At 44.6% G+C, this 59,570-nt stretch overlaps 3 protein-coding genes across 6 annotated transcripts; 1 reads left to right on the top strand and 2 right to left on the bottom strand.

Annotated features, from left to right (window-relative positions):
* Positions 1-3,130: 3,130 nt before the first annotated feature.
* On the bottom strand, positions 3,131-8,097 carry LOC126381253 (retinal guanylyl cyclase 1). Its single transcript, XM_050030750.1, has 10 exons — positions 7,839-8,097; positions 6,325-7,346; positions 6,124-6,253; positions 5,605-6,045; positions 5,359-5,530; positions 5,118-5,258; positions 4,586-5,043; positions 4,327-4,504; positions 3,617-3,747; positions 3,131-3,465 (listed from the first exon to the last, which is right to left on the bottom strand). The coding sequence occupies exons 1-10, from the start codon at positions 8,095-8,097 to the stop codon at positions 3,131-3,133; spliced, it is 3,267 nt and encodes a 1,088-aa protein (XP_049886707.1).
* A 1,915-nt stretch (positions 8,098-10,012) lies between these two features.
* On the bottom strand, positions 10,013-14,123 carry LOC126381943 (diamine acetyltransferase 1-like). Its single transcript, XM_050031533.1, has 4 exons — positions 13,787-14,123; positions 11,472-11,523; positions 10,848-11,053; positions 10,013-10,618 (listed from the first exon to the last, which is right to left on the bottom strand). Exons 1-4 carry the CDS (start codon positions 13,898-13,900, stop codon positions 10,406-10,408), a joined length of 585 nt encoding a protein of 194 aa, XP_049887490.1. The 5' UTR covers positions 13,901-14,123; the 3' UTR covers positions 10,013-10,405.
* A 5,650-nt stretch (positions 14,124-19,773) lies between these two features.
* LOC126381942 (transcription factor GATA-4-like) lies at positions 19,774-57,608 on the top strand. Of its 4 annotated transcripts, none has more exons than XM_050031531.1 (9): positions 19,774-19,876; positions 40,522-40,960; positions 49,636-49,730; positions 49,804-50,051; positions 50,393-50,456; positions 53,714-53,925; positions 54,805-54,969; positions 55,524-55,674; positions 55,784-57,608. In XM_050031531.1, the coding sequence occupies exons 1-9, from the start codon at positions 19,834-19,836 to the stop codon at positions 56,014-56,016; spliced, it is 1,650 nt and encodes a 549-aa protein (XP_049887488.1). In that variant the 5' UTR covers positions 19,774-19,833; the 3' UTR covers positions 56,017-57,608. The 4 variants fall into 4 exon arrangements, with proteins under 4 accessions (XP_049887488.1, XP_049887487.1, XP_049887486.1 ...); XM_050031530.1 differs by lacking the exon at positions 19,774-19,876 and adding an exon at positions 38,420-38,788 and having other exon boundaries at positions 53,714-53,880; XM_050031529.1 differs by lacking the exon at positions 19,774-19,876 and adding an exon at positions 38,421-38,788.
* The last annotated feature ends 1,962 nt before the right edge of the window (positions 57,609-59,570 follow it).

The raw sequence follows: 59,570 nt of genomic DNA, 5'->3' as shown, positions 1-59,570 counted from the left end.
GTTTGGATTACGTTAGGTTTGGGTTTTGTTAGGTTTGGGTTTAGTTAGGTTTGGGTTTTGTTAAGTTTGGGTTTTGTTAGGTTTGGGTTTTGTTAGGTTTGGGTTTTGTTAGGTTTGGGTTTTGTTAGGTTTTGGTTTTGTTAGGTTTAGGTTTTGTTAGGTTTGGATTTTGTTAGGTTTGGGTTTTGTTAGGTTTGGGTTTTGTTAGGTTTGGGTTTTGTTAGGTTTGGGTTTTGTTAGGTTTGGGTTTTGTTAGGTTTGGATTTTGTTAGGTTTGGGTTTTGTTAGGTTTGGATTTTGTTAGGTTTGGGTTTTAGTTAGGTTTGGGTTTTAGTTAGGTTTGGGTTTTAGTTAGGTTTGGGTTTTGTTAGGTTTGGATCTTGTTAAGTTTGGGTCTTGTTCGGTTTGGGTTTTGTTAGGTTTGGGTTTTTTTTAGGTTTGGATCTTGTTCGGTTTGGGTTTTGTTAGGTTTGGGTTTTGTTAGGTTTGGGTTTTGTTAGGTTTGGGTTTTGTTAGGTTTGGGTTTAGTTAGGTTTGGGTTTAGTTAGGTTTGGGTTTTGTTAGGTTTGGGCTTTGTTGGGTTTGGGTTTTGTTAGGTTTGGGTTTTGTTAGGTTTGGGTTTTGTTAGGTTTGGGTTTCGTTAGGTTTGGGTTTTGTTAGGTTTGGGTTTTGTTAGGTTTGGGTTTTGTTAGGTTTGGGTTTTGTTAGGTTTGGGTTTTGTTAGGTTTGGATTTTGTTAGGTTTGGGTTTTGTTAGGTTTGGATTTTGTTAGGTTTGGGTTTTAGTTAGGTTTGGGTTTTAGTTAGGTTTGGGTTTTAGTTAGGTTTGGGTTTTGTTAGGTTTGGATCTTGTTAAGTTTGGGTCTTGTTCGGTTTGGGTTTTGTTAGGTTTGGGTTTTTTTTAGGTTTGGATCTTGTTAGGTTTGGGTTTTGTTAGGTTTGGGTTTTGTTAGGTTTGGGTTTTGTTAGGTTTGGGTTTAGTTAGGTTTGGGTTTAGTTAGGTTTGGGTTTTGTTAGGTTTGGGTTTTGTTAGGTTTGGGTTTTGTTAGGTTTGGGTTTTGTTAGGTTTGGGTTTTGTTAGGTTTGGGTTTTGTTAGGTTTGGGTTTTGTTAGGTTTGGGTTTTGTTAGGTTTGGATTTTGTTAGGTTTGGGTTTTATTAGGTTTTGGTTTTGTTAGGTTTGGGTTTTGTTAGGTTTGGGTTTTGTTAGGTTTGGGTTTTGTTAGGTTTGGGTTTTGTTAGGTTTGGGTTTTGTTAGGTTTGGGTTTTGTTAGGTTTGGGTTTTGTTAGGTTTGGGTTTTGTTAGGTTTGGGTTTTGTTGGGTTTGGGTTTTGTTAGGTTTGGGTTTTGTTAGGTTTGGGTTTTGTTAGGTTTGGGTTTCGTTAGGTTTGGGTTTTATTAGGTTTGGATTTTGTTAGGTTTGGGTTTTGATAGGTTTGAGTTTTGTTAGGTTTGGATTTTGTTAGGTTTGGGCTTTGTTAGTTGTGGGTTTTTTTTAGGTTAGGTTTGCGTTAGCTTTGGTTTTTAATAGGTTTGGTGCTGCTTTAGGTATTGGTTGAGGTAGCTTTTCATGTTATTTGCTGGTGGTTCGTTCGTCTTTATTTTATTTAGGCTTATTTTTTCGGGTTTTTTTTTTATTAGTCTGAGCGAGGAATATTCGTTTATTCCAGTCTAAGGCAACAAAACATTGGAGATGTATACTAATTTTATTGCATTATATGGTAGCCCTGGTCTCCCCGAAAATTTTAAGACCACTCCCGTGCCTCTAGGACGCCGGGAACGCAAAAATTTTGCCCTCCCACCCAACCTGTTGCGATTTGTTAGGTAGACGAAGTCACATATATTCATACGGAAAAAACGTCGTACAAATTGTAGGTTGTAGTATGATCAAAGTAAATAAATACAAATGGAATCCCATTAATGTTTTGTCAAATTCTATCGCCGATGAAAAAAAATCAAAATGGCGGAAAAACAATATGGCCGCCATACAATGAAGTGGGTGGGGCAGTTTCTTTCTAATACAGGACACGCAAACTCAAGTTTCTACCTATATATAATTTTGATCAGAATAGTAATGTGTGGAAGATGTAAATGTGTCTGAGTGTAGTGAAGTGGAAACTATAAAAATCCAAAATCAAATAAAGGAAATATGTTTGGAGCAAAATACTAAGGATCTATGACCTTTCTTCTGTTTCCTATGTTGGTTATTGAAAAGTTTTTTTTTTGATAAATAGCAATTATAGGTTTTGTACCATTATATTTTATTATTTTATTCACCACTTCTACCGCTGAATGTAATACGGCATTTTACTTTTTGACTTATTTCAGAACTTTACCTATAAATTCAGTAACAATGAGTACGACCTTTGACCACTTTCATTGATGACGTCACAGGCCAGCATTTCTGTACAAACTCCAAAGAAAACTTTCGTTTTCACGTTTCGTGAAAAGTATTAAACAACAATGAAAATCAATTTTATTTTACAAAAGATAAAATAATCAAAATCATACCTGTCGCTGGCAAGTTAGAAGTGAAACCCTTCACACTATAATTTACTTTTTGTTCCATACTTTTGCCACGGAAAACTCTACTTGCTATCAACTCAAAATCATGGTTACCTTCTCTTAAAATTTTCGTTACGATCGATGTCACGAACACCGTGTAGTTGATAATTGGGGTCCACGCGGACGGAGTCCCGGACACCTAGTCCCGCTGGTCAGTACCACTTTAGCTGCAGTCACTTGAGTCGCTACATTTGATGTTTATTTCTGGATTTAACTTAAAATAATTGAAACTATTTATATATTATATTGAAAAATATTTATTAATATTAAGTATTATAATTACATTGAAAAATTTCAAAAATCACCCGAGAAAAATCACAAGTCGTAAGTGCTCTGGTAGAAAAAATAATTATAGTACACACACTACGTTACATCACAACATGTCAATCACTACGGACGAACAGCTAGGAGACCGTGAGCGGAAGGAGCTACGAGCGCCGCCCGCGCCGACCTCGCCCTGAGGCACGGGGTCGGCGCCGGCCGCGCGGACACGAGAGTCGACTACCAAAATTATTGTCGATCGAAAATCCTAAAGGGAGGGAACACGAGGAGCGACGATGGGAGTGACTAATCGAACGAGGCCGCGGCGTCCGGGTCGGGGCGAGTGCGGTAGCGCGGCGGGCGCGCGGGCGGCGCGGGCGGCGCGGGGGCGCCGGGGGGGTCGGGGGACGCGGCCCGGGCCGCCGCCAGCGCCTCGCCGCGCTCCAGCGACCACTGCCGCCGCAGCACGCGGCCGCCGCCGCCGCCGCCCAGGCACCTGCGGAGGGACAGCGTCAGGCGCGACAGCCGACCGAGCGGTCGGCGCGAGCGCCGCGTGAGTGCGCGCGGAGTGTACCTGTATCGCGAGTACGGCGCGGCGGGCGGCGAGCTGTCGGCCGAGACGGCGCCCGAGCGCTGCCATGCTGTCCGGTTGCGTGCAAAAAATAAGGTGGACTGTCTATAATAAAAAGTTGTTATTATCGATCCATTTTAATACCATATTGAACTTTCATTCTATCTGCAGACATGTAAAGGCTTGTATGGACGTACAGTGTGTACATGAGAATGTCTCACCATATTTGTTGTGCAGTGGCGCAGCGCATGGCTCGGGCACCGTCTCGGGCGGCGACGCGGGCGCCGGTACCGGCTCCGCCTCACTTTCCGCGTCGCCCTCCGCCTCGTGCTCGAGCAGAGCCTCCTCCGATCTGCTCGACGTCACGTTATAATGATTAGCTACAAATAATTACGTGTACCTGACATTTCTCGTTGAGCATTATATGAAAGCAGGTAAAATGGATCTAGCATATAACATAATAAAAAGTTTAAATAGGAAGAAAAAGACAAGAAGTACAGCAATACTAGATGAAGATGGAAAGATTTTGATTGATAATGAGGATATAGCTAACAGATGGAAGAGATACATAGAAGGATTATATCAGGGAGATGGACTAACTGAGGACGATATAGAGGATGAACAAGAGGTGGAAGAGGATGATCGTGGCCCGGACATCTTGAGAGAGAAATTTCATAAAGCTTTAAACAGTTTAAAAAATAAGGAAGGAAAGAGAGGAAGGGGAAGACCAAGAAGAGCTTACATGGAACAGATTAAAAAAAAGGTTAACGTCGTGTCTTATAGGAAAGTCAAGGAATTGGCCTTTGATAGACTGGAATGGAAAATGCTACACCGACAAGAGCGTGGCTCTTAAATTGATGATGATGACCTGACATTTCAAACGTGTGTTTGGAGTACTAAATATACGGCGGCGGAAACTGAGAACACTCACGGCAGCGGCGGCGGCGTCGGGAGCGGCTTCTCGAAGCCGTCCTTGCCGAGCAGCCAGTAGGTGTGCATGACGCCCTTGCCCTTGATCTGTGTGAGTCCACGCGAGCGCAGCCGGTAGCCTCCGGCCGCCTCCAGCCGCGCCGCCGTCGCCGCCGACACCTGGATGCGCCATGCCGCTCCTGGGGGAGGGGGCGGTCAGTGGGTCAGTACAGTACAGTCAGCCGACACACCCGCAGCGCGGGAGAGTGACGCACACTCACCGGTGGACTCCATGCGCGAGGCTGTGTTGACGGTGTCGCCGAAGAGGCAGTAACGCGGCATAGTGAGGCCCACGACGGCGGCGCAGCAGGGCCCCGAGTGCAGGCCGATGCGCAGGTGCAGCGGCGTGCTGGGCAGGTGCCGGATGCGGAAGGCGCCGGCGAGGTGCAGCAGGTGCAGCGCCATGGTGGCCACGGCCTCGGCGTGGTCGCGCGCTCGCACCGGCAGCCCGCCCACCACCATGTACGCGTCGCCGATAGTCTCCACCTTGTACACGTTGTAGCGCTCGATGGCGGCGTCGAACGTGGTGTACAGGTCGTTGAGCAGCGCCACCACCTGGACGGGCGTGGAGCGCGCCGCCAACGCCGTGAAGCCAACGATGTCGCTGAAGTAGATGGATACCTCCTCGAACTCCTCGGGCTCCACGCGCAGCCCCAGCACCAACCGCTCCGCCACCGACCTGCACACACACGCCCACTGTGGCACACAATTCGCAACACACACACACACCCAGCGACATCCACACACACATACCGCGGCAGCATCCTGTTGAGCAGCTGCTCCGTCTTCTTTTTCTCCATGTCGAGCTGCTCGGTGCGCTCTTTGATCAGCTCCTCCAAGTTGTTGCTGTACTTCTCCAACATCTCGAACATGGAGTCTACTATGTTGATTTTTCTGAAAGGAATATACTTTTTTATTCGCAATGTTATTTCTTTTGTTTCACAGAGCAAAATTGCTACGGCAGGTTTAATTTTTAGAAGAGTATTGCAGTGACCTGCCGCGGTGGAGCAGGCGGAAGATATCGATGAGCGCGTCGCAGTCGGGGCGCATATCGGGCGGCTCGGCCCAACACTGGCGCATGAGGCTGACGGCTTCGGGCGGCGCTGCGCCCATCGACACCGACGGCCGGATCAGCGGCGGCGGACGGCACAGCTTCTCGATGATCTCTGTCACACAAACACACATCAGCACTCGCTTCTCCGTCCTGATCACTACGAGCACCGTCGCGGGCCGTACTCACCTCCGGGCGTGAGCGCCAGCATGCAGTAGGGTTCCCCGCGCACGATGACCTCCTGCATGATGATGGCGAAAGAGAACACGTCGCCGGGCTGCGTGCCACGCGCGGCCGCCCCGGCGCGCAGCAGCTCGGGCGCCGTCCACAGCAGGTCGCGCGCGGCCCGCGGCGGCGGCGCCAGCCCCTGCGCACGCCAGAAGTCGGCCAGGCCGTGGTCGGTGAGGCGCAGCACCCAGCGCGAGTCCACACAGCAGTTGCGCGAGGACAGGCGGCCGTGTACGCGTAGAGGCGACGCGTGCAGGTAGCGCAGCCCCTTCACCAGGTCCGTCAGCAGCGACAGCCGGAAAGTCCAGTCCAGCTTGATGTCATCCGCCATCAGGACGTCCTCCAGCGAGCCGCGCCCGCAGTGGTCCCACACCAGCGCCGGCCGCGTCTCGCACAGGCACCCTGCCGGTACATTCAAAACATGGTCGATCGCTAATTGTTCGATTCTACTTTTCGTTCGATGTCATATTGATCGCTTACCGATAAAGGGGTTGAGGTTTTCGTGGCGCAGGCCGTGTAGCACGAGCAGCACGTCGGTGGACTTGCAGCGCAGCTCCAACGTGGTCACGCCGAAGCCGAGATTCAGTGGCTTGAGGTGGACCGCGTCACCCTGCGGGCCGGAATTCGATTGAGCGAGCTACTCGGACGGAGGCAACGAGACGAAAGAAAAATGAGGGATACCTTGTAGCGCGTGCGGCGGTCGAGGGCCAGGCGGCTGCCGGAGGCGGTGGAGGAGGGCGCGGAGGGCGGCGCCGGCTGCTTCAGCAGGTCGGGGCGCTCAAGCTCGGGGCCGCCGAACTCGTGCAACTGCTGCAGCCAGCAGGACAGCATCGTCTCCATGCCGTCCGGCACGCGGCGCGGCTCCTCGGCCGGGAACGTGAAGTCGGCGGCGGCCAGCACCACGTCCCCGCGGCGGCGGCGGCCGCGGCGCCGGTGGTGCCGGGCCCGCGCCGCGCCCGCCGCCGCACACAGCACGGCGGCGCAGCCCGCGGCGCCCACGGAGCCCCACAGCCACGCGCCGCCCGCGTGCGCCTCGTCGGGCTCGGCGCGAGCCGCCCAGCGCCGCCACGCGTCTGACGCGTTGCCGACAGTCGCCACTACGTGCCAGTCCTCGTCGTCGTCGAGGCGACGCGTCGCGAGCGTCTCGAAGGCGGCTACGGGCCGCCACGCGTCCTCGTCGTCGTCGTCCAGCTGCTCGTACAGGTAGAACTGGCCGCGCGCCGTGTCGACGCCCGTCAGCCGCGCGGCCGCCTCGCGCTCGACGGCCTCGAGGAGCTCGTCGTACGCGTCCTCGACGGCCGGCGGCTGCGGTCGCCGCTCGAGGGGAACGTCGCTCAGGAGCAGTCGCGGCGGTCTGTCTCTCTGCGTCCCCTCGTCGGTCGCGTCGTCGTCCAAGTCGAGCGCGGCGGCGAGGACGGTCACGTCGTCCGACGGGTTTCGTGACGCATTCGGGGACGTGATCGCCGACGTTCGAAGTTTACTCTTATGAAATAAGGAGTCACCGGAAGATGCATCGCCGACATCCGACGAGGCGGACTCCGAGATACCTACATAATTGCGTATATAAGGCGAACGTTCTACATCTAACGTGATATCGCTCATCGGGGAGGCGTCGTCGGCGGTCGCGACGCGCAGAAGCACCACGGCGGTCCGGATCGATCGGAGAGCGAGCCGCACGGCCGGCGAGGCGCACGCGACCACGACTGAAACGGAAAACACAAAAGTAGAAATGTCAGCGAGCCAGGCCGGCGGGCGTCGATCGGCCACCGAGCACGCACCTTGCGGACGGGGAGACACGTCGTCGGGCCGCAGCGGCGCGCGGCGCGCGGCCAGCCCGGCGGCCAGCAGCGCGGCGCGCGCCGCCCGCAGCGACGCGGCGCAGGCGCCGGCGCCCGCGCCCGCGTCCAGCTGCGCGCGGCGCCAGCGCAGGCGGCGCGCCAGGCGCAGCAGCAGCGCGGCGCGCGCGGCGGGCGCGGCGCAGGCGGCGGGCGCGGGCGCGCGCGCGGCCCGCAGCAGCGCGCACGCGGCGCCGCCCGGCCAGCCCGCCGCCGCCGCGCCGCCGCCCGCGCCCAGCGCCGCCAGCAGCGCGCCGCGCACGGCGCCGCGCCAGCCCGGCCCGCAGCTCTCTGCCGGCGACACGGGCGGGTGACAATCGGACCTAGCGACCCGCAGCCAGGGGTGGGGGGAGAATTCACCTTCGTAGGAGAGCAGGCGGTAGCGAGCGAGCGGCGCGGCGCGGCCGGCGGCGGCGGCGTGGCTGCGCAGGCGCGCGTCGGAGAAGGCGGCGGGGTGGGCGCAAGCGGCGCGCAGCACCAGCAGGCCGGCGGGCGGCGCGGCGGGCGGCGGCAGCGGCGCGGGCGCGGCCACGCCCGCGAGCAGCAGCAGCGCCAGCAGCGACGCCAGCTGTGGCGGCAGCGGCGGCGGCAGCGTCGGCGGCGCGGCGAGAGCGCGCATGCCGCCGCGTCAGCTGCCGGCGCCCACGTGGGGGCCCCGCGACATCACGGCGACATTACCCGCGCCTACACCAAAACAACGCTCGTGGTAAATCAATATTTATATTCATCCGTATACTATTACAAACGCTAACTCATGTCAAATATCTAATGGGATGACGTGAACAGAGTCGCAAGTAATCACAAATCGAATGGCTGCCACTTTCGGTACGAAATCCAGCCTTTGCGCATTGATGGACCACCATTTTGGATAGGATCCTTCTGCCGGTTTCACATAGGTTATACCCGAATATGTTGAGGAGGTAGTGCGTCATTTATTTCATTAATTAAATAAGTCCGTAACCGATTGTGAATCTACAACCTACGTAATATTTCATTCATAAGTTGTTGTTAAGGTCGATAAAATGACGTATAGTATTAGTTTTCTTATAATATTGCTGTAGCTAAAAGTCACATTCGACTTTAGTATACTCAACAATTGAGCTGTTATTAAGTTAACTTAGTTGCATCGTTTTATAAGACTTATCTAGTCTTTATATCGCACTCAGGTAAAGCTTCTCAAAAACAGATCTTTGTAGAAGTAATGGTTACTGGTGGAGTCCTTCATGTACCTACTTACGTACGTTCAACAAGATTCCATGATATTAATTATTATTCTGGTGAAATTAAAAAAATTGTGTCTAATGTATTGTAATTAAGTAGGTACGTAATGTTTGTGTATCATTTGCCTCGTGTTATATCGTATTGCGTTAACATATTACTTTAGGTGAGTGTCAGCACCTAAGTAGATACATTATTTATTTATGTTCAATAAAGGTTGTCAATCGAGATTCATTCATAATGTCTAGCAGGGGACGAGCCGCCTGCGAAGTTTGTGGGTCAACCGAGTAAACCGAATCATCGAGAGGGAAGTTCATCCGCACGGAAAACAAATTAAGTTCGTCTCAGAGGATTTCAAATCGCGAGAGATTCAATTTAAATCACGGAATTCGGCGAAGCGAGCTCTCGCATCGGTCGGGCCATCGAAACTTTCAGATGTTGCGCAAAAGAATATAAAACTAGTTCAAGGACGGAACGTAACGAATATGAAATGAAAAGTGTGCAACTTGCAGGAGGAACGCGTCGACTCAGAGGAACACATCGATAAGCGGACGCGAGCACCGCTGAGCGCGCTCGCGGTCGCGCGGGCGGGCGGCGCGGCCGGGCACACTCACGGGCGGCGGGCGGCGGCGCGGCGCCGGCAGCGGGCACATGGGCGGCGGCGCGGGGCGGGCGGCACGCGGGCGGCGGCGCGGGCGGGCGGCACGCGGGCGGGCGGCGGCGCGGGCGGGCGCCGACTGCCGCGCGGCCGCCGCGCACGCGCCCCGCGCCGCCCGCCCCCGCCCCGCCGCCGAGCAGCCTCCCGGCTCCGGGCCAGGCCGCCGCGGGATCAAATTAGCCTCCGGCCTCGTGTCGAACTAGATTTATTGACATGGGATTAGTTGTACCAGTCGCGAGGTGGTCGCGGCTCCTCACGTGTCGGGCCGCGTGCACATGACCTGCACGCTCGACCTCCCCCGCACGGAGCCAATGGGCACCCTTCCTTTAGTCTACATGTTTCTTGGATAATTCGCTGCGGCTCTGCCCGCATCTCACTGATCCTAAGGTACTTTGAAACACCATTAGGCCATACATAAAACTGATACAACGTCACCATGCATAATAATCGGGTAGTATTTAACTGCAAATCAAAAAATCGTTTTTCTACAACATAAAATCTGATTGCGCTGCAAAATGCTTAACTTAACTTTTCAATCGTAGAATAAAGGCCAGGTGATAGTCAGCTACTTGTAAATCGCAAAACAGTACGTAGATAAACTGTCCACAGAAGACATGTTACAAGCGAGTAGGTAGCAGGAAATTATAAATAAAACACGTTGTTGCAGTAAAATAAAATTATTTTGTGTTAACGAAGTGGTTGTGTGATCACTAGCCAGCCTGAGCCACGTGGTTGATGTAACCTACAGAGATGTGAGGTGATGTGACATACGAGTACCTACCTACCTACTAGGGACAGGTTATTATAAATAATATGTAATTAAGAGCAACACGGACCTCCGCGGATCGGAGGCAATTTTATTAATCAGATCAGGTCATACCATTTTGTATATTTTTAGAAAAAAAACGGAGCTGATTTCTAGTTTGATACGTCGTCAGAGTTAAATCTTGGATTGCAGTAGTTGTCTGCTGTATTGATTGCCGTCACGCTATCAGGCTACGGCCGCGAGGTACGGCGTACGTCTGTAGGTCACGAGGGCGGCCAGCCAGTGCTAGTGCGTGGGGTCGGCGGCGTGGTCGGCGCCGGCGGCGAGGTCGGCGCCGGCGGCCAGGCGCAGTATGTGGCCGTGGTCGAGGCGCAGCGCGGCGCGGCCCTCGCTGGAGCGCAGGTCGCGCGCGCCCAGCCGCGCGTAGAAGCGCCGCGCCGGCTCGTTGTCCTCCAACACGTGCCAGTCGATGCGGTGCACGCCCGCCGCTGCCGCCAGCTGCACACAAACCAAATGTGGAGGTTTATAAAACCACATTGATGCAATTCTTGTAAAAATCAATATTGTTATTTTGACATTGTCCACTTAAGTACATTTAAATGCACAAATGTCAATCTGCAATATTGCTTTTTGACTACCCCTCCCCTTGTTATTTGACTTCAAACGAGTTTTATACTGTGTCGCTCGCAGGATAATCCCCGTTGTCCTGGACAGTGCGGCAGCTCACCTGGCATAGATGTGTGAGCAGCGCGTGCCCGACGCCGGCCCTCCGTGCCTCGGGCAACACGTACAGGTCCTCCAGGTAGAAGGCGCGGCGCGTCCAGCTGGAGTAGGCGCGGTTGCAAATGGCGTAGCCGACCACTTGCCCGCCCCGCTCCGCCACCAGCGCGAAGAACCACGCCGGCGACGACGTGAACCCGTCTTCTACCAAGTCTGCAACAACAAGCGTCGTGACGTCGCGCCCGCGTCTCCCCGTATAACCCTGGCTGCCCGCCGCGACCTCGTCTGCCCGGGGTTCTAGTCCCGCGGTAAGTTGTACGAGATCCGCTCTTGGAAAGTAAGTACCTATTTTCGTGCCACATAATATAAACTCGTGACTATATTCCCAATTGGGGTAGTCAGAGGTATATTCATCGAATATTTTAGGTATTGTTTTAACCTCATATAACTATTACTCTACTCTTTGCATTGCGCACGTTGACTTGTCTACAATCTGATTTTAGTGTCGCAGTAAACGTCACACTGTGTTTGGCGTGCCGTGTCTGCCACGTTCATAATATATGCAGACGTGGGGAGGTGCGCGGCGGTTCGCTGCTGCGGGGTGGGCAGCTGGCAGGCGTGTGTCACTCACCGTCCGCCGTCAGCTGCGGCCCCTCCGGCATGCCCTCGTATTGCGCCAGCTCCTGCACACACACACACATACACACACGCGTGTTGACATTATAGTGACTATTACCGACGTTAGCGAACGAGACATTATTTTCAAAGCAAGTAGGTAGGCACCTACACATAGCGGACAACGATAACGATAATAATCATTGATATCGACGTAGATAAATATTTTAAGTTAAGAATAAACCCGCGATAATCGGATCACGGCGGCGCGTCGATATTATCACTTTTAGAAAACGGTGAAGTTATTGAGTTGAAACTATCTCGAACTTACGTGTTATGAATGGTGTTAGGAATGGTTGGTGCGCCGGGAAAGATCGTGAAGGATTTACCTATGTATCAAACTGGTATTGACTATTTTATAACACGGTATAGGTTAAAAATGCCAGAAAATAATGTCCCCCGCCCGTCTCCACGAGCTCAACGAAACACTGTTCCTCCGCAACGCACTTGTAGTCGTATCATCAGTAGTTGTTTCTATTGCTGTATATACCTGCCTACCCACTCAGTCAACAGATAATAATATGCAGACGGACATATTGCTTAGCCAACCTAACCCATTATTTATTTCACCGTATCTTTATCGCTAAAGTAGAAAATTAAAAGTTGTGGTACGTATCTATCTACGAGGGTCATTTGAAAAGTTCCTAGCCTAACATACTTAATGAAACAATATGATTTAAATTTTATTTTTATTTTTCAACATAGTCTCCCTCAAGCTCAAAGCACTTTTTTCAGCGACCCGGTAAGGCTTCGATACCCGTTTTTAAAAAAATCTTCGTCTAGCTCCTCAAAACAAGCATCCACGGCCGCTATGACCTCTTCATTTGTGGAAAAATGTTTACCACCTAGATTTTTTTTAGCTTCGGAAACAGATACAAGTCGGATGGTGCTAAATCTGTTGAATATGGGGGATGAGGTAACAATTCAAAGCCACATTGATGGATTTCTGCCATGGATTGTACAGAAGTGTGGACGCGCGCATTGTCCTGATGAAACAAGACTTTTCTTCGCAACAAACCTGGACGTTTTTCTTTTATTTCGATTCTCAAACACCGCAACAGGTTGCAATAGTAATCAGAGTTTATTGTTTCACTCTTTTTAAGGTAATCCACAAGAATTATATACCCTTTGCCATAAATGTGAAATGAGAGCCAAGTTCAATATTATGATAAATGCCTTGGTTGTTGACTTCAACGACAAAAGAAGTGAGATCTAAATGGGTGCCAAGTTCAATGGTCAGTCCTGAAATTTATTTATAAGTAACAGTATAACATATCATATCTTCTTATAACATAAGATAATGTATTGTAGTCTAAGGTCTGACTAGGCTAGTTTTCATATATGAATTATAGCCTTCGAGGGAATCAAAAGTGGCTCCAAATGGTTCGTGTAATATTACACACGGTGCGGCTCGCCAGTTCTGTTTCTTGAACTTGGCTTGACACGCTGCCGCGTGTCTAGATAACGGGTTCTTACCGCGTTTAAATCAGGGATATGAGACTCCCGATATGTCGACACTGTTGCAAGTGCCATGATCGCGGGATGACTGAGAGATTGGAGTGGAGTAGGTAGATCCATAATTTTCTACGGGCAGACATATCTGTCTAACCTCTTTCTTTGCCGCTTGTTTATGTATTTGGTACCGGAATGTTAGAAACAGTGTCGAAATATCGGGAGTCTCATATCACTGATTTAAACGCGGTAAGAACCCGTTATTATGTTTTATTTTTGATAATAACAAAACAATAACAATAACAATATATATATATATATATATATATATATATATATATATATATATATATATATATATATATATATATATATATATATATATATATATATATATATATATATATATATATATATATATTGTTATTGTTGTTGTTGTTGTATATATATACCTAACATTATACCTAGTTATATAAATAGTACACACAAAATACCTAATAATAACCAACTCAAGAGCCACAGAATAGAACACAATCGATGATTTTTGTACATTACCTAGCCTACCTACCTAGTTATAATAATATTGTTAAAATAATTTAAAATCCATTATTTGAGGTTTCCGCAGTCATTATCATAATTAAAATACTTAATACCGGGTTCTTACCTCGTATTCTGTGTTTTAATTTATAATCCTTACAAATATTTAGTCATTTTCCACCGACGACGTTATTGTCTGTCAGTGACAGCGGAAGACACAACAGGCATGGTATGTAAGCAAACGGCGTGTACTTATGTATTGTAGCGGAGTGTATTGCTCACGTGTATGAGTCGGTGTATGAGCGGCATGTCTGCGGGCGTCGCGGCGCGCACCTTCACCGCCGCCCCCGCGCCCGCGCCCGCTGTCGCCTGTGTCGTCGCCGCCGCCGGCTCCATGTCGCACGCGCACACTCCGCGAAAACCGCGGACACAATGCGATTCACTACTCACTCGCTACGCGAGCACGCGCGTCACACACACAACTGTGCTATGCTGAACTGTCACCGAGTAAATGTTCCTTGCTGTCACTTCATCCAACTAATAAGTACTCTAGTTTAATTATAGTATTAGTAATATAAATCTAGCGTATGTCACACACATGTGCAGTTATCTGATGAAAGCGTACTTACGTAGTGGGAGGATGACGCCAGTCCTCAGCTATGTTAATAGTAGGTGAGGTGCGCCACCTGGCGCGCCGCGCCCGCACTACCCAGCCACCGGGCGCCGGGCGGCCTGCGCCCGACACTCGGAGCACTCCAACCAGCACGCTGTAGTACGCTGCTAACACAACAGACGGCGTTACTGTATGATTATTATCTTGTTTTTATCATGGATCATGTTGTTTGCAAAATAATTAAGAAATTATGGAATAACGATACTCAAATATAAAATATTTGATGAAATAAGAAATAAATAAAATATTTAATGCCTATGTAAAGTAGAAAATAATCTTAAACATTTACTCAAAACGGTATCCCAATAAAAACATTTTCATGTAAACTGTTGCCAAGACGAGATCATATCAGAGATTTTACCTAAATAAACTTTTTTATTATTATTATATCGATCGCAATGTGAAAAAGTTATCAGGTCTCATGTAGAGCCAGGCTTCTAAACTCTACACGTCCTAACCATACAAACACTAAGTTCACAAAACTCTACACGTTAGGCAAAATATATGGGGCTTCTCCGTTTCGTTGATACAAGAACTATATTACAGAATTAAAACACATAAACCCGGTCTTACCGCGTTAATCGGGTATATGAGACTCCCGATATTTCAACGCTGTTGCAAGTGTCATGATCACGGCCACGGGACGACTGATGTAATTGTAGTGAAGTAGTTAGATCCATAATTTTCTAAGGGCAAACATATCTGTCTACCCTCTTTCTTTGCCGCTTGTGGATCTACCCACTCCACTCCAATTACATCAGTTGTCCCGTGATAATTGAGTATTTATTTATATGCAACATTACAGTATAAACCATTGCGTTACAAACAAGATTCTTATGGGCCTAAAATCATGGCAAAATATCGGGAGTCTCATATCCCTGATTTACACGGTAAGAACCTGGTGTTATGTGTTTTACTTATGAGAGTAAACACGTAAACTTCAAACAATGTATATAATAGAATGACAATGAACAATCAATAAATTGGTTACCGTGCACTCATGATACATGAGATAATTATGATAACATTTCGTCTTGGCAACATTTTACACGAAAATGTTTTTGTTAGGAGTTCACTCTTTTTTATTAGATGCTTAGGCATAGCACAGCCTCCGCGCCACGTGCGAAGGAACGAACCATGTCAACAGGGTTTTGACCAATAGACGAAACGTATGCTATCTACACAGCTAAATGTCGTACGAAATATCTAATGTCATACTTAATGTCAAATAACAAATTTGACATATTTAGAGGCAGGAACCATCTCCTGTTATATGAATACACGATGACTGCGCGTGGCTCTAGCTCTACTTCAAGTGAAACTATTTCACTATCCATATTCACTCAGTAAGAAAATTTGTAAGTACTTACTGCCAAAATAGGCTGAATTGAATAGACAGTTTCCTGAATACCCTAGATGAAGAACGCGAGCGGTAAGCAGGCAAATGTTCGATTGCGTATCCACTGTAAACGCCTAAGGCGTATGCGAGCGTGCAACAGGCAATTGTGTTTAACTGCGCATCCTCTTAACGTCCTGGACGTGTAAATTAAAAAAAATATAACAAAAGAAGATACGACTTACCGTTTTACGTAGCGAAATCTAGTAAGGAAGCGGTGTCAACCAAGCTACGGTACGACAAACTTATCTTTTCACTTCGTTCAATACAATTGCTATACAACTTGACCGCATTAGTAAATTTGTCTCTGGTTGTGGGATGAAAATTCCAAATTTCAGAATTTCCTCGTTGTTTGTGCGTGCGTGCGTGCGTGCGTGTGTGATATGTTGAAGGGCTCATGGACGTTTCAGCGTTTCAGCCTAAGAGATCTAGAGGTATTTTATAGTTTTGATGATCGTTAGTGAATGGTGAGTCAGTGAGTGTGTGCCAAAATTTATTTCATTCATTATATATTTATGACAATCGGGGATTTTTACATATCAATAAAATCTAAAGTATAATAGCTATGCATGCATATTTAATAAGTCTTTTATCAGGTATAATCCAAACCTGAGTTATAAGGGTTCAAAAAATCGACGAAACGTTTCGAGAAAAGGTGAGAAGCACTGTGGTGGGGTGTTTACTTATTTAGAGCTCAATAAGTTGCACACAAATGAAGTGTATTTTTCCTTGAGCTATGTTTACGGTATGGTATGCAAATATGGTATCTATCATGAAACCGCACTCAATCTCAAAAAAAATCTTTATTGGGAGGGAATTCAAAAATATCCTGTGGTATCCTACATTCATCAAACGGCCAATGCACATAATATTATATGATGACTCTGGTGTAGAGTTTGTGCAATTAGGGCGCGTAGAGTTACAAGCCTGGCTTTACATGAGGTCTGTTAACTTTTTTATAGTGCGACTTGCGATCCATATGGTTTCGTCTTTGTGACATTTTATATGAAAATAGTAGTAGAATTTCATTACATTTCATAGTGTAAGTATTGTGTGCGTCAAGCTAGCGGCCTCAAAAAAAAAATGGGCACGAAAAAATAATTTGACCATACCAAAAAATAGTACTCTTATTGAAAAAAATAGTACCTGTTGTAAAAAAATTAGTACCATCACGGTTCTGGATTTATAGCCATGTTTTATTGCACTTGCTAGCTTGACGGTGAGCGAAATTTGGCGAGAGTTAACGACAAGGTCTTTCGCTTTGATTTAAACGCCAAAAAATAGTACCGAAATAGTACTCACCCCCTGCAAAATACCGAAAGTAGTACTTCAACGGTTCCAAAGTTATAAAGGCAGTTCTTTGATCCCGCTAGCTTGACGTTTTGAAAATACCTATTATCTGGGGAACGCTTGCATACTTCAGTATGTAACTAATGTCAATAAACTCGTATGAAATAGTACTCCCTACCATCATAATTTTGATCCGATTCTCTTTGTAGAAATGTTAAAAAATCATCATAACCTATGCCATACATTTGTTGTTGATACAGTCACGTAGACAATTACATAACCTCACAATTTATTCGTAAGTATTGCCATTTTGGAGGTCTACCCTACCATTTCTTTGCACTTCAGAGTGCTGCTATTACAAAAAAATCCTATTGCATACACCCATATGCACTAATTTTAATAGAAAATGGCTGCCTGGGTCTAGTTCTTATCGAAAACAATAGTGAATGTGATTTTAATACATCATAATACATTTTTAATCTGCTGTTTTATTTTATAATTTATACCTTCATGTTGAATTTGTTACGGATCGAAGTGTTTGTTAATAAACAATTTGCAGTATTTGTAGAATAACTCAAAGAGTTTCAACAATGATATTACTTTCATCTGACAACCCTGGCACTTCACCAATTTTTACCCAAAAATGGGGAAAAATACTGAAATCTGACAACATTCTTGACCATGTGTAATAATTTTGTTCGCGACTGTACTTGTCTTGATAAATGTATGACATAGGTTATAATGACTTTTTGACATATTTCTACAAAGAGAATCAGGTCCAAATTATGATGGTGGGGAGTACTATTTCATACGAGTTTATTGACATTAGTTACAAACTGAAGTATGCAAGCATTCCCCAGATAATAGGTATTTTCAAAACGTCAAGCTAGCGGGATCAAAGAACTGCCTTTATAGCTTTGGAACCGTTGAAGTACTACTTTCGGTATTTTGCAGGGTGTGGGTACTATTTCGGTACTATTTTTTGGCGTTTAAATCAAAGCGAAAGACCTTGTCGTTAACTCTCGCCAAATTTCGCTCACCGTCAAGCTAGCAAGTGCAATAAAACATGGCTATAAATCCAGAACCGTGATGGTACTAATTTTTTTACAACAGGTACTATTTTTTTCAATAAGAGTACTATTTTTTGGTATGGTCAAATTATTTTTTCGTGCCCATTTTTTTTTTGAGGCCGCTAGCTTGACGCACACTAAGTATTAAGCTTGTTTGTGTAAGACACGTCTAATATTGGCCCGAGAAGTTAATCGTCTATCTAAGAATACGTTGAGATAATTATAATATATGACTTGCTCTTTTCAAGGGATCAGCTTGTCAAATAACTTGATGACTTTGTGTTGACAGCATGACCGTAGCGAGTCGTAACAGCCCTTTGAAATGTTCACTGCTGGGCTTTTCTCCAGGTTTACCTCGATTTGCGCTATTTTTTTCATTTCTCATGGACAAGCCAGATTTTGATGATATTTTTTGAGGTGTATTTTATGTAAAACATTTCGCCTTTGGTTTTGGTTTCATACAAGACCATTCAACCCAACCCGTAGTGGAGCAACATGGTCGAGCATGCTTCATACCTCCTCCGGTAGATTGAGGGAGGGGGGGGGGGGGAGGGCTATGCCTAGCAGTGGAACGTATATAGGCTATTTGTACAAGAACTATAACTCGGCCTCAGGGGGGACAGAGACATCTCCTCTGACCTCCACTGCGGCAAATGGTGCGGGAGGGAGATGGTGGCTGAGTTCGGATAGGGACCCAGACCTACGGGATATAATGTAGAACCCTTGCCCAGGGATACGGGGGAAGATCTCAACGGTTGCAGAGGCGGAGATCACATCAATCACATCGGTACGGCAATGCAGGACGGAAGGGGCAAGTCACAGGGACCTGGAATCTTTAACCTGGAATCTGACAGAGGGCAGCAATAACTGTCAGTACTATTCAGAAAGGACAGGAGTCCTAGTATGGCTTTGAAATAGACTACTCTGGGTGCCATCCCACTCGCGTTAGCTCTAAGGATGATGATGGAAGTGTATTTTTATATCTTTTGTTTTAAATCAGAAACCACATAAATATTATGCTCATACAAAAAAGTCGGATAACCGTAATGCGATTTGATATCATACCAAACATTTTTTTTTATATAATTCTCTAGACTATTGTGGCCCACTGCTAAGCAAAGGCCTCCCCTCTTTTTTTCCACAACTCTCTACCTAGGCAGATTTTTCCCAGCCCTCTTCAAAGACATCCGTCTTCGTTTGCGTGCCCCTGCTGCGATGTCCGTCTGTTGGCACCCAATGCACCGGGATATGTGGGCCAAAGCGCTCGCGGCTATGGCCTATTTGTCCACATCAGCTGACATGGCAAAAATACCAATCTCGTTAGTGAATCTAAGGTTAGAGAGTAAGTGAGCCTTTTACCGTCGACAGCAATGCCCTTACTGTTCCATGAATCTATCTGGTATCTTCCTGAATTGGTACCTCTTCTGGGATGCACGTAAATAGCTTGGCAGAAAGAGGCGGCCACCGCTCGGGGTTTTAGGCCTGTAAATGCTACAGTAGAGACTGACGAGAGCTTTGCTGTAGGTAATTTATGAAGGCTAAACCTATAGTGGTTTATTGTAATCTGAGCACTCATCTATTAATGGGTTACGGGCTTGGAGGTGATCGGTGGTAGCAAAACTGCCACGGAATCCAGCTTGTTCGCATGGTTGGTTTAAAATAATTAAAATGTAGTTGGGCGTCGTAGTAGTTTTTATGAAAAAAAATTATTAAAAAGCTGTGTGATATGTAGATTTTTCAGATGGTTTAGTATAGTCGATGGTAGAAATAAGATGATACGTAAGATGAGTGACCTCGTGCGGGCGGAGGCGGGCGAGGGGCGCGGCGCGGGGGGCGCGGGGACGCGCGCTCGGCGCTCGCGCCGCAGTCCGCGCTATGAGCCGCCGCGCGAGCTCGCGACATGGACTCCTCGATGCCGCCCACTAAGAACGACTACCATTTCGGTGAGTGACAACTTCGTCCCGGCGCCGGCCGCCGGTCCGGCCCTGTCCGGCGCGCCCGGCCCCGGGGCGCGTGCTCCGGCGCATCTTCTACAGGAAGCTACCCACGCTAACCGCATTAATGAGGTTTTCTATAGCTTGGTTTAAAAAAAACATTTTTTTATTTTATTTACTTGATAGACCGAGTGATTTGCATACTTTCGTAAGTAGTTGTATTCTTTCGGCTAGCAAGCTACGGTAGTAAGACTTATTGTTAAAAAATTGCGGTATTTATAACCAGTAGTGTGTACCCGTGTATCGTGTGAGCACTCAGCACGGTAGTTCGCTCGCCGCCGCCGCTGCCCCGCGCGGCACACAGCTCGGCGGCTGGCGGTTGCGAGATAGTGTGCCACCGCACAGCGCGTGCGCACCGACTAGCTTCAGCCTGGATCAATATATGCAAACTGTTATGGAAAACTTTAAATAGTTGTAACAGTGGACCGCAGCGGCGCATGTGTCGTGACGTGGAGGCCGGCAGCCGAGACAAGTCGTTAGCTTAATGACTGAGGCTAATATATTAATTAACTAATATCATATAGATGTTATCGTCATGATGGTGTGATTTCGTTATCTGACATCTGCTGGTCGACAGCTCGCTGGGCGGAGGCCGCGGGGCCCAGCCACTCCATATTACCTATACCTAATGCCTACGTCGAACGCGAGCGAACCTAATACAGAACTATACAAGTGTAACTTCAAGCGACTTACTAGGTCACACCGCCGCATTGCATGTACCTACCTACTAGCTGACAGACCTGCACTGTATATAGCTACATATATCACCGGTGCCTCTACTGATTGCTGGATTATCGCTGATATACATTATCAACGATATTCCTCATCGTACTACAATTTGTTCAATGTTACTCCCACTAATTAACATTTACTGACTTTATTTGTTACCTACAACAGTCTGGATGATAAAACTTGTAGCATATTTACGTGGATCTCAAAATAATTAGTTTGGATGAAAGACAAAATGAGTGTTTATTTTGACAAGCTTATCAGTGGAGCGCTGCGCACCCACATGCACACATACACGTACACACGTTGACACAACGGTAGTGTCGGCGCGCGCGCCGCTCCGGCCGCCGCCGCAGTGTATACTCGCTCCACTCTCCTCACATCACAACTAAACAATGGAAAGTTTAATTGTGCCGTCAACCCTGCGTTGTGCTGCGCTAATGCTGAGGTGTGCGGGCGGGTGCTATAATAGTCACATCTAGACTCCCCGACAAGATTCACATGGCGATGGTCACATACATAACACAAACAGCTTATAAACGTCCCAATGCTGGACACGGACCTCCCCTCCATCAACCGGAGGCCATCATGACGATGACAACGCGATAATACCTAAATTAAATACGTCGCTAATTTCGTTGGTCACGAGTTTTCTCAGTGAAAATAAGGAAAAGTGAGAATTTTGTTTTATAGGTTTTTTACGAAAAAGTGTTTTACAATTCATTTTGTAACCATTTATGCCTATGGATGTCCTGTCGCAGGACGTGCGGTAGATACAGCTTCAGCCAAATTGAGCTCTATCTAAATCCAGGAAGACTCTATCATACAATAACTCTTTTTGTTTTATAGCACTCGCCCGTGCTTAGGGAAACTCCCAAAGAGACAATTCAATCGAAGTAAGTCTCGGACGGTACTTAAACACGCCCTTGACGAGCCGGGCAGGAGGACCCGGTGGTGTCATGGGTCAACTGACACCCTCGTCCCGGCTGACAAGAGCTGCGGGTTCAAGTTGTAGTAGTAGTTGGGTAAAACTAACAAAGCGACAGTTACGTTTGCCCAGAATTAAAAAAAATGTAGAGACGAACTTCCAGACCGAACTAAGAGAAGAGTCATTCAAGAAAGTTTAACAAAGTAAAGTTTAATATTTGCATGAGTTATTAAAAATCTGACTCGGACGGAACTTGAACCCGCAGCTCTTGTCAGCCGGGATGAGCGTGTTAGTTAGCTAATACAGTAAACTAGTCATTCTTCGAATGTGTTACTCGTATAGTCATCGAGCTTTCATACTTACTTCCACAAGATCACGCCTATTTTCCTTTGAGAGAGGCAGATAATACGGAATTACTTTCGTTTTTTTCCACTCTTACGACAAAGCATGCTCGTCTTTTTAGAGTACGTACTTTTGAAGTGTAGGTATTCATATCACGATCAAATGTATTAAACAAAGGCCAGGGAGGTTTAAAAGGCCACATCAAAACAATTCATCCAAAAAAGCAATATTGCTATTTGACATTGCAAACATTGCACACTTACTTTTATGTGCGCAACCGTTAAATTACAATATTGCTTTTTACCCACGACGGAACGGAGCAGGTATATGCGTTTAGGGTGAGAGATGTTTGTTTGTGTGTGCGTTTGTGCAAAAGTAATGTTCCCACCCACCTACCTTCTAAGCTAATGATCCGATTTTGATGCGGTTTTCAATAACAGGTTTGTGTTTGATGAGTTCATGTTATGAGACAGGTGTCATGGCTGTAACTCACTAGGGGGCGCCACAATATTAGTGTAAAACAATGTTGCAATATAACCTATTCCTAACGTGTCTGTTTCTCGAAGATATACTTAAATGTAGCCATAATAATTTTACCATAATACATAACCGAGGAATATCCGTCGGGGGCTGCCTTTTCTATATGAAATTTCAACAAAAATTTAATCATACTCATAAGCGTATTTTATGTCGTCGTTAAACATCTACAATTCTTCAATAATTGTATTCACGTCACTAGAAAAACTTTAGCTTGGTTAATGGCAGCCCCCGACGGATATTCCTCGGTTATGTATTATGGTAAAATTATTATCGCTACATTTAAGTATATCTTCGAGAAACAGACACGTTAGGAAAAAACTGTAAACATCCATATTCATTGTTTAGGTACTTAAGGTAAGGTAAGGTACTTAAGTATATCTATTACCGATTTATCGAGATATCAACTCTTTTTTAGAAAGTATTTTTAAGTCTATTATAATATTTCGTTACATAATAATTGGGTTAAGTCGGGGGTTTTGAGTTATTTTATTCTTTTTCGAAGAGATTTTTAGCGACGTGGGTTTTTTTCAAAATTTTTAATTTTGCTTATTATATGAAATGCTTTGATGTGGCTTTTTTAACACCCCTGGTCTTTGTTTAATACATTCTGAATTTGATCGTGATGCGACTATCTGGGCTTTCCTCCTCCAACTCTACCACTTACGTCCGCTACACAATACAATATAGAGTTTAGGTACTTTTTATTTTTATGGTATAATTGATGTCAAACAAGCAGCTGATCAGATATACAAATTAAGAGTGGTTTGAGAATTCATAAATGATACAGTTCGCGGGACGAATATAAGTATGTGTCTCTAAAAAAATGATTGGACGTGTAAGTAATGTGTACCAAGTGCCACCATCAGCGCACCCTGGCAGGCCACCGCGACTGCACGCCTGTACTGAGTCCTGAGTGTCAGTTGTTGTGTTGTTCGGGATCACCTAATTTATTCCCGGAACGACCGCTCGTTATCATGGTCTGGTGTTGTTGACTTTAATGATCTAAGTCCAATGTAATGTAACTCGTCAACATTAGAAGGTTGTTTCAAATTAATTATCTATTTACCTAAGATATAAGCTCAAATAGTCTTCTGAGGTACTTATGTAGATACTTTTTCATCTGAAAAAATGGATGCGATCATTCGATCATTGTCGTTACATGATCCGTGTTTGCCTTTGGTGTCTCAATAGTAACTCCGACACCAGTGTTGATGAGGTTGGTCACTGTACAACCCAACGTTAAAAGAAGATTATCATACAATGATAAAGAGAGAATTATATTGTCGATGATGAAGCCCTCTGGCCTGCATGTGTAACTCACGATGACGTCACTGAATGGCGAGGGAGGTTACCGATGAGACGCAGCAAGTGCCGCTTACGATGTCGGGAGTGCACGGCAGCGAGATGCAGACATGGTGTCCCGTGCAGCTGGAGGCTGCCGGCCGGTGTGAGCGGCCGCGGCGGCGCTTCCTCGTTATTGTGCGCGAGTGTTGACCGCGCCTGACCTCACCGCTCCTACCAGCCTGGAGTTTGCTCTCGAATCAAATCCTTCGCTTTCAATAACGATAATACTTGGGAAAATGTATATTTCGGGGCCTATATATCTGAGAAGTGCACTAAGCCTACAACTTTAAATGTTGTCCACTGCTCATACATGTTCGCCCAATCGTTACTGGACCCGAATTTTGGGTCTTCTCGTACATTTGTTGCCAAGGTCCTACTGTAAGGGGAGTGGATATTCATTATTTCTGACGTCGTGTAATCAGAACTAACTAACGTTTGGTGATCATTGTACCTCGACAAAGGTTGCGAATCCAGCTGCGGCGGCGAGCTTCCGCTTGATAAGGAAGCTGCGTGTGCGCGGGGCGGCGATGTGTGTGGGACGAGCGAGTGGCGTGTCAGCGACAGACGCGATGCTGCCGCGCTACTGCAGTAGCTTCAAGAAACTTCTACAGATGCGGATGCTGTCGAATGTGTGACACCTTGAGCGTGTCGCACGTACCGTATGCCGGCGGAGTGATGGAACAATTCAGAACCAGATCAGCGACAAGTATTATCAGGATAGAAATAGAGGAACTAGATATCGTCACTGGAAAGGCAAAATTACGTAAGCGCCAAAATAGGTATTTTGGGTTTTTTATATATTCGGAATCAGCGTTTCATTCTGCGTCGATCTGTCTGGGTAGCATTGCGATACGAGCACTTTTTTGGCGCTTACGTAAATTTGAAAATAGTTGACTTTTTTCAATTCCAGTTTCTTAAACGACAAGATTTTGGTGTTTTTTTCGTGACTGGTGTATAAGTAATATTGTGGTCCTATATAATAACTACATATTAACTTTAAGTAAATTTGGCATTCTATAGTTTGAAAAATATCATTTTATTAGTAATTTTGGACTACTGAAAATAAAAAATAGACTATGTATAAGTCATTTTTATTTACAGCTTTTAAAATAAGTAAGGCGTATAAGAAAAAAATGTCTTAGCATGTTTATGCAGTGAATGGCGAATAAGTAATTTTGACTTACAGTATTTAGAATAAGTAAGGCGTGTACGTAAATTTGCCTTCGCATTTTTATGCTGTTATTAAGCAAGTTTGTGGGCTAGCAGTAAGTTTCCCAGGAAGTTATTTTTTAACAATAGATCTAAAAGTAAAACTATTTTAGAATTGATTTTATAATTTATTAGCGACCCGGCTTCGCTCGGATGCAATGCTGAGGAAAAATGAAATTATTTACGACATCACATTAAAATCCTCAAAAATAACAGTATTTCTACACTATTTATTGGATGTTATTATACATACCTATAAACTTTCCTCTTGAATCACTCTATCTACTAAAGAAAATTGCATCAAAATCCGTTGCGCAATTTTAAAGATTTAAGCGTACATAGGGATATAGGGACAGAAAAAGCGACTTTGTTATACTTTTTAAGTTCTGTCGTTTGCATATTTAGCGCCAATTTTGAATTGAGAACTCTAAATTCAAATTTGTTGGAATTTCGAATATCAAAACAATTGAAAGCATTAGGATTAATGCAATTATTTAGTCACAGCGTTGGTTTGAATCTGTCAGATCATGTCCGAAAATGAATCTTACAAAGAAAAATTTTCTATAACTTTCGAAGAGGCCTACTGCGACTTCAGTGTTTCAAACAGTTAAAATCTCTATTCCACGATGAAGTGCCATGTCTGCGAGCCATCGAACGCTGGTATTTAGAATTCGAGCGTGGATATCCGCCTTCACTGAAGATAATATCGTTGCTGTGAGACAACTAATCCTCAAAAATCGTCATGTGACATACCGAGAATAGAGGCGTTATTAGGCATTTCAGGGACAACCATTTAAACGATATTGAATGAGGCACTTGGTGTGAGAAAACTAGTTTGCCGTTGCATCCCGCATTTTCTGACGATCATAAGGTAGCCCGCGTCAGATGGTGCAAGAAAACTCTTCAGAGGTTCAACCGAGGAGAGTCAAATCACGTGTACGACATCATCAGTGGTGACGAATCTTGGATTTATGCTATTATCCTGATTCCAAACAACAATCCACAGTTTGGGTCTTCCAAAACGAGTCAAAGCCGACTAAAGTTGTTCGCTCTCGAAGCACTTCAAAGAAGATGGTGGCTACCTTCGTGGAGAAAATCGGTCATGTTGCGACAATTGCACTTGAAGATCGTAGGACGGTTAATGCAGATTGGTATACCACAATTTGTTTACCACAAGTCATCGCCGAACTTCGAAAATCTAACCCAAAGCGACGCATGATGATGCGCAGGAGTGCAGGATGCTGCACCATGACAACGCAAGCTCACACACCGCTCGTCAAACGATTATTTGAAGCAGGAAAACGTAGAAATTCTTGACCATCCTCCATACAGTCCTGACCTAAGCTCCAATGATTTCTTTACATTTCCTAAAATTTAAAAAGAAACTCTTCGCGGTCAAAGGTTCCAGTGCGGTGAAGAAGCGGCCAACGCTTTCAAGTCAGCCATTTTGAACACTTCTACTTTGGAGTGGAATAAATGTTAAATAATACCTGGTTCGAGCGAATGGAAAAGTGTATTAAACTTCGTGGTAAATACTCTTAAAAACAATAAGGGGAATTATTGAGGAATTAAAAAGACTTGACCCTTCCAGAGACTTGACTCGACTTAGAGCCACGTATGCTTGTCCTAATTCAAACAATTTTGAGCCCAAATATACTACTGCATGGTCGACTGTGCTGCCCTGCATATGTTATGTTATGTTAGTGGGCTCTGTTTTCCGCATTTAGACTCTAAGGTGGCCCATTATGCGTGTAATTGTTGACTACGTAAGCTAACCTATCTCCTTCCAGAAGCTCAGAAGCCTCCTGGGGATTTCACAGGCTTCGCGGAGCGACCCCACCCAGCGATCCACTGTGCTGCCCTGCATATTATGGACGGTGGATGACAATGACAAAATTAAGGGCAACATCCTTCTTTCAGTCATTTTGTAATATCGTCCATCTTGGATTTGAAATTTTGACATAATGACAGTATTCTACTAGTGTAGTCCTATCTTTGATACCCATATTGAGGGGGTTGTGGAAAAATATGTAATCCCCCATTATGTACCGGCTGCCATCTTAGATTTATAATGTTATTGATTTTATTATATTGCATTGACATCGGAATTAAAGGTGCGTACCAAATTTCAGATCAATCTGACAACAGGAAGGTACTTAAATTGCAATATCTAATTTTGATAGAAATATACCGTACGGGTTTAGCTAAATAAAACCGTTTAACCCTTTCACGGACAGAGACCATGGGTCATTGGTGGTTCATAATAGGTAGTATGGCACCTTGGAATCGGAACGTCCGTATACGTTCTGTCTTTGAAAGTGTTAAAAAGAAACTTTTACAAACAGATAACGGGTTGTACGCTATTATTTATATTTTATGAAACTTTATTTCTGGCACTTCAGTATTTTAATAGCCATTTTTATAAATCAATTGAAGTAATAAGTAGTTTAAAGAGGTATTAAGAATAATTATTTGTCTCTTACGTCTTTTTACCCATGTAAGATATTACAAAAACTTACTTTAAAGAATTTTTGGTGAACTGACATAATCAATCGATCACTTTGTAGGCAATTTTTACATAATGAGAGCAGATGTGTAAAAGTCGTTACAGTAACTTTTACTCCGCTAACATTACAGTATTATTATATTTAAAGAAATATTGTCGTTCTCGTATGCATTGTCGTAAGAGCTGTAAGTAATTTTGCTTCCAAATAATATTTTAACCAGATGGCGGTTGTTCGTGGAAGAAAACTCGAGTATCGCGGGAAAACTAAACTTTTTATTGTCCATTCATAGATTATACAAATTGACCATAGATAACAAACTTATTATTTTTTTTAAATATTTTGGCCTGGTTTTCTACTTGAACATACCGCCCCCCAAAGGACGTCAGTCCTTTAAACAAACTCTAACAAGTAAAAAAGTAATAAGCTGTAACAAACTCAATATAGTGATCTCTAACAAACTCGAGATATTTAAACTCTAAACAACTCTGTATTATGAATGACTCCACTAACCTTCAATAGCATAAAAAATATTTTAAGTACTTATAAGTAAAGTAAGTAGTAAGTTACAACATAAAGAAAGTAAGTAAACAACAACTTTAAACAAAATTAAGTAAACTCCAAAATAACTAATTAAACTTGTAAGATTAATTATTCATTTAAAATATCAACCTTTTAAAACTAAACATCAGTTGGCAATAAGCAAAGTTTATGAATTGGCCTTTTAATAACAGTATTCCTACATTTAATGCTAACAACTCTTGTCAACCCATCAGTACCAGGGTGTGTGGCAACAACTTTACCCAAGAGCCATTTGGCCGGTGGTAAACGTTCATCTTTGACAAGAACAATGCTACCAATGTTGACATTGTTTTGAACACTTGTCCATTTATAACGCTTTTGTAAATCTACCAAATATTCTTGACTCCATTTTCTCCAAAATGACTGTAACTTCTGTTGTAATAAAACCCATCTATGTAAATATGGAACTTTAACATTTTCTAAATTTTGATCAGGCACAACAATAGGGTTTTCTCCAATTAAAAAATGACCTGGAGTTAGAGCATCAACAACACCGTTATCATAATCAATCAAAGGCGTTAATGGACGAGAGTTCAAGCAAGACTCTATTTGACATAACAAAGTATAGTACTCTTCATATGTTAATTTTGAATCATTAAGTACACGATTCAAATGAAATTTCGTAGATTTGACAGCTGCCTCCCAAATGCCACCCATATGAGGAGCACCAGCAGGATTGAACTGCCACTCAGTTCCATCTTTAGCCAACAACTCAGCTATCTCAGCAGACATGTTATTGGTGCTATGACTAAACATAAACTTAAGCTCTTTATTAGCCCCAATGAAATTTGTACCACAGTCACTAATCAGTTTGTGACAGTGACCTCTTCGTGCTGTGAAGCGCCTGAAAGCGGCTATGAATGCCTCGCTACTTAAACTGTTAACTAACTCTAAATGTATAGCTTTGACAGCAGTACAAATAAATAGTGCAATATATGCCTTTTGGGTTCTATTAGATCCACGTCCATTAAATAGCTTTAAAACAACTGGACCTGCAAAATCTACTCCGCTGACACTAAAAGGTCTCTGTGGGGTGACTCTATTAACAGGTAAGTTTCCCATTAACTGATTAGTAACTTTACCAGCATTTTTGCGACAAGATATACATTCATTAATTATTTGTTTTACAAGATTTTTTACTTTTATTATATGAAATTTAGTTCTAATAACATTTAACATTAATTGAATTCCTCCATGTAAAGTTTTATGATGTGCATCTTTTACAATCAAGTACGCTAATTTACAATCTCTTGACAAAATAACTGGATGTTTCATCTCTTTGTTAACATTTGCGAACTCTATACGACCTCCTACTCTTAGTAAATTATCTTTATCAATATATGGATTTAATATAGCAATTTTAGACCCATTTACAGTTCTCTTTAAATTAACAAATTTGCTCTTCCCATCTGTATTATTATTAATTATATCAATCTCTTTTTCAAAATGTATGTTCTGTGATAATTTTAATAAAATCTCCAATGAATTATTTAACTCTTTAGTTGGTAAGTATTTAGGAAATAGCAAGTTTGTTTTAGTTTTTTGTTTCACACAATTGTAAAATCTCATTACATATGCTATAACGCGAACTAATGTCCTCAGATTAGAATATTTTTCAAATATATATTGTCCAAAACCGTTATCACTGTTATCACTTTTATTTATGATTGGCATTTTATCACTCACAACACTGACATGCACTTTAACTTTCATTTCTTCTTCTGTAGGTTCTATCTCGACATCTGATCTTCTAGTCGGCAATGCGTCTCTCTCGTTGAGCCAGCCAGGCCCCCTCCACCAGAGGATGTGGTCGGGAAGCTCGGTCGGTGAAATCCCTCGCGATGCCACATCAGCAGGGTTGTCCTGCGATGTCACGTGATGCCATCTCTCCTTCTCGACGACATTGATGATCTCGGTAACTCTATTCGCTACAAAGGTAGTCCAGCAGCTGGGAGTACGTTGAAGCCATGCCAACACAATTGTAGCGTCTGTCCAAGCGTAAACATCTTGATTTGGTATAGTTAGCGCAGATTGAATTCTGTGCAACAACTTGGCTAACAGAACAGCGCCACATAGTTCTAGCCTCGGTAAAGAGACTTGCTTTACCGGAGCGACTCTCGTTCTAGCTTCAAGTATAGTCACCAGTATAGCAGTGGGTGTGATGACTCTGCAGTATACCACAGCTGAGTAGGCGATGGTAGATGCGTCGGAGAATCCGTGGAGCTCAATCCTCTCGACGTCATCAGTAATGCCGATCCATCTTGGCAACTCTATAGTTGGCATTTTCTCTAATTCCTCTCTATATCGAAACCATTCGTCCCTAAGAGTCTCTGTTAACTGGTCATCCCAATCTAACTTATTGAGCCATAACTTTTGTAGCATACTTTTAGCAACAACAACCACAGGTGCAAGCCAACCTGCAGGATCATAGATTTTGGCGATGTCACACAAAACAGTGCGTTTGGTGACTTGATTGCTAACAGGTGGGAGTGTTATTTGCAGTTCAAACTTATCAGTGTGACCATTCCAGTTTATTCCCAGTATTTTGCGAGTAGTTTGCTCTGCACCCTCAATATTTGGAGAGTTAGAAGCCCATTTGTGTAGTAGAAATCCTCCTTTCTGTAGTAATAGGACAAGATCTTGTTTGAGAATCTTGACACTCTCTTCAGTAGAATGCCCCGTCAGAAGATCATCGATGTAAAAGTCATTCAATGCCGTCTCAATAACTTCTTCTTTAAAGTTTGACCTCTCATCTTCAGCTATTTGTTTTAAAGTTTTAATAGCCAAATATGGCGCACATGATGTACCATATGTCACAGTAGTGAGTCTAAAGTGTTGTATTTTGTCGTGAAATCTATAAAGAATCCTTTGATAATCGGTGTCTCTAGGGTGTACTTGAATTTGACGGTACATTTGTCTGATGTCACCAATCAAAACTACTTGATGTTTTCTCCATTTTAACGTAACATCTCTGATATCATTTTGCAAGGCTGGACCGATCATTAAATTCTCATTAAGTGACTTTCCATTACTCGTCTTCGCTGAACTATCAAACACGACGCGTAGTTTGGTAGTGAGATGCTGTTCATTCACGACAGCGTGGTGTGGTAAGTAGCAAACTTTATCCTTTTGTATCTCTTCCTCTTCTTCTATAACCTCCATATGCTTTTGTTGTAAGTAGTCATGCATGAATTGATCGTATCTCTCTTTTAATTCTGGTTTACTCTTGAATTTCCTTTCTAAGTAGTTTAGTCTCTGTGTAGCTAGTGTAAGTGATTCTCCAAGGTTTGGCGGGTATGTAACGAAAGGTAGTTGAACTCTGTAACGCCCATCCTCTAATCTCTTATGTGTCTCTTCATAAAACTTTTCACACCGTTTCTCTTCATTGGTTTGTATTGGTGTCTCTGTTTTCTCTTCAATTTCCCAAAATGATTTAAGAAGTGTGTCCATCTCTACTCTTGTATGATGTATATGTATCTCTGTATGTATTTTGTTTCCTTGTACTTCGTTTCTCTGTGCTTCTTCTCCCTGTGCTTCGTTTCTCTGTGCTTCGTCTCTCTGTGCTTCGTTTCTCTGTGCTTCGTTTCTCTGTACTTTGTTTTTCTGTATTTCGTTTCTCAGTATTTTGTTTCTCAGTATTTCGTTACTCTTACTCTTACCAGAAATTAACCAACCTAATGTGGTTCTCTGTGCGATTAGTGTTTGTGTATCTTCTCTTAAACTCAACATTCCATGTTGTAATATCTCTGCATATATATCTGCTCCCAAAATGAGATCAATCTTGCCTGGCTTGCAGAACGTTGGATCTGCTAACTCTAAGTCTGCAATTTCTGGCCATTCAACAGACTGAGTTTTCTGAGGTAAGCAAGATGTCAATGTCGATAATACATATGCATTCACTCTGTGAGAAATGTGAGGGTTGTATTTTGACGTGATGTCAAACTCTACCTTTGCTTTTGTAGTACTCTTGCTTGAGCCAACTCCGGTGACATTACCATAAATAGGCACTCTCTTTAAACCTAAGTGTTGGCACGCAGCCTCTGTAATTAAGCATGCCTGCGATCCCTGGTCTACTAGAGCTCGCAGTGTAGTGTACTCATTGTCCTTTCTCTGAGATCTGACATTGACTAATGCAGTGGCTAAGACAATGGCACATTCTCCTGATGAGTTTCCCGTGTGTATAGCTGTTGTTGTTTGTACATTTACTTCTTGTGACTCTGTGTGTTCCAATTGCAGTGGCTCTTTAGTTGTGATGTATCCATGTATTAAGGAGTGATGTCTTCTGCCGCATTTTTTGCATGTAGTGGACTGTAAACACTTGTAAGCTGAATGGCCTCTTCTAAGACAGTTGAAACATAGCATGTTCTTTTGTACAAAGTCCTTCCTCTCATTTATGTCCAACTGTTGAAAATCCTTGCACTTGAATATGAAGTGCTCTCCTTTACAAAAGACACATTTAACGTTATCAGTAATACCCGTAGCAAAGCTTTTAGTAGATATAGATGTAGCATGCTTGACTTGTGAACTTTCTTTGTATTTTACAGCTTCTAATGTACGAAATCTTAACTCCAAAAATTTTGCTAAGTCATTCCATGTAGGCAATGTATCAGTTGATTCAATTCGTTGTTCGAATAACTTGTGTGACTCAGGATCTAACTTCTGTATGACAATATAGACTATCAAATCATCCCAGTTATCTGTAGGCAACTTTAGGCTCTTTAGGGTAGCTAAACATTCCGTTGTAGTATCCAAAAGTTCTCTTATAGCTTTAGAAGACAAGGTTGTTACTCTCTTTTGGTTTAGCAATTTTTCTATGTAAGCATTCACTATACTTCTCTTGTTGTCGTACCGCTTGGTAAGCATATCCCAAATGGTGTCATAATTTGCCTCTGATACTTGTATTTGCTTAACCAAGTTCTCTGCTTCTCCTTGTAAACTTGTCTTCAAGTATTGACATTTGTTAACTTTACTGATGTTGGGATTGTTGTGCACCAGTGACTCGTATAAATCACGGAATGAAAGCCAACTCTTGTAATCACCCGAGAAAGTGGGCAACTGTACTGCTGGTAACTTAGTTGAGACGACAGGCTGCTTACATTGTGATTGATCTGATGATTCAATAATACTTGCAGGACGATTTTTTACTCCGTCTAACTCCATCAACTTTTCCTTCATACGTGTTTTCATATCTAAATAAATCTCCATGCAAGTATCATAACAATGTTTGCTAAAGTATTCAAACTCTTTTCTGTCTGACGCTTTAATAGACAATAAAGTTGAATGCCTGGTCTGAAAATCTTTCCAATAAGTTTCCAATATTTCATATCTAGCTTCTATGTATGGCTTAGTTAACTTTTCCTTAGAAGTCTTTTTGTAATTAGTGTATAACTTGTCTATTTGTATGTAGTTATCTATTTGAGCTTCATGTAACCCTTCCATTGTTTTAGATAAAAGTATGTATTGTATTTATGTAAGTAAAAGTCTATGCAGGTAACCACACTAATTAGAAATGTCAAAAGTTTTTATGTATCACCACAAGTTCAATAATTATGAAGTTAAAAGTCCAGATAATGTATTATAGGTTATAAAGTTCACTTTTTACGATATTTTAAAAGTCTAACATGTCACTGCATGTCTATCATGTCCATGAAAACGAGAAGAAAGTTCACTTTGTTGCAAAATGTAATATCGTATTACACACTACGACTTACGAATACCGGGTACTATCCTTTGCAATCCATAAGTAAATATCACAAATCACTACACTTCACTTCATATAGAATTGAGAGAAATGCGTTATTGAAAATTCACTTTTTGTAAATCCGCCATTTTTTATACAAATACACTGCAACGGAATGTAGAAGAAAAATGTAAAATGTCCTTTTTAGGTAAGTATCGACTGTTTCAATTACTCGCGCGCGTGGTCCATACTTAGTTATTAGTTTTTAACAACAAATTAACCACTGATTCACATAATTAAGTAATTAAAATAATCCGAAACGAATGGACCAAAATGTTCGTGGAAGAAAACTCGAGTATCGCGGGAAAACTAAACTTTTTATTGTCCATTCATAGATTATACAAATTGACCATAGACAACAAACTTATTATTTTTTTTAAATATTTTGGCCTGGTTTTCTACTTGAACAGCGGTTAAGTAAATTTGCTTTACTGTAAACTGAAGTCATTTTTACGTAAGCGCCACTATATCCTAAAATAGCAATCCAACAGTTATAATATGTATTGCTGGACATAGAAAATTAAAAAACAATGTAACCTTACTTTGACATCATCTAAATTGGATAATTGGGTAAAAAGTTATGATAAAAAAACGAAAAAATGAAACTTTAAACGGCTTTTTCTCGAAATGGCCTTTTGGCGCTTACGTAATTTTGCCTTTCCAGTGACGATATGTTATGGCCGAAGCCTATAGAGCGGCGCATAGTTTATGCGTGGACCTGCGACGCGGGCGGCGCGGGTGTGTGGGGCGCGGGGGGCGAGGGGTGCGCGATAAGCGCTGACCCGGGCGCCCCCCGCCCCGCCGGACGTGCCCGCGCGGCGCTGCGCCGCGGCCGCTGCTGGTTGCCACATATCGGCGCGGAACGTGACGTCGATCGCGATTATCGGTGGAAACTGTGCGATTGCGACATGCTCGCCCGCACTCACGTTTTGTTATGCGCCGGCGCATTTCACTACATTGTTCGTGTAGGTACGCCGCCGTAACGTGTGTCGCAGCCGGAGGCCGCTTCTTGATTGCTTCATGCAAATATCACATTTGATGCATTCGCTCACACCCTCGCCCCGACCTCCGCGCCATAGTGGCTGCTCTCTCGCTATTCTCCACTGTGGGAACACTGACAGTTATATTTTTTCCACTAACTGAACTATAAATAACTAAGCGAGTTGAAAAATATAATAACGAGCGTCACAGCTCGTGTCGTGACCCCGCCGGGGTTCACGCTGTTATCAGCGAATGAAAGTCATATTGTATCTCATTCGACGAGCTCCCAAATTAAACTAGAGATCTTTTGAAATATTCAATATAATAATGAAATTATTTTATGCTTTTACATTAATAATTGTCTTGATTGCATAATCATATATTTCATTATGAGCTCACAGCGTGCGTATGAGTCGACTGAACTCGTTGTAGTGTGGTTTTCGTACTTTGTTAAGTGAAATGCGTATCCAATCAATATACATTATCATTTACGTGGATGTAATAATGACGAGGTTTACGAGTGGTGCGCAGGTGCAAGCTAACGGGCGCGGGCGTGTACCAGAAGTAGCGGAGTGCATAAAGCCTACTGTAACAATAACGTAGAAAACAAAGAATATGAAACAATAGGCCTTGGAATAATACTAGAAAGTGATGTAAAATTCTGGCCCTAAACAAAATAGTACAGTTGAGTAGTAAGTAGGTACTAAGGTACCCAGTCACAAGTCACAGTATAGGTACTATGAAGATGGGGGACAGAAGAAAGCCGACTTCTTTTGTTCTTTGAGGACAAATAATCTCGTGAGTGCTTGTCCCGATACACCATTTCACAATAATAGAAAAAAACATAATATTTTCAAAAGTAGTCGTAATCCTGTTTTATCTTCGAACCATTGAATAAAACTAGTGCTAAAAAACTAAGTATATAATTGAGAATTGAGGTGGTCCTACACATGTTTTGAACAGAGCATCTGCACTTAGGGTAGCCTAAGGTTTGCTAGTCTGTTTGGTAACCTCCCGTTGTAGTGTCGTAAATAAGACGTAGCGTGTCAATGCAGGAGGATGCTGACCCTGCGAGGTGTAGTGGCTGCTGTAAGCGCTGGTGCCGGCGGAGAGCGGCGGCGCGGGGCGCGGGGAGGCGGGTCGCGTTATCTCGCCGCTGGTGATTCACTCCGGCCGGAACCCAGATTGTCTTCATTCAAGCAAGGGAAATCGATTACTTGACGGTAATACGCAATTTCTTGTATTGCCAGACTTGCTCCGAACGTGTTCTTGTAGAGGAAAAGCAAAGTTTTGTCATGCTCATTTACATGACTTAAGATGTTGCAGTTGCTTCGTTTTGTTCCTTTAACATTTTATTGAATTTTTGTAGTTTTTATGATTAAGTAGTATAATCATGTTGACAAGTATCAATTGTGTGACAGGCGGCCTCAGCACAGACAGTGCTGACGGCGGCGGTGGTGGTATGCTGGTGCGAGGTCAGGTTCGAACAAAATCTTCAAGTTTTTTTCACTTAAATTACTAAAAGTTGAACTAAATATTCGCTTTGTCTCGAGCACATTCCATCGTGTTGCGTCATGCACCTCACCTGGTGCTAACTTTGAAAAAGGTGAAATCTTTTTATCTAAGTATTGCTAAGCGCCTTATAGATGTATATTACCGATATTTTAGTAAAAAGTGTCTAGTAACGCCATCGACTCGCAAAGAAGAAGAAGAACGTAACCACAACTTAGTACAAAAGAATGTTTGTCATAGGGCTACATACGTACATGTTAAAGTAATCTCGAAAACCGTGAACGCATTTGCGTGCGGTTTTTACTAATATGATCTGTAAGACTAAGATGGCGCCAAACCGTATCCAGGCGAAGCCGCACCGACCCGCTAGTCAGTGATACAGAAATAATTAACACTGTGTAAATTTCGATTCTTGCCTGTGACCTGTCGCTCCGGCGGTGGTCGGCGCAGGCCGTAGGACAATCCCCGTGGGAACGCTGCGTGTGCGCCGCACTCACCACTGACCTTTTCGAACTAATTACTTTCCGAGAACTGCTAGTAGAAGAATCCTTAATTTCAAATCATGTGAATGCTGGTTGCCAAAATTTGTGTTTATTTAGTTGCAGTTTTTTTTCTTCCTTTGAGAAAGTATTGATCATCTTTTTGCTGTTGTGCTTCAATGACAAAAGTGAAACAGAATGTGGTATGGCAATAAGCAAATAGATTGTCCGCGTGTTGCCCCCGGCATGTGTCGAGCAGTGCAGCCCGTTCCATGGCGGCGGCGCAGGCGCGGGGCTGCGTCGTGCCGCTAATGCGATAAAATTTATTGGTTCCCGGGAGCAGTCGGCCGCGCATATGCTCAGGACATGCTTCGCGGAAACATTCTAAACCGTACTACTGTCGCCACTTCATAAAACGCCACAAATTTATAGCCAATACAAAAAAGTCGCGCTTTTTATAAGAGCCATATAGCCAGTTTCAGTATTCAAGTTGGTTCCAAAACAAATAGCTTATAAGTTATCAGTAAAAGGTCTGTAAATATTTTGTCAAATAAACACATGTCCGGTTGTGTTGATGTGGGTACAGCAGCGCGGCGGGGGGTGGGGGCGGCGGCGGTGCGCGTGCGGCTTCGAGCCAGCTGACGAGGCTGCGCGGACACTGAGCACTGCTGCGACATTGTTTATTGTTGTCATTGAGAAGCACGTGGCAGACCTTCCAACACAATTTGAAATAAGATTTACAACCCCATCCTGTCTTGTGGTATATTTGACAGCCTCTTCATGAACTGAATTCATCTTTGTTTAAGGTAATTAAAAGCTAATGGCAGTTCATGGTGGGTACTTCACCGAACATTTCCCATTCTGCGCTCGTACTAAGTTTAATGATCTTGCAAGCTTCGTCGATGTTCCACGCACCATCCGTTCGGTTGTTGTTAGTCACTTAGGTTCGATTTTGTCTTTGTTTTCAACACATTAGCACTTCCCGTGTCCTGCTCATTGACATTTCCGTGATTCTTCAAAAAGTGGTCATAACGTAGATAATTAAATTTTCAGTTATCTTTGTATAATAAAACACTTGAAGAAATATCGGCAACAAGTAGTTAAGGCTCACTGTTTAGCTGCGGCTGCTGCACCAGCGCTGGTGCTGCAGCGGCGGGCGAAAGGGCGGCGTGCGCAGCGCTCGCGGCGCTAGCGGGCGACGGCGGCGGCTGCACGGCGTACGCGCAGTGATAGGGCTATCAGAAGCGGCGGCGGTGTAGGTCGGGAGATGCTGGCGATAAGCCGCGCACGTGGTGATAGCGCTTATCTTCGCGAGACGCGCGTACTACGCGCCATGCTGCGATAGCGTCAGCTGGCCGCGCCGCCGCGTCTCTACCAGCCGGCCCGGCGCGCCGCCGGCCCAGCGCGCCGCCCAGCTCGGCTGCTGGCGGGGCCGATGCTGTGGGGCGACTCTAGGCGAAAGCTTCACTGGTCTTGTTATACAAGTGTGCCAAATCTCTATTGGAACATTTTTTTACAGTAACGTGTTGACGTAGTTTCTATTGTTGAATCTTTCGAAATTTTGATTTTTGTATAGTTCCTATGTGGTGAAGACAAATGGAACATGTTTCTCAATAGTCCGTTTTTGTTCAGCTAGATTGAAATGTTTATATAATAAAATAGGGGCCACATTTATATAGGTACATACCTATTACGAACAAAACAACAAAAGGTGGGACAGACAATGTAAAAATAAAAGGGAGTGCTCGTGGAGCCGCGGGGCGGGGCGCGTCCTGCGCGAGCGCAGCGCGGCATCAGCGGCAATGGCATCGTGCGGCCAGTGCGGCGCGCGCGGTCGCGGAGAGCAGACGTGTGACGTGTGACTGTGAGACATGATGCTGCACGACGCCTGGCGCGCGGCCGCTTTCAAGCCGGAGCCCTTCGAGCTGGAGGCCTTCATCGCCGAAATCAACAACAACCACTACCGGAAAGGTGAGTGCCTACATCGTGTTCACCAGTAGCTGTTGCCGCTGTGGCCTCCCTGTGTTCTTCTTTAAGGACTATCTCGTCGGCGGTGACAGCCGCTCGTCGCCGCAGTCTCGTCAGCTCATGGTGGAGGTTCATCTGTGTTGTTTACTTCTGTTCATTTTCGTATCGTCTCTATTTATATGAATATCAGTAAGTAGTCATTGGTTAGATACTGCTTATCATTTGTTTATTTACGGTTTCATTCACTGTGATATTAAAGGCACTGTTCCAAAGTTTCAATGTGCTTCAGGATCGTCGTGATTGTGTTTTGTGACATGCAGTACTCTTATCTTCATAGTTTTTGTTTAGTTCTGTTAATATCTCATTGTTACATAAAAACTTTTGGCAGTTTGAAAAGTTTAGTAATTAGTTACATCATGTTTGCACAGATAACGATTGTTTTGATATGGACGTTGTGGATAGTGTGGCGGTGTGTGGTGCGTCCTGTCAGCGGCTGGTGGTAGCTAGGACGTGTATCATTGTAAACTGTATGCTTGCTCGTCCTGTTCTGATTTTATTGTTTATTGTCATTTATTTTGTTGATATTGCTTAGTAGTGACACCCTATACATATACTATAACTTGGTGTAATTGGGTTCTCTTTAAAATGAATCTTCTTTATAAGACAACATTTAGGTTTAACTTATTACCTAGTTATATTTTTCTACAAAAGTATTGTTTTAAACAACCAATATTCACACAAGTAGGTACTGGTATTATAGGTTCCTACATCTACTTTAATATTATGTACATATTATTCCTTGTCAATTTAATTAAACTTAAATCTTGCGGCAAACTTTCTTCATACAAAAGACATCAACGAGTTCACTCTTCGCCGGCAGTAATAATAAATCTGTCATTTTAATATCCTTTTCAAGGTTAAATGAATTTTACTTACTCTCACTTTTTTACTCAGGATCTGAATTCAATTTTATATTTTATGATATGGAAAGAACATGATTTTTAGTACCACGTGGTCAACTTGTGCATAGATTATTAATAATTAATAATAATATTTTAATAATTTATCTTCGGAACCGTACAAACAGTGTGTTGGCAGTTGAGATAGTAATATTACTTCCTAATAAATCATGGCCTCCTATAGGCCATCGTAAATAGTCAATCCGTGTGGAGTCCCACAGGGCACAGTCCTTGGACCATTATTAATCATACTGTTTATCAATGACCTCCGCGACATCACTAACCACGAATGCACATTGTTTGCTGGTGACATTTCGTCGGTATAACTTCCAGTAAAAACTTCCAGTAATTAGTGATACCTAATTGAAATTAATAACAACACCATTTTGGTTTTAACGTAATAACTTGATACGTAGAACTGTAGTATGGAAAAACTAGGTTTATTATATTTTTTTAACATGAGACAAGAAAGTTATAATAGACAGAATATACAAGAATGAAATAAAACGTTTTTTTTTGGAATTAGTCATTAATCAATGTAACTGGAAGTGTAGCTCACATAGGCTAGATGTGTAGATTCATTATTCATCACATTTATTGAATCTATTTCCATGTTGGATTAATTATATCGTACAAATAACGTTATATAAAAGTAGAGCGCGCCCGCGGGCATCGCGTCCCGCCGCGAGAGATCAGATCGACGATGTGATGAGCTGATAAGTGCTGCGCGGGCGCGGGCGCGGGGCTGTGTATGACTGTGTGTGTGTGTGTGTGCAGAGGGCGAGGCGGAGCTGAGCGCGGACGCGGACAGCGCGGCCGACGACGCTGTGGACGGGGCGGCGGCGGGCGGCGCGGGGGAAGGGGACAGCCCGCCCCCCCTACCGGCGTTCGGCTACGCCCACCCGCACGCGCGCGACCTGTCGCCATCCCACTCGCGCAGCTACCAGGAGCTGCGGCCGGCACACGCGCGCGACATGCAGGCGTACGCGCACCTCGAAGACGTGTTCAAGCCGGCGGGCGGCGCGGGCTCCACGGACGGCGCCTACCTGCGGCGCAGCCCGGCGCGCTCGCCGGCGGACGCGCGCGGCGCCGACTACCGCCTGCACTACGAGTACCCGCCGCCGCCGCCGCCCTACCACCACGACCCCCACGAGCCGCACGACCAGCACGACCACCATGACCACCACGACCATCACGACCACCACGCTGCCGACGAGTGAGTACCAATCTCTTAATCTTTTTTAGATCTGATTCTTCGCAGAACTTGTTGATTGGCTCGTTATCTTTGCCTATATTTACAACATTTTCACTCTAGAAGGTAGGTAGCTAAAGTTCAGTCTTCGGCGGAGATGTCGTAGATATTTTCGTCATTATTATGTATGTAATTTGGCAGCCTTTACAACAAGATAGCCGAAAAATTTACATAGGTCTTGTAAACGACCATTGGATTCGCCATGAGACTAGATGCTATGTAAAAATAGCTCTTGAGGCAAGAGCCCACGATCAAGTCCAAAGTTCTAATTGTAGCACAGCTGTATGAATTTGAACACCTACACAAGTCTGACTAGAAGGCTTTCACCAGTTTCAGCTTCGTAATGGTATACTTGATTGCCTTGTCAATATTGGTTAATGATGATAGGAATAGCTAAGTACTATCAATCAGTTTTAATTAACTATGACGATTATGATCCTTCATCCTTCAGTTCTCCCCCTGAGACTAAATCTATCAGTGTAATCATGGACGCAGAGTAGTATTTGGGTGCGTTGACTTTTCATTACATTTGTTGTTTTTTGTAACGCGTTTGGGACACGATGGTTAGTAATCAATTAGCTTTACCGCTTAATAATGATCAAATAACGTACAAAATTACTTAAGAATATCAGTAGTGTTGAAATGAGTGTTGACACACAATAGATGTTTGTGCAGTTAATGAGGAATGTTCGGAGAAAGTAATTAGTGCGGCGAGTGTTGTTGGCCCCAGCCTGTGAGGGCCCGCTGGCTAGCTGGCGGGCCGCGGACCGCAGCTACGTGTACTTGGAGTCGCAAGTGACAGCCACTACCAGGACATTGCTCTTGTTCTTTACTTAGTTTTGCTGTTTGACTCCAGTTGTCACATGTCATCTATAAAGCGTCTCTCAGACGACGCCCTGAGCCGACATTCGCGCCCGACTGGGCACCGTCAGGCCTGTAGTCTTAAGTTTTGAACCGGGTGATTGCCCTCAGCGCTTCCTATTTGTCCGGCCAAGTAGTTAATGCCATACGCGGCAAGCCACGTCAAAAAATAAAACAACTGTTCCACTGTTGTCGTCTATCCTTAGGATCATCAAAACATGCGAATGTTTTTTCCTAGCCTGCAATATCCCACCTCTGACTATCGGCCGCCCCTCTATTTCTGTACAGTACCACGTCTTGGCAAATGTTTTGCTAATCGACGTCCAGGTCGTTCTTCCTTCCATCTTCTTTCAATCATACTATTCCGTTATATGGTGTAAAAATCGTCCCTATCAAACTTCTTCAGATTATTGGTAAGTGAGATGATGATGACTAACATTTTATGGTTATATTCATTTTTTGTCATTTAGGTATTACATGGCAACAGTTTGCATTTATGTGTGAATGCATGACTATGACGCCTCTGTGACGTTATAATGCTTATTTCACAATTCAATTAGGTACTGATTCCGTTACATTGCAGTGTATACATAATTAAATGATTTTGGCGGGTTCGTCCGTCTGTCTGTGTGCCGGTCAGTTGAAGCAGGCAGCGGTTCTCAGAACGCATTAGGAAACGTCATCAAATGATGCGGTTTCAGATCCCGTTAACTAAACAAAGAGTTAATGTTTCTATTTCCTGTTACTAATAACTATGTACCTATATTTTGCAATTTAGTTTTCTTAACTACTTTACATTTGTTATTTTTAGTTATTTAAATGTATTACTTTAATTCGTACTCATTAAACGCTAAGTAACTTAATAATGTAACACTAAGAAACTGTAGTTTCATATGGGGTAGAGTAGAGACATTCTGACACGGTATTGGAGGAAGATGAGAGGGTTGAGGGCGTTTATGACTCTTGTGCCGTGGTCGTGAAGACAGGAGCTCATGTCGCCGTCGCGTGACGCGGGTGACGGCGGCGGCGGCGGCGGCGCTGATCGCTCGCCCCATTACTGATGAGCATTTAATGAGTGTCCGCGCGCGGCCGCAACAGTACAGGGCATCATCTCGGCGGCGACGAAGGCTTCTTGTTCACCTCACTAACAATCAATATCTGCCGTTATTCGTCTATAACTCCGATACTTCCACTTGTCATGCTTTACGTTTAATATCAGGAAAGTAGTTAGGTATGTTTAAGAATTATAACCCAAGAGCCATGTGATGCGACGTGCGTTATCTGATCATCACGCGGCCAGAGGTCACGGTCCCAGTAACAACAGCTAAGGCCATATAATTTTAGAGCGAGAGTTCAATAGTTCGCTAGGTAGGTTCGCTGCACTAAATCGGTAACTGAAAAAGGTTGTGTAAATGTTCAGCGTGAAGGGGGTACCTATGTACTTGCGACACAGCGTGCTCCCCTCGCCCCGCGGCCCGCTCGCCCTCCCCGCGCCCCGCTCCCCGCGCCACCCCGCGCCGCTCATTATGTTTGCTGCTCCTAATTGCGCGCTGTAGGTACTGGCGCTGTTTATAATAACAGCGCCATTGTTTATACAATGTTCGCTTATTTTTACACTTTAATTGTCATTGAGCGTTATCTGGAAAAGACGGATCCATTCAATAATGAAATAAATAGTTGCAGTAAACGCGACCCTTCTTCTATCACTAGCTACCTACTTCCCAGCATCATCATCGTCGCCGGTATTTCAGCCCATCGCACTCCACACTATAAGTACCTATAGAGGAGGATGAACCTGCGAATGTTAGATAGGTACACCAATGTCTTAGTACACATCAATAAGTAACGCAGGCCTTCGTAGATGTCATTGGTAAACAAAGGCAATAATAACTGGTGGGTCGCTCGAACAAAATGGTCACTGATAACACGTGTGATCCATGATACATGCCTACCTACTATTGAATAAATTGGAATATTTTTTGCGACTTTATAATCGTGACTCTAAGTAAAATGTTAAGCCGTTGTTGGTCCCGGTCACACAATGATGTAGTCGTTACATGAGCCATGTCAGGGGCTTTTGACGGCTCAATAATAACGCTGACACCAGGGTTGATTAGGTTGGTAAATGGTATTCCACCTCACAACCGACACGATAAGAACAAGAAGAATCATGACTGTAAAAATATGTACTACCTGTGCGGTGTGGCCGTGCCAGTGTCGAGGGCAGCGTGATGTTAGTCAGCAACATTCGCCCTTTACAATTTGTAACTTGAAGGCTTACTTCCTTTTGTTATTACTTGCACCGATATGGCCGTATCCGGTCTAAAGTTCCAGAAATATTTAAATACTCCAGCTCAGTCATATCCTTTAAATTTTGTAGGAATCGAAATAGGTCGCGATTAGTTCACCATCTGCAAATTAGTGTCATCGCAGAAACATATTTTTTCTTGTCAATGTGTTGCCTCCACACATCGACATATGCGAATAATTTACCAACTGCAAGTAAGTTTGTAATCGTAAATACATATTTTTTTGTGATGGAACAACAAATTAACGAATTTCCTTTATTTGTGCTATAAGAACTTCCTTCTTGCCAAGTTTCATGATGCTTGGTCTATGGGAAGTACCCCATAGTTTTGATTCCCCTACAAAGTGTAAATAAGGCTTTGTATTTGTGAGAACTAACAATCTAAAAATGTCCGAATAGCAAATAAGTAAGAAATATCTCAACATCTCTGCGTAAAAGCGAACTAAAAAGTAAAAGAGAGGAAAATATTATTGGAAATAGGTAATTGTAATCGGAGGCAAACTCTCTATTAGAAAAGGTTGATGTAGTGATACGTGGTCAGAGGTCCGGGACGGGGTCCAGGACCCGCGAGCTCGGTTTGTTGCTGCGTCCGCGCACGCAGAACGACAACAACATTTACATTTTGTAAGTATTTTTTTCAGTATTGTAGAGCGCATCAAGATGATTTGTGTTCGTTGGGTACAGACGATGAACCGTCGACTTCCTTGCACCTAAATTGCGTAAAAAAGTTAATATTAAATACAAAGATTAGTGCTCGACATTTACTATGGTGGCAGTTTTACTCAGTACGTACAAAATTCTGTACACGCTTAGTAGCGGCTAGGAATTCGATCGATCGTTGACATGTTTCAAGTAACGTGCTCCGGCGCCGGTACCCGTGCAAACGCGAGTGGAACGTTTCTTTAGAATACTGTTAGGTTCAGCTGGAAAGTTGGCATGATTGTAATGCCCTTGTGGAATATGTCGCAGTAGGGCCGCGCGGCGGCGCGGCGGCTGCGCGGCGAGCGGGGGGCGCGGGTTCTGCGAATGAGTAACGCCAATGCCTACTTCCTGCGCACGACACTTAACCTACTAACTAACCACGAACAGTGAGCTCGAGCGCCCGCGCACACACGCATACTGAAACAATACTGTTTGTAGAGCAGGATTAATTTATGGCGACCCCGCTAAACCTTAAAGCAAACGAACCCACGAAATAGTCAATTGCTTGTGCAAATAATAGTCGAGGGTTGATCGGGGAGGCTTGAGTTTTTTCCCGACGTTTTGTTGTGTGCTTAGGAAACCAGCGGAAGAAAGTAAAAAACCGGCCAAGCGTGAGTCACGCTCGGTGAGGGTTCCGCACGCGTTGCATATTTCTCGTTGCTTTATCAGGAGTTGTTATCGATTCCTATTGTTTTTATTTGGCTCGGTATTTTGGCCACAGATAATGACACACACAATTTGTCATTCAGGATTACTTCATTTTCTGGCTGGGACAGCTAACGCTAACACGAGTATACGTGAGTTAACGTTGTAAATAGTGAAGTGTTAGCGAAGTGCAGAAACGAACAATAGGCAAGTAGGTAGAGGCCCGCCGTGACCCACTCCGCGGCGCGGCCTGCGTACGCGTGTGTTGTGCACGCACTTAGGTACCAGCTACATGAGCCGCGCTTGTTGCTAGCTCTATAATAATAAGTCGCCTCAATATTTACTGTTCATATGCGCCGTTTGTTTAGAATATAATTAACATTAGTTATATTTACATTTTCCTCCAATAATACTTTAATGTTTGAGTTTGTTTACTGCGTCCAATTAGAGTACGAGGAAAATTCCACACCGGCCGCGCTCGCTGTAACGACAAACTGTCGCCACCAGCGCCACGTTGGGACCACATTTGCTGCACGCTCCGCCGGCCAATGTGGCTGCATATCTCTATGCAAACTCGCTTGACCGATGTCAGTGTAGCAGCGAAATATGTCTAATTACTCGCGCAGCTTATTGCCCTCGCCATCCAACGGGGTAACGCTGCGAGCGTGACGGGCACATTGGCCCGAGAGGTGGTAGAGGGAGCATTTTTAATTGGACCTGTACTTATGTACTATTGTAGTTTTAATTATTTGTAATTGTTAATTTTAAGTTAAGTTTAATTGTTGGATCTTCAGTACATGGTAACTCTAATGGTAGGAGAATTACAAAAGAAGCGTATAAGACTGAATTTTATTTTATTTTATTTTGAATGTTAATAAAACGAAAGTTTTGGTGATGGAAACAGAAGAGAATGTGTCTGAGTTTGAATTTGTGTATTTGGATACTATGTTTACAAGGGGTGGTAAATGTCATGAAGATATAGACAGAAAAGTAAAATTGGGTAATTCAGGGAATGGTGCAATGCATGCAGTTGTTAGTAGCCAATGTATCTCGCAATGTGCGAGGATGGCTGTTCACAGTACTTGTCCCTACGCTGAAGCACGGTAGTGAATGTTGGGTATGGCAGAAGAAGGATTAAAGTAGGATTAATGCCGTAGATTTCTACGGAGGTCGTTGCGTAGCATCTGCGGTGTTAAATTGAGTGATAGAGTGAGAAACAGTGTCATAAGAGAGAGATGTGGTGTAAAAGACGATATAGTGACTAAGATTAAGAAGGGAATGTTAACACATGAGCGGATAATGGATAATCAAAGCAGTATAATATATAAAGCGAAGGTTAGTGGAAGGGCTGGCAGAGGAAGACCTAGAAGGGCGTACATTGACCAAATTAGAGATGTCCTTAGAAAAGGTTCAGTACAATCCACTCTGAACTGGCGTGCGTGTATGAAACAATTGATGAATGTGGAGGAAGCAAGAGAAGTGTGTCAGGATCCAAGTAAATGGAATTCAATAGTGCCTGCTTACCCCGGTGTGAAAATAGGCATGCTTTTATGTATGAATGTTAAGTATAAGAATATTTAATAATAATTATATTCTTCAGTTAATACTTATAGTAAAAAAATGTTATAATAAGTTGTATGGAACTTGGTCTCCAAATATCCACCACTAATGAGTGAATGAGAACCCCATACCGAAATAGACCACTAAACACTGAGTATTATAATATACCAAACCGCAGTAAAAAATATGTTGTCAGTAAAAAGTTATGGCTAAATGAAAAATCATTTATCTTTCGTCTATTAACCTTTTCACGAAATATTTTCGACATCATTGTTTTGAAGGTCTCGATTGAGTGGTCTATTTCGGTCACTTTTGGTCAATCTCCTTTACTACTGGCTACGTGAGTACAAAAGACGTTAGGACGTTACATACGTATGTATACAATATATCAAACACAGAGCCAGGGCATGCAGCGGCGCGGGTCAGGTGAGGCCGGCGCTATGTTTGTTTGTTTCTCTTGTTTTTTGTCGTCCGCTCTAACGCGCCATTTCACACGTCGGCTTGAGGACTCGGATCGTTTCCAAATTTGTCTCGCGTTTTTTGTGTCGTCGAGTGACGGTTTAAGTGTCTCCAAATGAGTTATTTGTATAGGCTCTTAACGCGGCGTTGGATTATGTCGTAGCAGCGCAAATATACCTCAACGGCGCGCGACTTGTTGGGGACGCTGGCATCGCGCAGGCAACGCATGCCATGTTTCCTACACCAAGCACTGTGCGAGCTGGTCCGCACGATGAGCTGGCTCGACGCGCGCACGTGTCCGGCGCACCGCGCGCCGCATGGCCGTCATTACACTCGTTAACGGTATCGAGTGTCCGATTGCAACAACATGCACCAGGACGGCTGTGTTCCGTTTTGTTGAAAGCTCGTTCCCAGAAACATAAACATTCAATATTGTCATTCATTGTTATTGGCTCTACAACTCTGAGCTCTGCAACAATTTGTTTAACTCTATAATATAATTAGAAATGTAGGTAGTAGAAACACAAATTGCAATACCTATGCCGTAGTAATGCGACAGCCACGTGGTGTAATTACAATTACATTTGTAACAAGTAAAACGCAATTACATTTTAATGTACATTGCGAAGAGCGTGCGTAGTTTGATCAAAAATATTTGTAAGTTCATAGTGGTGACCCAATGAACAATATTTTACAATTGTAATGTTCGTGAAGGCGACAGGCGCCAGCACGGCCCGCCACACACCGTGTCGTCGCCTCCCTCGATCAAGCTCGCAACATTCCTACGTTGTCCGTAATTCTCATCTAGGAGCTCCCTCCATCATCAGTTAGCTCCATCATACTCGCTCTTTTCCACAAATTACAACTTGGTCGCGTGTTACAAAGGTGTTGTGCCGTCTTGTTGAACCTATTTCTGTACAGCCTGCACTATACGGTCAATCGTAATAAAAGCCCGAATCATTCTTCAATATTCGTTCATTTCGGACTTTTACGGGCAGGCACCTGGCCAACCTCAGGATTAACTATTTAGCTATGGTAAACACTAAAAAAGAGATGTTTAGACGTGGTCCAGGAATAGTTGAGTGTTGATCTCACGATCTGGAGGTCTTGGGTTCGATTTTTGGGAGAGGACACGTGTTACAAAAATTACTTTATGGATGTGGGACTATCCCTTGAGGTGATATCGTGACATTTCATGCTAATCAAGTGATTTCACCTGATTTTCTGAAAAATAAGATGATTGCGTGCTTCGTAAGACACATTGAGCCGTAGGTCTCGATTTCTGAGTACTTCAGTATGCATTCGTTACATAAGTCAGATCTCATGGCAGTTCAAGAGTAACCCTGACACCAGGGTTGTTGAAGTCGGTCATTGACCTCACATCTCACACGAGAGAAGAAAATAATGGAGAAAGGTTTTTCTTTTGTAACTATCTATATTACATACCAACGTGGGTTCTGTACACTCACATCTGTATCCCAGAAATAGAAATGTTTTATTGCGACCATGAAGTGGGAAGCAACTTTTGATGTACATTACATATATGAAGTCGGCAAATATGACGAATCGTAGATATAATCTAATCTAAATATATTTTAAATGTAGTTATAAAATTCCTAGACTCGTTCAAGTTACGAATGTTACAGACTAGACGCCACTTGAGATCTCACAACTTTTTATAGTTACATCCACTGAGATACTCGGTTTCTTTTTACAGAAATGTTTTCGTTACATGCCTCCATGTGGTGGGATAGTACCCCTTGTTATAGTGTGAGTTATACAGCTTGAAATTATACGCTATATGGTATTCCACATTATTTGGTGTTAGATTGTGTGACAAATAAATCAACAATTATATAAATAGTAAGATATGCACCGTGTGTAGTGCGGCACGTGCGGGCGCGGGTGTTCTGCGCCGGCGACGTCGCCCGCATGCCGGCGGGTGCGCTACCGCCAACACTCACTGCCACACACTTCCTCCCGCTAATGTGTCACGCTCCGGCTGCTACTAACATACGTGTTCTGCGAGGAATCTACTCATGTCGAACCGTACGTTACGTAGAGAGTGTACCAGCAGCACAGTAACGTGTGTGTGTGTTTGCAGCGGCGGCGAGGGCGGCGCGGTGTACTCGCGCTGCGCGTACTCGCCCTACTTCAACCCCGAGCTGGTGCCGCCGCAGATCTGGACGCCGAGCACAGGTAACACGCCGCCGTGGAGTGGACGCCAGGTGACGCCGGATGATCGATGTTAACGTGATGTGTGTGTGTGCAGGCGGGTCCCCGACGTACGGCAGCACGGCGGGCGCGGTGCTGGCGGAGGAGTTCAGCGACGCGGGGGCCGTAGCGGGCGCGGGGGCGGGCGCGGGCGCGGGCGCGGGCGCGGACGGGTCGCTGGGCGCGGCGGGCGGGGCGCTGCCGGCCTTCAGCGCGCGGTTCGGCGGCGCCTTCGCCTGCGCCACCAGCCGCCCCTCCACCGTGTACGGCGCCTCCGCGCTCGCCGCCAACGCATACTCGCACCAGGTCCGTACTGCCACTATTTACGACTCCATCCTCTTTGATGCTTGATAAACGACGGGTGATGTTCGAAGATCGAGCTCGATGTCGAGGGTTACAAAAGTTTTATTGTGGTCTGTTGCATACTTTGTTAAAGAACCGATACGGTCATGTTCAAATCTATGTAGCTACACCCAAGAATCGAACGATCAGTAAGGCGCAACTGCACTAAATGGTAGCTAACGGACTAACCTGATGTTTATGCAACATGTTTTAATCTGTTATTACACTTCTATTTTCACTGGTTAGTGAAATAAGACCTATTGTTTGATGACATTTTATTATGAGGGTATTGTGTGATGTTACAGGAGGTGTGGGGCCTGGACGGGTCGCGGCGGCCGCAGCTGTCAGCCGCCGCTAGTCTCTCTGCCAGTGAGTACCTATACATCATCATTTGCACCACTATTTAGGTACTTAGTACCTACATTCTTTTATAAAAATAATAATATTGTACTTATAGTTCCCACTTATATTAAACTCTAACGCGCGTGAGTATCTTTGTATCGTCGAACTCATTTAAAACAGACCATCAGCGTGTGCTGCATTGAACACGTACGGATGCTTGCACGCAGTTGTGTTTCGAGTTAATTAGTCACGTGTCCATAAGAACAGTGAGTTGTACTGGCCAGCGTCACCTTGAGCCCGTGCAGCGCGGCGAGCAGGGAGCATGTTGCCGGAAGTATTCGTAATTATGGCGAGTGTAGTGTTACCTCCGTGTAAACAGAGGATGATGCGGCGACTCGAGCCGGCTGGCCGTAGCCGCAGTGCGCGAGATATGTCGCGTCGCGCGAGGACACCGCATACGTGCCGATGCGAGTAAAGTCTGCGTGACTCAGCGTGCTTTGTTCAAGATGCTATTGTTTCAAATGACCGATGCGTCCAACTTGGATTTGTTTTCGTTTTATTATGTCGAGGTTTTAACAGTATTTTTAGCCTATACATTAATGATTAATTAGTACCTAACATTATTATTTCACTAGCAGCATGAAAGGGAAAACCTACTTGTAGGAATTATTTATAACTTGTACGTAGGTACCTATTGAGCAAGTTGGTTACACATGAGTCGGTTGTGAGTTTTACATATGAATTATTTTAAAAGTGTTGTGCAGTAATGTATTCGTTAGTTTCCGGTAGCGTGATGTTAGTGTCGTCGTTATCAGTCCTCCCCCCCCCCCCCCCCGGGCCCCACTTCCCCCCGCCGCCGCCCCCGCGACACAATGTAGCGCGACATACGCTGGTGCCGCGCCGCGCCCGCCGCGGGCCCGCCCCGCGCCGCGGCGACGCTGCTCAGCAACACGGGGCAGGGGTCGCGCGATATCCTCGCATCTCGCTCGCTATACTGTATTTTTATTATAACGATAAATCATTTCCAAAGTGTGAGCGATAAGCGCTTCCCCCGCGGCCGCGCTCTAACTCCGCGTTTTTTTGAGCCTCCACTTAACCTTCATCTGTCCTCGACGTGGCAACAGTTTTATATGTGTACCTACAAGTTATGGGTTTTCTTTGAACTACTGACAAACGACGTTTATTGAGATCCCATTGATAATAATTTATAATTATATACTACCCATTATGTTGACACTTGGAGTTACATAAAATACTCTGTTATGTTGTGAACCTACTACTGTAGTAGTTTTTGCTGAAGTGTTTTCTTAATACTTCACTATTCTACATCACTATTCTAAATATTTTTTCAAATCAAATTTACTTTATTGCACAGAACTAAATGTTTCTAAGTAATTAACTAATAAATTATCAGCTAAGTAAATAATCAACTAAATTAGATCTAAGATAAACTCGAAATAGAAAAGTATGATAATAATATCCATTCACATTTTAGATCGTTAAACTATAGTTTATTATTTGTGATAAGATGTTGTAAACATAAAGGCTACGTAAAGTTATCCTACATATTATCAATAAGAGCTTTTAAAACATTTGCTCAAAAAAAGTTGTCCATAGTTGTCGCTGCGGCGGCGGCGGCGGCGCGGGCGAGCGCGGCGGACGCGGGCCGTGTTTGCGCAGGGTCCGACAAAAACCGTGCCTTGGCCTGAGTTCCCTTTTAAGTGTATTAAAATCGCATTCCGTAAATGGTATCGGATAAGGCACGTGCCGCGCAAACATGCGCGTCCGGCGGCGCGGGCGCAGCCGCTAGCGCCGCGCGGCCCCGCTCTCTCACATTAGCCTCATACCCGCCGCGTGACGTCACGCCACACATTCTTCGTCCGACACTATCGCCTCTCAAGATGGTAGCACCCATTACGCTGACGTCTAACGAGTCTAACGATAGCATAGCAAGTAGCATCACTGCGTGACTAAACGATTACATTTACCATCGATAGGACAAAATTTCAATATTCAATATTCTTTATTTGCATACTAATTAATAATTTATCATTAATTTGCGATCACATCCAGGCATTTTTCACGTTTATGGTTTTAGCATAACAGGAAAAATAGAGCGCTGTGTGTCAGTTAATTTAATAGCGAGCGCGACGCAATTACGAGCGATCAAGGTTGGCGACGTCCGGCGGCGGGCGCGCAGCACATGGCCGCGGTTCCCGTTACACCATTCAATAACATCAGAGTAGTGATGACAGCACGGCCGCGTGTAACCGGAGCCGGCCTGGGCCTGCTGACGGCTCGCCGCCCACGCCCGGTGCCCGGCGACCGCCGCTCGCACAGGATCCTATTCTGCACTCGTCGATGTTTCACATTGCACGATACTGCTGACAGCATCAGGATAGTGTTCGCCTCTCATTGACGTGTCGTATGTAGGTAGGTGTATAGGTAACTTCAGTGTTGAGTGTTGAAGTCGCGCGGGAGGTAGCGACCGCAGTGGGTGAGTGGGGCAGGAGCGGGGCCCTCATGGCATGAATGAGGAGTAACGGTCGCACATTCCTGGTACAGGCCCGGGGGCCGCGGGCCGGGGCCGGGGCCGGGGCAGCGGTGCGCTCGGGTTGCACGCGGGTCGACGCTCGCGCCGCGCCGCGCACTACCTGCCAGGAACGGCGCACTGCGTCTATATACTGCTAGTACCAGTACTACTTTTACAAGTTTGATTGGGATTTACTGAAGTTTAGTTAGTTAGTTATTATTCTAGAACAATAACGTAAGGAAATAACAATGTATCATTGAAACACGGCGGGTAGGTCAGGGTATTGGTAGTAATCTCTTAGTCTCGTAATCTTGTTACTTGTTATACGATATGCAAGATTATATATATGCTAGTTATACTCGTAAGTACAACCATATAAGTATGTAGGTAATGTTTTTGCGATAACAATTCAGTAGCATTTTGAACATAAGTTTTTACTTCGTATACTTCGGTACTACTTTAACAATAAACCAGTACAAGTTTAGTTGGCAGCATCAGCTTGTGCTCGAGTCGACGCTGTGATTGTGTCATCCTCGGCGGCACGTTGCGTTACTTACTTGCCGCTATGTGATGATAGCCGTTCAGAAATATGTCCGGAACGTGTCCAAGCGGACATAGTCGGGTTGTTATCCGCCATGGCGCGTGTGACGCCACGTATCGGTACGTTATAGAGTATCGAGTATTGTACCGTATGACTTGAGTCGGCCGGTCGCTCGGCTGGAGTATGTAACGGGTGTGTGGGTGTGCGCAGTGGAGATGGCGGAGTTTTTCACGGAGGGGCGCGAGTGTGTCAACTGCGGCGCCGTGCAGACGCCGCTGTGGCGCCGCGACGGCACCGGCCACTACCTGTGCAACGCGTGCGGCCTCTACAACAAGATGAACGGCATGAACCGGCCGCTGAAGCAGCCGCGGCGGCTGGTACGTCAGCGCCACGCCGCGCACGCGCTCGCCGCCGCCCACGACGTACGCATTACCCGCCGCCCGCTGCCTCTACCCGCACCACGCTCACCCCCGCACTCAGAGATCCGCGCCCGCCGAGCGCCGCCCGACCTCAGCCCGTCAGCTCGATGTAGCGTGTGTGTTGCTTGCAGTGGCCGCGGAGGGGGCGCCGCCGGGCGCGGATTTCTTCAAGGGCTTCCTGTATAACGGGCTGGCGGCGCCGCACGCGATGCCGGCGCCGGCGCCGCTGCCCGCGCCCGCGCTCTCTGACTACAAACAGAAGAAGGGGGTACGTCAGGGGCGCCGGCCGCTAGCCCAACCCGCCCGTTCACACGCGCTCCTCTCATTGCTTCCTCTAACTATCATCTCTCTTCCTAATCTTAACCGATGTATGAGTAATTGAGGATGCTAACGACCCCTACGTGCTAATACCAAACTAGACGAGCCGCCACATGACGTTAACAGTTTCCGGCGCACGAGTCGTCTCGCCGCGTTTGGATCTGTTTGCTCGAGTATGACGATTGAACCGCTGAACTACAGTTTCGGTTTTGTTATTTTAATTCGCTTAGTATCGCGTCATGCAGCGGCTCACAAGGTCTCCCTTTTCCCTCCTTATTTTACTAACCGGGCGCTGGACGCATTAATCAGGTTTTTTAAACAATGATACGTGGCTTAGCACGGTTACAACATTCGCTTTCGCTTCAACATTAGACAATTTCATAAGGTCGCACATGTACTATAAAGTTGTTTAATTATTGAAACAACTTGACAAATAATAAAAGCTAAGTTAGCTAAATAAATAAATAAATAAACAAAAAACATAAAGACTAACCAAATAGTATATGTGCGTCCTGGTAAGCGAGAGGTCGCGTGTACTAACAGTGGCGCCGCGTGTGTATACAGCTGGGCGCGCGCAAGCCGGGCATGTCGTGCAGCAACTGCCAGACCACGACCACGTCGCTGTGGCGCCGCAACGCGCACGGCGAGACCGTCTGCAACGCCTGCGGGCTCTACTTCAAGCTGCACAACATCAACCGGCCCATGGCCATGAAGAAAGACTCCATACAGGTACACTACTACAGTTCATACAATCCTGCACCACTGCGCCCGGGGTTTCTAATAATATTCGTCTACGTTAGGAAGTTACCTACTAAAGGAAAAATCCATTCTATGTAGGATATTGTAGTTCATTCATCATCACCAGCCCATTAACGTCCCCACTGCTGGGGCACGGGCCTTCCCTATGGATGGATAGGGAGATCGGGCCTTAAACCACCACGCGGGCCCAGTGCGGATTGGTGGTTATTAACGACTGCTAATGCAGCCGGTACCAACGACTTAACTTGCCTTCCGAAGCACGGAGCTCGAGTTGAAAACTTTTTTGTTTTTTTTTTATGGTCACCCATCCTATGACCGGCCTTTGCGAAAGTTGCTTAACTTCAATAATCGCAGACCGAGCGCGTTTACCGCTGCGCCACCGAGCTCCTCGTAGTTCATTACTGAACCCTAAAATGACCTCAATATTCATAAACCTTATGCAATGTTGTGACGTAGGAAATTCCATAATTACTAATGTTACTTGTAGTAACATTATTTAACTGAATTCTCTTGTGATATTCCAGACCCGGAAGCGTAAACCTAAGAACAGCATCAAGTCGGAGCGCAGCATGGGTAAAAGCTCGGCGCACCCCACGCACGCGTCCCACGCGACGCACGCGTCACACGCGTCACACGCGTCGCATTCGCCCGCTACGGTCAAGCTCGATTCCTTGCGTGAGTACCGCCTTTTTTACGTGGCGGAAGTTAATGTTATAATTATTATCTATGGAGTTAAAGATTGTTGGTTTATTCGAGTGTAACGAAATAATTTTATGCATTCCAGTGGAGGGCGGCGGCGCAGGCCCGGGCGCTCGCGCGGCCCTAGGCTACTACCCGGCGCCGCACGCGCTGAAGCTGGAGGAGCCACCGCCGGCGCACGCGCACGCGCACGCCGCGCACGCAGCGCATGCGCACTCGCACTCGCACGCGCACGCGCTCTACGACGAGAGCGAGTTTCGGCGCGCAGAGCCGGCCGAGCGGCTCGAGCGGCCCACCGTCGTGTCGCTGGGCAGCTGAGCGCCGCCGCCGCCACATGTGGGTCGGTAGGGGCATTTGGCTGGTGCTCGGCGACCGGAAGGACCTATACGGTTATTTGAATCGTCATAATAATTTAGGCATATAATAATTGGATGGATATAATGTTGTAATACGTACGCTCGCCCGGTCGCCGGCGACGCGCCGGCGCGGTCCGCTCGCGAGGCCGCCACGGAATAATATTATAGAATCTCAGTTGAGTAAGTTAGTTATTTAATTAGCTTAGGGTAGAGTGAGCGAGGTCGGCCAAAGAGTCGTTGCTAGTTGACCAAATATGAAGCATTGCAACGGAGGCGCGCCCGCGGCGGCGCCCTCCGCGCGTTACCAAATATTCGTACTGTTCACTATGAGACTGCACAACATTCCTAGCGTGTTGCATTCCTACGTCATACTTGATGCCAGCACTTGTTAGTTTAAGTTAATCCGGAGAGGCTGTTTCCACTGTTGAATATTATTTTAATTTAAGACAATTGTGTGTTTATATATTGTACGAGTTATGTTTAGTGTCCTACTCCATGACTTGCAGACGCATTCCAACATGTTAGTTAATTTTTTACGTTAAGTTCACTTAGTGGTAGTTCTTGATGCCAGTAGATCTGAGACTCTCTCTGAAGTCCTCGCTAAGCCGAATTATATTAATTTATGAATTAATAGTTTTTAACTCATCGTATTGCATTCCGCCACCTGATACTAGCACTAGGTTCGTGTTAGGGCAGCAACTACGATAGTTCCTTGAACTCTGCTCAAAAGTAATGTCACAAATGTTGTCTCGCGCAGTTCCTGAGTCTGATATTGGTGTACAACTAACGTGGTATATATTGTTTGTAACAAGCATGAATCTCAGTGGGGGGTGGGGGGTGGACGGTGGGCGCGTGACGTCACAGCCCGCGCTGCCACTGCTCTGCTATAATAACATATTTTTTACGGATTTATTATTGTACAAGTTAATGTTATATAATTATCATATAGGTACGATTCTATGAAAATAAAAAGCTCGAAATGCTAAGATTGTATAAATGAATTGTATTTTGGAGTGTTTATTATTAAAATTATTGCTCATATTGATGAAACATGTGAAGATATATTTTATTGACGAATTTACGCCAAATATTTAACGTAGATGATATTTACATAAAATGGCAGCGCGAGCGCCGGTCGTACTTATATTGTCTATAAACAAATCGATTATGACTTCATTGTAATCGCAACTCATGTCACCGTGCACAGCTAAAGGTAGGCAGATACCTACATATTATTACTTTTGAATGAATTTACATTTCTGTATAATATTTCGTCACAAAGAAGTGCAATCCGCAATAATAGCGCATAAAGTCATGTCTGGCGCGACATTGCGCCACGCGGGACGTGCGCACCGTGCCTGCGCCGCGCACTCGCACACACACAGACACACACACACATATAACGCATTCATCCAGGAATGTCGAAATGTTTCATAAGTCCGCCCGCGCCAGCGCACGCTCGCACGCATACAGCGTGATGTTCTTTGTATAAATATATAAATTACCTAAGCAATCAGAAGTACATTTTTGAATAAATGAAATATTATATTACAATTTTGTTTTGTTTCATTCGCTACCTCTCCTCGCACAACAAGTGACAACAAATGACGCGGCACTGTACGCTGATACCGTATCAGTGAGATATGCTATCAATCAACCTACATGTTCAATTAGATCTTTATCGTATGTTGCGTGGCAAAATAAGTTTTTAGATTGAGGAAATTAAACTAGGTCCTCTTATTGTAAAAGATTTTCGACTTTGTGAGGACGTAATATTTTCACAATCTGGTACAACGTGAAATAATGTCAGCAGGCATCACGCACGACGTACACAGATTACATAGTACGTGGGTAAAGTAGATTCTGTCAAGAAATTGAGACACAGACTGGTGTTATATACCTATATGTCGTGGCCACATCTTGTCGTGGATATTAATAGTATATATAGCTTTTGTAAAAAAAACCGGACCTGGCGAACCCTATGAGAACGGGATAACGCTAGGAGACATAGGAAAGGGCGAGCTTCGTTTGAAGATCATAAATTATGATGAGTTTTATGACAGTCTAAACAACTTGATTTACACAATTTATCCAATCAATCTCCTGCAACGGCCTCCGTGGGCCAATAGTTGACTGTTGGCGTCGTCAGTCTCGCTGGGGACATATTATTATCACAAAAATCACTTTGTGATCCGTAATTTGGTCAGGACATTATACAGGAGAAAGATGACTCGTGCTTCGGAAGCCAGTCAGGAACCTTTGGCGGCTTAATAATAACCCTGACACCAGGGTTGCTAAGGTTGGTCAGTCCTCTCACAAATTATTTCTGCAATTAGTAAACATTTACATTTTGCTTTTGAAGTTTGTAACGTCATGCCGTGGTCAAAATTTACATTTAAGTATTTACATCATAGAAGGAAAAATTGAAGGGAAAAGAGGAAGGGGTAGAGAACATTTATGAAACAAATAAAAGAAAAGGCAGGCAGGTCGTGTCGTATCAGGAGGTGAAGGATTTGGCGGGAAGAAGAGAGGAATGGCGATTACTCCACCGACAAGAGCGCAGCTCTTAAATTAAGAGAGAGAGATTTATAATGAAACTCCTGTTTCGTGTGGTTTTGCACCTAGCCGGGCCGAGAATAATTGCAATGTTTTCTTTTAATAATATAAGCTCATGTTTGTCCACAATCCAACCTGATGGTAAGGGACGATGTAGTCTAGGGGTGGATCACGCTTCTAAACTAACCTAGCCTACAAGATCCCACTGCTGGGCAAAGGCCTCCCCTTCCTCTTTCCATTTTTCGCGGTCCTGTACGTACTCCGGCCAGTCCCTCCGGCAAGCACGAATCAGCCGGATCACGCTTACCTAGCAAATTTATGCCTAAATGTACACTTTGTGTAAGTACTAGGGATTACGGGCGTGAGTTTATGTATGTATGTATGTTGTGTAAGTATTTTGGTAGATCATTTATTTGCCGGCCATCTAACAATAACAACTGACAACAGTGAACATAGGACCATATTATACAGGATGTTAGTGACACTTAACGAAAACGTTGAGGAATGATTCACACCACGATACTGATAGTTCATATCAAGTGGAATTTTCTGTCGCAAAAGTATGTAACTCAAAATAATTAAAAAATCACTAACATTTTCATGAATTTTTAGACAGGAAAGTCCATTTGATATTAATTTAGAACCATGCGGTCTGAATCATTCCCCAAAGTTTTCGTTACGGTGTCACTAACACCCATATGTACCCGTAGCATGTACGTACGTAGTTGTCCGGGGTGCAAGAGGAATACTGAGGGGGACGTTTCACTTCATTTTGAGTTAATATCAAGTTAAATTTTCCTTCGCAAAAGTACCCATATAGAATTGAAAATAATTAAAAAATAAAATATGAATTTTGCGACAGAAAATTCCACTTGATATTAATTCATCATCAGGAACGGAATCATTCCCCTCAGTATTAGGTACGGTGTCATAGTAACATCCTGTATTTTCTCATCCATC

This window comes from Pectinophora gossypiella, chromosome 3, assembly GCF_024362695.1.
Source record: "Pectinophora gossypiella chromosome 3, ilPecGoss1.1, whole genome shotgun sequence".
Taxonomy (NCBI): Eukaryota; Metazoa; Arthropoda; class Insecta; order Lepidoptera; family Gelechiidae; genus Pectinophora; species Pectinophora gossypiella.
This window is presented reverse-complemented; position numbering and strand designations above follow the sequence as displayed.

Coding starts and splice junctions, on each gene's coding strand:
- LOC126381942 (XM_050031529.1), top strand. CDS start 38,689: ATGATGCTGCACGACGCCTGGCGCGCGGCCGCTTTCAAGCCGGAGCCC. Junction 40,961..49,635: donor GACCACCACGCTGCCGACGA/GTGAGTACCAAT, acceptor GTGTGTTTGCAG/CGGCGGCGAGGGCGGCGCGG. Junction 53,926..54,804: donor CGCTCGCCGCCGCCCACGAC/GTACGCATTACC, acceptor GTGTGTATACAG/CTGGGCGCGCGCAAGCCGGG.
- LOC126381943 (XM_050031533.1), bottom strand. CDS start 13,900: ATGGAGCCGGCGGCGGCGACGACACAGGCGACAGCGGGCGCGGGCGCG. Junction 11,524..13,786: donor TCATACACCGACTCATACAC/GTGAGCAATACA, acceptor GTGTGTGTGCAG/GAGCTGGCGCAATACGAGGG. Junction 11,054..11,471: donor GCCGCAGCTGACGGCGGACG/GTGAGTGACACA, acceptor TTGTTGTTGCAG/ACTTGGTAGAAGACGGGTTC.
- LOC126381253 (XM_050030750.1), bottom strand. CDS start 8,097: ATGCGCGCTCTCGCCGCGCCGCCGACGCTGCCGCCGCCGCTGCCGCCA. Junction 6,046..6,123: donor AAACCTCAACCCCTTTATCG/GTAAGCGATCAA, acceptor ATGTACCGGCAG/GGTGCCTGTGCGAGACGCGG. Junction 3,748..4,326: donor CCGACGCCGCCGCCGCTGCC/GTGAGTGTTCTC, acceptor GACGTCGAGCAG/ATCGGAGGAGGCTCTGCTCG.